The sequence below is a fragment of the Eschscholzia californica genome, unplaced genomic scaffold (assembly GCF_041429995.1).
Source record: "Eschscholzia californica isolate CP2 unplaced genomic scaffold, dmEscCali1.0.p SCAF_3, whole genome shotgun sequence".
Lineage (NCBI taxonomy): Eukaryota > Viridiplantae > Streptophyta > Magnoliopsida > Ranunculales > Papaveraceae > Eschscholzia > Eschscholzia californica.
Genome location: NW_028238420.1, coordinates 29,518,566 through 29,588,866, shown reverse-complemented (window position 1 = coordinate 29,588,866; position 70,301 = coordinate 29,518,566). Strand labels below are relative to the sequence as shown.

At 37.0% G+C, this 70,301-nt stretch overlaps 5 protein-coding genes and 2 pseudogenes across 10 annotated transcripts; 4 read left to right on the top strand and 3 right to left on the bottom strand.

Annotated features, from left to right (window-relative positions):
• Nucleotides 1-369: 369 nt before the first annotated feature.
• On the bottom strand, nt 370-6,147 carry HSP89.1 (HEAT SHOCK PROTEIN 89.1). 2 transcript variants are annotated; one of them, XM_086666690.1, is made up of 20 exons: nt 5,671-6,147; nt 5,273-5,470; nt 5,080-5,153; nt 4,468-4,593; nt 4,279-4,372; nt 4,122-4,205; nt 3,836-3,979; nt 3,625-3,738; nt 3,405-3,464; nt 3,244-3,318; nt 3,024-3,128; nt 2,793-2,933; nt 2,552-2,644; nt 2,397-2,474; nt 2,060-2,314; nt 1,850-1,952; nt 1,593-1,767; nt 1,200-1,305; nt 1,023-1,112; nt 370-741 (listed from the first exon to the last, which is right to left on the bottom strand). In XM_086666690.1, the coding sequence occupies exons 1-20, from the start codon at nt 5,770-5,772 to the stop codon at nt 568-570; spliced, it is 2,391 nt and encodes a 796-aa protein (XP_086522816.1). In that variant the 5' UTR covers nt 5,773-6,147; the 3' UTR covers nt 370-567. The 2 variants fall into 2 exon arrangements, with proteins under 2 accessions (XP_086522816.1, XP_086522815.1); XM_086666689.1 differs by having other exon boundaries at nt 3,244-3,321; nt 5,671-6,034.
• A 7,692-nt stretch (nt 6,148-13,839) lies between these two features.
• On the top strand, nt 13,840-24,344 carry LOC147549414 (DUF21 domain-containing protein At1g55930, chloroplastic-like). Its single transcript, XM_086665131.1, has 14 exons — nt 13,840-14,666; nt 15,879-15,976; nt 16,099-16,192; nt 16,602-16,679; nt 16,831-16,934; nt 18,749-18,830; nt 19,195-19,334; nt 19,801-19,879; nt 19,975-20,038; nt 20,238-20,329; nt 21,313-21,378; nt 22,281-22,397; nt 23,082-23,270; nt 23,896-24,344. The coding sequence occupies exons 1-14, from the start codon at nt 14,130-14,132 to the stop codon at nt 24,187-24,189; spliced, it is 2,034 nt and encodes a 677-aa protein (XP_086521257.1). The 5' UTR covers nt 13,840-14,129; the 3' UTR covers nt 24,190-24,344.
• A 6,201-nt stretch (nt 24,345-30,545) lies between these two features.
• On the top strand, nt 30,546-45,530 carry LOC147549412 (LL-diaminopimelate aminotransferase, chloroplastic-like). Of its 4 annotated transcripts, none has more exons than XM_086672609.1 (11): nt 30,546-30,596; nt 39,135-39,265; nt 39,380-39,456; nt 39,630-39,697; nt 40,893-41,009; nt 41,423-41,485; nt 41,913-42,017; nt 42,316-42,366; nt 43,898-44,218; nt 44,376-44,582; nt 44,938-45,530. In XM_086672609.1, the coding sequence occupies exons 2-11, from the start codon at nt 39,189-39,191 to the stop codon at nt 45,229-45,231; spliced, it is 1,380 nt and encodes a 459-aa protein (XP_086528735.1). In that variant the 5' UTR covers nt 30,546-30,596; nt 39,135-39,188; the 3' UTR covers nt 45,232-45,530. The 4 variants fall into 4 exon arrangements, with proteins under 4 accessions (XP_086528735.1, XP_086528734.1, XP_086528733.1 ...); XM_086672608.1 differs by having other exon boundaries at nt 39,103-39,265; XM_086672607.1 differs by lacking the exon at nt 30,546-30,596 and adding an exon at nt 38,494-38,765 and having other exon boundaries at nt 39,158-39,265.
• On the top strand, nt 42,474-43,657 carry LOC147549413 (putative transcription factor KAN2; annotated as a pseudogene).
• Nucleotides 45,531-47,574: 2,044 nt separating the features above from the next.
• On the top strand, nt 47,575-49,089 carry LOC147549411 (glucan endo-1,3-beta-glucosidase 12-like). Its single transcript, XM_086672611.1, has 3 exons — nt 47,575-47,687; nt 47,938-48,189; nt 48,930-49,089. The coding sequence occupies exons 1-3, from the start codon at nt 47,627-47,629 to the stop codon at nt 48,968-48,970; spliced, it is 354 nt and encodes a 117-aa protein (XP_086528737.1). The 5' UTR covers nt 47,575-47,626; the 3' UTR covers nt 48,971-49,089.
• Nucleotides 49,090-49,378: 289 nt separating this feature from the next.
• LOC147549410 (ABC transporter C family member 3-like) lies at nt 49,379-55,643 on the bottom strand (annotated as a pseudogene). The gene is made up of 10 exons (XR_015237547.1): nt 53,310-55,643; nt 53,023-53,109; nt 51,907-52,548; nt 51,660-51,824; nt 51,187-51,481; nt 50,885-51,078; nt 50,363-50,701; nt 50,110-50,173; nt 49,754-49,993; nt 49,379-49,674 (listed from the first exon to the last, which is right to left on the bottom strand). The product of XR_015237547.1 is annotated as an ABC transporter C family member 3-like (transcript).
• Nucleotides 55,644-57,129: 1,486 nt separating this feature from the next.
• LOC147549409 (ABC transporter C family member 3-like) lies at nt 57,130-62,827 on the bottom strand. Its single transcript, XM_086671837.1, has 10 exons — nt 60,435-62,827; nt 60,142-60,228; nt 59,420-60,061; nt 59,173-59,337; nt 58,761-59,055; nt 58,446-58,660; nt 58,004-58,309; nt 57,771-57,834; nt 57,388-57,627; nt 57,130-57,289 (listed from the first exon to the last, which is right to left on the bottom strand). Exons 1-10 carry the CDS (start codon nt 62,790-62,792, stop codon nt 57,177-57,179), a joined length of 4,485 nt encoding a protein of 1,494 aa, XP_086527963.1. The 5' UTR covers nt 62,793-62,827; the 3' UTR covers nt 57,130-57,176.
• Between the last annotated feature and the right edge of the window lie 7,474 nt (nt 62,828-70,301).

Here is a 70,301-nt window from a genome sequence, read left to right as displayed (position 1 = left end):
CTTAAGGCCATGTTTGGCACGTGAAAAGTAAAAGTTAGTTTTGGCAAATGCTCGAGCTAAAATGTCGTTTTGAACATATATTTGGTTTCAAATATCTGTATATATTACGATATTTTGATTTTGATTTTTGACTTTCCACGGAAGTTAATTACGATCAAGAAATTGAAAGTGAACTATTTTATGGAACTATGATTTGTAAAGAATTGAAGTCATAAAATTAAACCTCGTACCAAATGGTAGAATTACCTATTTACACAGAAGTTCTTTTATTTCATGGAAATAGGTGATACCAAACACACCCTAAGAGATTCCACTTAAACAGAACAAAAGTCTTTCTCCGAGAGAGTAAACAACGGAAAGAGAAGCATATAAAACCAAAAAATCTTATTAGGAAGCGGTAGACATTCTATTCGTTCAAGATCATCAATAGTGTAACAGTACATCCTAAATTTATGCATCTCCATCAATTTAACTCATCAAAATTAACTTGCTCATTTCCACCACCAATTTAACTTACATTCCTACTATTAACTTTACCTACCAAAATGTGAGTACACATTCTGAACATCATTTCTGAGTACCAGCTTGAACTGGCTCAACCACCTCTGCTTCAATTATCTCCGGTGTTACAACACTGTCGTTTTGCTGCTGGATCTCAACTGTGGGTGCTGACCATTTCCCCGAAAGCGCAGAACCCATCATCTCGTATATCTTTCCACCAAGTTCAGCTGGATTCTCAGCCTGCAAAACCCGTTAAGTATTAGATACTTGAAAACTAAATAACAAAAAACAATCGAAACAAATGCATCAGACAAGGAATAATTCAATTCAAATGAATAGATAAGAAAAAATGTATACTTGATGAAGAAAACAAACATGCTGATACACTTGTGAGTTTAACTAAGTTTGTATCTAACAGGGATTTAAGATACAGCTAAGGAACACTTTAAAGAGCACTAAATCGTAATGAACTAAAGAGTGCGAAAGCATGAATATCAAGAAATAGAGAATATAACACTTACAGTGAATCCACTAGAAATTAATGCTGTATTGTACAAAAGATCAATAGCTCTCAGTGCTTCCGGATCTTCTGGGGTACTTTTGTAGGCAACCTGCACCGAAACATATTCCAACAGTTAAACATATTCATCGGTTGAAGTCAACATGTGCAATGAGGATACTGGATTGTTAGTCCTTACATTCAAGCTTCTGATGATTGGGTGATCGGGGTTGATCTCAAATACCCTCCTGCCTCTCATGTAATCTAAAGAAGACGTGTCTCCAAGTGATTGTGCCTTCATCAGTCTGAAACAATTTCAGTTAAACCATGTCCAACAGTGAGATATAAATTAGAAATCAGGGGAAAATCAGAAAAGAAATCTAGACTAATAGTCAGTAGGCACGTCTCATATATGAGAGATGTGTTCGGAAAAAATTATTGAAGTGATCCCAAAAGTTGATTAATATACATACGCACGAAAAAGAAAAAATTTAACTTGTGACAATCAATTATATGTAAATGTCTAAAATATAGTGAAGATTCAACGAGGGTTGTTCCTTTTCATTTTTTTTTTAAATCAGGGAAGACTCACCTCTCCATGTTGGCGGACCAACCAAACTTCCCAGATACAAGTACACAAGGTGAGGTGCTTAGACGGTTGGTTATTTGGACACTAGCAACTTTATCACCCAACTGCTTTTTGATCCAATCACATGTTCCACCAAACTCCTGCTTTATCTCTTTCACCTTCTCCTCATTCTTATCACCTTAAATAACATTTCAGAGAGTATCAGTCACTTCTCTTCCTGTAACCCAACCAGCTATAAACAAGAAATTTCTAAGGCTTACCCAAATCCAAGTCTTCCTTGCTGATGTCAACAAAGTTCTTTTCTTTATAGGCTTTCAGGTTTTGGATGGCAACCTCGTCGATGGGATCCACCAAAAATAGCACCTACATCAAACATATTAAGGGAAGTCGATGTAGACAAAGTAAAATATATAACAAAAACAATTGATCAAAATTAGTTATATATCATCGAAAGTAAAAGAAAATCATACCTCAAAACCCTTCTCCTTAAGTTTCTCTAGGAAAGGTGTATTCATTGCACTTGTAATACTATCTGATGCAATGTAGTAAATATCCTTCTGCTCGGGCAACATGTTTTCAACATATTCATCTAGGCTGATCATTTCTTGGTCACTCTGGGAAGAGAAAAACCGAAGCAGTGGAGCAATACGCTTATGGTTCTCGCGATCTTCAATGCAACCCAACTTCAGATTCTTGCCGAAGTTCTCCCAGAATTTCTCGTAATCCTGTACCGGAGTAACAGAAACAAGTCAAATAGCTGCCACAGGGGTTCTCATGAGCTTAGTCAATGGCAAAATAATTAAGTACCTCTCTGTTCTCACTCATAGATAAGCCCAAGATCATATCAAAGGTTTTGCGCACCAACCGCTTCCTCATAATCCGAACCTAGCAAGGTACACCAATATCATCAACATGAACTGGATGGAAAGAAATGAATCAAAAGAAACAAGGGATGTACTTACTATGCGACTCTCTTGAAGAATCTCACGTGAGACGTTCAGTGGAAGGTCATTTGAGTCTACTACACCCTTCACGAAGCTAAGATATCGAGGAAACTAGACAAGCAAAACAAGGGTATATGTATAATTAGTTGTGTAAACAGCTTTTACTTTTAGTACCGAAGCTAAGATTAATGAACAAATATAAAGAGAACAACATAACAGGGTAAAATAATAAACAGCTCGTTATATTCACTCATCCTACCAATTCTCCGTCAAAGTCATCTGAAATGAACACTCGTTTAACATAAAGCCTAATGTTCTTTGTCTTGGGGTTGGTTATGTCATCTTTGCCCATGGGAGTAATAGCCGGTACATATAGTATTGACCTAAACTCAACCTCACCCTGCCAAGAAACACTATAGTTAGCTCCATATACTAAAAGGAAAATTCAGCAGAAATATCTGTGACAAACTGATTACTACAACTAAATTACCTCTGTAGTGAAATGGGAGGATGCCAAAGGCTCCAAATACTCATTGAAGGTTTTCTTGTAAAACTCGTTGTAGTCCTCAGTGGTAACTTCCTTTGGGTTGCGAAGCTATAGAAAGAACAGAATATATTTAAATGAGTTTATGAAATAGTGACATTGGTTTCTTATAACATACCCATCTATAATTGAAAAAAATCGTGTAGGTAATAATTTAAAGGCTCACCCATATAGGTTTGGTTTCATTTGTCAATTCCCAATCCCAGTACTTCTCAACAACAGTTTTAGTTTTCTTCTTCTTCTTCTGTTTTCATGAAGCAAAAGTTAGCCAAAATATGGAAGAGGTTGAGACGAAGTGGAATACTAAAATCAACACCTAAAGGGCACCTCAGTTTGACTGTCTTCTCCATCTTTTTTGGCTTCAGCTGGGTCATCCTCAACCTCAATCTGTCAAAAGTATACCAATGGTCAAAAAGTAGAATATGGAATAACAAAATGCATGTTCCCCCACTGTAGAGAAGAAATATCTGATAGGAACTCCAAAGTTGACTGTGCAGAAGAACATTATCTGGAATGGGATATCAATCACTCAACAATATAGTCCTACCTCTTTAGTAAATCCCTTTTCTTGCCAGGTGTATATTGGGAATGAGACAAACTGGGAATAATTCTTTACGAGTTTTTGGACCCTTTCAGGATGTGCAAAACCTTTATCGTCACGCTGAGCACAGCAAGAAAAAACAAACCTTTGACATTAGAATCTCAAGACAGAGAGTGGTACACAAGTACAAAGGAACTGTATAAACAGCATAGATCACCTTGAGATATAAGGTAAGACGTGTTCCTCTTGGAAGGAGCTTCTCTGGGTCAGTCTCCTCTCGAATTGTATAAGAGCTAGCATTAGCCTCTCCTTCCCATACGTATTGTTTATCAGATTTTGCGCTCTTTGTCGAAACAACAACCTATCATACACAACTCATTTTAGCAGCAGCAGAACTTAGTGGGAGAATAACTAGCGTGTGAATCTAATTAATCACCGAAAAGATGAGTAAGAAAATATTTATGTGATTATGGAAACTACAAGATGGTGGGCTGAGACCATACCCGATCTGCAACAAGGAAAGCTGAATAAAATCCAACACCAAATTGGCCTATTAAGTTGTTGTCAGAGCCAGCGTCTTTGCTATCCTGTAGAACAAACACCTTATAAGTACACATTACACTGTAAATGCTAACGAAACAAAGTACCGAGCATACATACTTTCAGTGCTTTTAAGAACTTAGCCGTTCCACTTTGTGCAATTGTTCCAAGACAATCAACAAGTTCTTGACGGGTCATTCCAATACCTGAGTCACTATAAAGCAAGAAAAAAAATCATATGTTGCTTCAATATGTTTCAGAAGATGGGCATACTCGAGGCATCTAAAGTTTGTGAGTCCCAGTGATTACGTGATAGTAATGGTTCCATTATCTTTGTCGGACTGGATGCGGATATCAAGATCAACTGACTCCTTCATAAGCCCTGGCTCTGTAACGCTCAAAAATCTCAGCTTGTCCAAAGCATCACTTGCATTACTGCAGGGAGTGTTTGTCAGCAACAAATTGTCAATAAGCAAACAATCATTTGAAAAGGAATTCTATTAAATCATTAAGACTTGTTATACTATAATATCACATCACATATTATTGTTTTGTATTCAAGAAAACCACAACTTTACATGTAATTAATGGTTGCTCAGTAACCTTAAAAGAGAAAGTCTTCTCATACTCTTATTAATCAATCATACCTATGTAGGGAATAGGTCACACACCCATGTCTAAAATGAAGCATTAACTTCCATCATGATATATTAAATTGTAAAACATTATAAAAATTTACGATGATTACACATGATTGTCAATTAACTGTATAAAGTGTAAACATCATCAAGATTTTGCATCCATGCTCCAAATTTTGAGGATCATAAAAGGTAATCGATTACTCATAGCAAAAGTTACAAGGTACAGCCGAAGTGGGTCGACTACCCTGTCAAAATTAATGGATGTAAGTAAAGCACATACCTAATGAGCTCCCGGAGAAATACTTCTTTGTTACTGTACAAACTATGAACAATGAGATCCATGAGTCGACTAACCTGTCAAAATCAGTAAACGGAAAACACGAAAGAATTAATTATTAAGTCCAACTCCTGTCAAAAGCGATAACAATCATCCATCACAAACTAAAAGCACCATTCAGTTTGAGAAGACGTACCTCGGCCTGGTACTCATATTTCTCAGTGGGTGCATCTGTATTGTCTGATGCTGCTGCAGTTGAGTCAAATCGATTACTCACAAAAAACCCATTTCTCAGTTTGAACTGGTCTGAATCTGAGGTACTGCCTCTTCTTGTTATACTTGTCGAATACAATCTGTTTTTAAATTGGTTTAGCTTGGAATCCTCTACTCCAGCCTAGACAAAAACAATGGAACAAGGAGATAAATTTCACAAAACAACAAAGAAAACCAGGAAAAACCCCCAATATGGAAACCATTATAGATGAAGATTGAGTGCAAAAATGAAACCCTCTCCCAAAACGAAAACCCCTAATTGATTCATAAGAAGCATTTTAACAAACTCTGATGACTAAAGAAGAAAGTTAGGGTTTTTACCGAATTGGAAGATGAAATTTGGGCAGAAGCAGCTAAGTTGCGATATCTTCCACTACCATTTCGTAAGATAGCTGAACCAGACAACCTTGAAAGCTTGTGCATTTTCGAGCTTCAATAGGTATTTTGCAGTGTACGGTTTTTTTTTTCTTCGTCTGCTGTTTTAGGGTTTTAGAGGGTTTAAGAAAGTGACAGTCGAACCTTCTGGAGGAGAGGGTTTGAAAACTATGATGAATGGTAGTTTTGTCATTTCAATATGAACCTCTTGATCCACTTCTGTTATCTTCTCTTTTTTGTTGGACCGATTCCTGGGCCAATTATAGAAATGGATTTCTAAAGGCAGCCCTTATGTTGTTGCTGTAGGCGCTCTAAAACACAAATTTTTCCAACAATTTAAGGGGTGAAACCTGTCCTGTGATAGGCTGCCTTTTTGACATATTTGAACGAAACCTATTATAATGGTCCGATTTTTATATGTATAACAACCTGACCAAAAGCTTGTACAGAATAAAGGAGACCATCATTCAGTGACTAATCTCTCGATCTGATTTTTCGGTTTAAACTTAATTTAAATTTTGTTTAACTAATTATTAATAATTAAAATGTTATTTTTGAGGTTACTATTGTGCACAAGAGATCAAATGGGGTTGGTGATACCTTTTCCTGTAAATTGTCAGTGGTGATATGTTTGGTTGTCCGCTTAATATTGTCTTCCGGTTGAATGAGCAAAGAAGATTTGGAACCACTTCCTTGAGACATTTCCTCCTTTACCATGGTCCAACTGGCCAAATGAAGTTCTGGTTGCAATTCATATACCAGTTTGAATTTCGCTCCTTTTAACTTGAGATAATCGAGAGAGCATATAACCAAAAATAGTCTGTAAAGAGATATTGGGCGAGGGTCTCTCTAGACTAGGGGTGAGCAAAACTGAACCAATTGGCCGAACCAAATCAAGTCGAACCGCACCGATCGGTTTTTTGGCCGAACCGCTCACCGGTCGACTCGGTTCGCCTGAAAAACCGAACAACCCAAATCGGTATGGTTTGGCCTCGACATGAGTTTCTAAAAACCGCCCAAACCGAACCGACCGAACCCTAAGAAAAAATAAAATAATAATTTTATAAAGTTAATAGTAATTTTAAAGTTAGAAAGTGTTAAACTAAAAAGGAAAAAAATTAGAAAATCCCTAATCAAGTCTTCCATACTACTGTGCTCCTCCTTCCTGGTAGTTGTTGTCGGCTTCATCAACCACAACCTATTCAACTTGATTGAAAGGTTTTAGAGGTAAGTCTTCACTGATTTTCTTAGTACCACAATCTATTCTTAGTTAATAACTTAAAATTATAGATTGTGTATTCGCACTTCTACTTCTTTTTTTGTTTGTAATGGTGGAAAAGTACGATGAACTTTTAAGTTCTATTTTTTGTATATGTAATGGTGGAAAATTACGATGGGTTCTTAACTTTTATTTTCGGTATGGAATGAAATGAATAACATTAATTTACCATTTTCTCTAAATTGTGCTCGGTTAAACTGTCAACCAAACTCAACCGAGTCGGAATCGATGGTCGAATTTTTAGGGACAGATATTAATTGTCCCAAATACTAACGAGGCGAAATTCCAGCCAAATTTTTAAGGACAAATATTAACTGTCCCAAATGCTACAAAGAGGAAATTCCCGCCAAATTATTTAGGGACAGATATATGGTGTCCCTAATAATCATTGATATAGGGAAAGTTTCAAACCGTCCCAAAATACCTTTTGGACGGATGCTATCTGTCCCTATATCCGTCCAAAATATTATTTGGGATGCCACTTTCAGAGACAGATTAAACCGTCCCCAATACTCAATTAGGGACAGTTTTCCCATGTTTGGGACTGTTTTTGTCCGTCCCTAAATGAACTTTTTCTTGTAGCGTTACGTAGGTTAAACATAAGTTCTATAGAGATTACCGCTAAATAACTAAACATGAAAATTCCTTTAGCTCTAATGGTAAGGGTCGTGCGTTTCTAAGCTTGAGATGTGGGTTCGACACCCACTGCCCCTTTTTTATATATTATAATTTTGTGAGGTTGAGAGGATGATTGCAAAAATTAATTCTTATTTATGCTCTGTTACACTTTTTTGAATCATTTTGTTGTTCGGGTGCATCTATTTTATTTTTTGAAGTGTTTTTAAGAAAAAAAAACAATAAGTCTAGGGAGCCCGCCATTTGGGACTCCCTAATAACCCGTCCAACCATTTGGGACAAAAAGACAAAGGGCAATTTACTTTCTCTCTCTAGAATGGTTTTTGTCTTTTTGTCCCAAATAGTTAGACAAGTCACTAGGGAGTCCAAATGGCGGGCTCCCTAGACTTATTGAAGATTAAAAGGTTTAAGTGTTTTTTTTTAATTCTAGCAATACATAAATACATATGAGAAAATCATGATACAAAAAAATATCATATTCGAAAAACTGCTTAAGACTCTAAACTATACGTTGTAAAAAGATTTTTTTATCATTTCAAGTTAGTTATGCTCACTAAAAGTCTTTGACCGGCTCGTGGTTCTATTTTTTGCTTGTAATTTTTTATTGTACGAAAGACCCATAATCAAACTTCACACGGGCCCCTCAAATTATCAGCCATGACTCTGCCTTAATCCAATGTATCCCACTACAAAATATTTCAATTGCATCCTTAGTGGGGCTCGAAAAGTGACAAATAATTACGGCAGGCGCTTACGTGATAAGACTTTTTATAGAAGTCCAGAACTGCTACATGAACGCAAATTGAAAAAATTTCAGGGGTCGTTGGGATCCCAAGGAGGTTTAAAACTACAGAAGATTTTTATCGAATTGTGCGCTCGGATTTGGTCAAGATAGCCCAATCAAGTATGTTAGAAAATACGTTTGTAATTGTGGTGCTTACAGAAAATACAAGTAGTTGATCAGAAACAAAGGTCGAGATGGAAGATTCATCACAGAACAATACTCACCTTAATTTGAAGAGACAAGCTAGATTCCAACGTGAAAAAATACTTCTGAGTTACAGAAAAATTACCATCAGGAATCAATTAGACAAAAAAATGGGGTGTGGAGGCTGCCCCGAAAGAGTCGTAAGGAATATTAAGTACTCTTTCAAATGTAGGGGTTGGGGAACCCTTTGATAATCTACACACTACATCAGTTCCTCTGGGTAGTCAAACTAGACATACTTTTTTTTGTCTGAAACACGACTACCTTTATCTAAGTCATCAAATCTTGATCATTATGGGTTACCAGATAAGTTATCAGTCCCAACAATTCGTCGTGGTTGCGGCATTGTCATATTTTAGATTGTTATGGTCAACTTACAAATAGATGATGCATCTATAAGCCTCATTCAGGCTCAGATACGTGATTCGCAACTTTCTTGTCATTTATTTTGTATCCGTGGACCCCTGCAAGTCTGTGATTGACTTAGGTTCCGGCAGGAGTTTAAAAACATTTTATTGTCCCTAACTTCTACTTACATTTGTGTTCGAAATATAAATGTTGTTGGCTCCCGGACATAGAAATGGGGAGGATCACAGTCACTTCCCTTTCAAAATCAATTTGCCCAATTTATAAATGATAAGGTCTTACTGACCTTGGATTTAATGGACCAACATATCTTTGGTCAAACAATTGTAGTCTTGGTAATCAGACCAGAGAAAGATTAAACAAATTTTTAACTGATTCGACATGGCTTGATCATTATCAAAATGCGGGAGTTTTCCATTCACCCAGACATAACAGTGACCATTGCCCGATTTGACAAAAAACTGAAGTTCATACATCCAAAGGTCCTGAATCAAATAAATTTAATTGTTTTTGGATTAAACATCATCTTTGTAGAGAAAATCTACCTCACCTTTAGCACCTTCAAACCACTGAGTTACCCGTAAAACTTGAAGAAGTTGGTAAGAGTTTGAAATTATGGGGAAATCAAAATTTTGGAAAACTAGAGATCGGGGAATGAAAGTTCTGAACAAAATCTTAGAAAATACACAACAAGTTGTTCCAAATTCAGAGTCTTTGATTCAGGAATCGGGTACAAGAGATTATTTACCTAGAAGAGTTTCAAAGAACTAGATTAGAACAAAGGTCAAGACAATTTTGGGCGTTAAACGTGGATAAAATAGTGAGGCGTTTCATATATATATTCGTATGAGAAGGGAAAAGATCATATTCAATCAATAACTTTGGAAAACCAAATTGGTGATCATTTAGTAAAACACTTTCGTAACTATTTTCGATCTGAATAAGTCAGTCCAGCTCCGGAAGAGGTATACAGAGATTTATGCAAATGTTAGTTAAATATCAGAATTCCTCATATATCGTTGATTCCAACATGTATAAGAAGAAGTCAGAGATGTGGTGTTTGGCATGGGTCCAATGAAAAGCCTAAGACCAGGTGGGTACTCTTGTGTATTCTATCAGACCGGAAGGGACACAGTGAAATCTAACTTAGTCTAATTCATCCAGCAAATCTTTGATTGGGGTTCTTTTCAACTAGAATTACACCACATCAATATAGTTTTGATGCCTAAATTTGAGAATTCATCGATTGCTACATATTTTCAGACCTATTAAATTGTTTCCCCTAACCTACCACATTTTCTCTTTGTGTTGCTAAGGGTTGACGCTAGACTTCCATCACCGATGAGCCTTCAACTTTTTTTTTATCTAGATTTTCTTCTCCTTCCTCTTTCCTCCTCCCACCTCCACCACCTTTGACCGCAACCACCTTCCTCTCCTTATCTGCCCAATCTCGCTTCACTTCACCCAGACGACTGAGGTCCTTCCCTTTCGCCAGACGAACACCCAATAGATTGTAACTAACGAAGGTTTTCACCTCAGTCGGTGAGAACTCTCAGCTGCAGACAAGGGTGAAGTTTTAGAGAGAAGGGGAGGGGAGATTGAGCTCTAAGAGAGGGCATTGGGAGGACGATAGTGAGGGAAGATGGAAGAGGCAAAGAGAAGAAAAGAAAGGAGAAGAGGGAAAGTTTTAGACACAGAGAAGGAGAAAAGGATAAGAGCTTTTTAAGGGGCACATGCAATGACAATTTGCCGTCGACTTTGCCAAATAAGGGGTGATGGAGGTGATGATCCAAATATTGGTCATCAATTGACCGAGTCAATAGGCCAAAGAAAGACCAAGAATCAAACAGGTATCCCATGTCCAAGTCACCAGGGAGGTGATTTCGAAAGAAGTTTATCACTAAAGCCCTTGGAGGTTGACATGTGTCTCTATGGTGCCTTAAGTCTTGCTCAGACTCTAAAAGCAACTATGACAACCTTGATCATAGCTTTGTACTGGATCTTAGAGCAATAAGGGAGGTATGTGGAGATTATCTCGGTCGTTAAACCCGACTCACCTTAATGCACGGGAAGGCAAATCCGAGTCTTGGTTTTCCAACGTGAGCGTCGACCTAGCCTGAGGTTAGAGAAATTCACAAAATCAATAGAATCTAACTAACCTGAAAAACAAGAATATGTCGGAAAATAACTTTCCACAAACAATCTGCTAATCGGCAAGAGGATTTATTAAATAAGAAAGATATGCAAATAAAGAAACATATCCTTATTACGACTGCAAAATTGTGGTCTTATGTAAGCCGTAGGATCCTCACAACAGCATCTCAGCCGTTCCCAGTCGGCTAACTGAGTCTATATAAAACAACAAATTTGCCCTAATAAACCATACAAGGTTCAACATTTAACTTTAGACTTTGAATTAATTTTCTAACTACAAAAACACCTTTATTGACTTGAGCATCATAGAGGTTTCTCAGTTTTTTGTAAGTTTTGTCCCAATGTCACGAAAAGTAATTCATTGTTTAACTGGCTGAAACTTCATATCTTGATAACCTAAATGCCAAATTCAAACATGATCAAGATTGAGGGAGAACATATTATGCAAAAAAAAAAAGATTGAGGGAGAACATAATACGTTTGGTGACCAATACGTGGACAACCATTTTTCTTATATGAACAACTATTTTCGAGTCCGGTACGAGTCAAATATGCTTGACCTAGTTGACTTCGATTTAATAGGGGGACAACTCTATAAGGACTTAATAAAAATATAAAACCTAGTCAGTTCAAAAAACTAAACTAGGTCATTCTTCCTAAAGATAACACATGCCTTCAGCTACCCAACCCTTTCAATGTTCTTAACCTTTCCTTCCATGGTGGTTGAAATTGTGAAACCCACCTATCAATATTCAAACCATCACTCCAATATGTGTTGACGAATTATCACACTAACCCAAAACCCTAACTAAGTTCTTGCGATCTTACAATCCAATTGTATTTTGCATTCTTCCATAAATTTCTTTTGTTCTTCATATGAAATATTGACTCTGTAAATATCAATTTGAAATTTAGTGCCATCTCTTAGATTTTCTCTATATACGTCAGGTTACTCAATTTTAGCAACCAGATTTAATTAAGAGAATCCATTTGTTGCTGCCTTGATCGTGGAATGTATAAAAACCGATCCATATACTGAATTGCGTTAAAGAACAGGTTACTGTCCAGCAACATACTTCTCACTGGGCTTAACCGAACTCTTTGATGAAGTAAATCTGCCACCTCTGTCTTAAACATCACAGTTATATACTCAATTCAAATGACTGAATGTGGATGTGAAGCTTTGCATCTTTATGATTCTTAATATATAACTTCTAATATCAGGCTTGCTAGGAACTTCTTCACTAGTAGTTTCCCTCTGAATTCTTCTAGATATTTTGAATAATTTTGGTGATAATCTGCCGGTATGTTTCTTGTTCTATTCCTCCAAAGCTCCACTTATAAAGGTGATGATAAAGAAGAAGAAGGTGTTGCTAGGGTTTATGAAAAAAGAAGAGGACAGGGACTTAAATTAAAAATCCTAGGACTCTAATTAAATATATTAAATTAATGTCCCCTTATAAATTTGTGGTCCACTTAAGATTTCTAATTTATTAGTTTGTCCATATAAAATTGTTGTCCACATAAAAGTTTTGTTTGTCCATATATTGTCCACCATACGTTTTCACCCAAAATTTTGTACTCCTGACCATTGGTGGTTTCCCGGCAACCTAAAAGACCATTGGTCATAGTGTATAGGTGTCGTTTGGCAACACTAAAATAAGTTACTTTTTTGCTTATTTAAGTAGAAAAGTCAAAAAGTTAGTTTGGTACGCAAAAATTATCAACTTCATTTAAGTTAAAAAATTTGACTTTTTTTAGAAGTTAAAATTTTTAGCTTTTGACTTTAAAGTAAAGTAACTTTTTTTTGAGACATGTATGAATTTTCTTGACGATTTCTTTTTTGTCTATCTCAGCTCCACTACCACAACTAAATTTCTACCATACCATTCTACCTCACCACTACCACAACAAGCATTGCACCTCCCCCCCACCACCCTACCTCAACTAGCACCACAACACCTTAACCACCACCACCATACACCACCACACCTCGACAACAACCACCTCGTAGCTCCACTATCACCGTACCTTCACCACCATCACTATCACCGTACCTTCACCGCCACTGCCACCACCACCATACCTTCACCACCACCATACCTCCATCAGTACCACCGACATATCTTATCCACCACCTTTACCACCATCACCATACTACCATAACTCCGTCACTTCACTCACATACCTTATCCACCACCACCGACGTATTTCCACAGTTATCACCACCGTATTTCCACCACCATACTTCCACCACCATCGCCACCATCATACCTCCACCACCACCATAATTCCGTCACTATCACTCACATACCTTATCCACCACCACCACCACCGTATCCCAACCACCACTGTATTTCCACCATCACCACCACCGTATCCCAACCACCACTGTATTTCCACCATCACCACCACCATCACTACCACCACTGTACTTCCACCACCATCGCCACTATCATACCTCCATCACCACCATCAAACCTTAACCACCACCATCAAACCTCAACCACCACCACAACCCACCATGCCTTCATGGCACCACCACTACTTCGTATACCAAATTAACTTTTTAATTTTTTTACTTATAAGTAACATTTTGGCCATATATACTTTTAAATATTTTTTACTTTTTTAAAGCAAAAGAACTTCTACCACAAGCAAAAGTACTTCTACTTCTGGTCGTCAAACAACACGAGCTTTGCATTTACGTGCAAGGGTAAAAGAGTCACATAAAAATCCACAGCTTTCTTGTAAATGAAAAGAAGCAGACGAAGAACAAATCTCACCCACAAAACCCTGCAACTGGCACTGCCAAGCCACTACACCACAATGCATTTCATAATTAGGTTTCCCCAAATCCCATTTCTCTAATGGTCTTTTCAGCTTGATTTCACCTTTTCAAGCTTCAAAAGAAACCCTAATTTTCTACCAATATCTTTCTCATCAATCATCATTCTCTAAGCACAACTGAAAAGTGAAAAAATGGATTTAGCAGTAGATGTTTCAGTCATAGGTCGATGGAGATACATTCATGGAAGAAAATCTTCAATTTTCGTTTCATGTAATCATCAACTTAGAAGTAAAAATGTGTTTTCTCCAGTTATTCGGATATCGATGAATCGAGTTCATCATCCTTCCATTGTTAGAAATTTCAGTAAGTCTAGATTTCAGGAAAACGAGGTATTGGATTCTAGGGCTAGTTCTAAGAATGTGAGGAATACAGAAAAAGGAGATGAAAATGGAAAGTTCAAGTTTTTGATGCTTTTAGTTAAAAGGGGGGTCTTGTTAGCTTCAATGGTTTGTGGGGTTTTTGTTATCAAGTGTGGGAGAGTTTTTGCGACAGAAGGGGTAGGGGTTGTCAGTGCTGGTTATAAGGTTTTTGGGCAGGAGTCATGGCCGAAATTGTTGCAGGTTTTAAGTGTTCTTAAAGAGCAAGGGTTGATTTTAGCTGCACTTTTGGGTCTTTCTGCATTTTTCTCAATGGCAGAGACTTCAATTACTACCCTTTGGCCTTGGAAGGTAAAGCTCCCTAAGATTATCTCTCTCTAAATTTGTTAATCTCCAAGGGATTTTAGTTTTCTAATTTCTAATCTGCAAACACCTAGACATCATTGACAGTTACGCCAATTTGAGCTTGTTAAAATGTCATCCTATTCGAATTCAATAGTTAGGGTATTAAATTTATATAATAAGGGAAGAGCGTATCTTTTTCAGAATATACCTTCCTCTTTAATGGCTCTGATTACATCTCCCGAACTTATCCCCAAGGGTTGAGATTATACCTCCCAAGCTTATCTTCGAAGATTGAGGTTATACCCTCGCCAATATATATTTGGCGTCAGAGGATACAAATGCAAAATAAAACAGAGGGGAACTAATTAATCTGAAAGCAACATTAAGACACTGAATTTGGACCAGCGTACGGATGATAAGTTCAGGTTTCAGTTGCCACTCTGTTCTTTGAGGTTACATTGTATTAAGTTCCACCTTTTAAGCGGTTTAATGAATTTTGACAGTATATTTCTATCATTCTAATGTTATGTAACTAATAAAATTAATACGTCCTCAATAAATAAAGATTGAGTTGAGGCGCCCCTCTTGTCGGTATGTTCTTGTAGAGCATGTTCCTTGCTCAATTGTCTACCCTAGGAACAGCTCACGGTGTTTCAATCCATAAATTGGATTACTATTTAAAGAAGAGTGTCAAATAGAATATATAAGTCTACATTAATATTTCACCTTTGGCTTTAGACTCTGCTAAAAGAGCGATTCTTGTTCCACTGCACCTTTGAAAACCTCACATTTCTCTCCCTTGGTTATTTTTATTAGTTGAAGTCATTGTTCGGTTTCAGTACAGCTGTAGAAGCCTTTTTTTACATTTAGCTGGAGACACAGGGAAATGCATAATAAAACCTTGTAAAAGTTGAATGCACGAAATCCTTTAATTGTTGCCTAAGATTGATTTTTGAGTTAAGGAGTGATTCTGATGACTGTGAAAGTATGTTTTTGGCCTCGGAAAGGCTTGTTTTTTCATTTTATCCTGAAGACATCGACTTTGAGGCGATGCACAGAAGCACAGAAGTACAGAAGCACTTTCTGCTGCAAATGTCCTTTAGGGAATCATATGGTCCGCAGATTGGTTACAGGAAACAAGAGCACTTATTTTGCACATCCTGATGCATTTACAAACACTTAAAATCCACATTCATGTTTATTTTTCTTGTTCCCCAGGTGCGTGAAATGGCTGAAAAAGAGCCTGATAATGCTGTCTTCAAAATGCTTCGCAGTGATGTGACCCGGTTCCTGACAACTATTCTAATTGGAACAACGTATTGCTTTGTAAATATTTTGCATTGTTTCTTTTCTTGATTTCTTCCTGGTAGAATTGACTGCAAATTTTTCAGTTATCTCAACCTTTAAAGGCCCTCAGTTACTTTTTATGATTTCTCAGTGTGGTAAATATTGGAGCAACTGCACTAGTCACAGAGGCTGCAACAACAATTTTTGGTGAAGCAGGTGTTAGTGCAGCAACAGGAGTTATGACTGTATGTTTCATTGTTTCAGTTCCTTCTTTTCTACAGTAATGCTAGATATTACCTTACCTTAATGTGAAATTTATTCATTTTGACATAGTAACTTAACTAAATGAGTATGCATGTCTTATAGAAACTTTGTAAGGTAATTTCTCTTTTCTGTTCCATTGCCTCTTGTTCATATCCTTATTTAGGGGTCTCAATTGAGTTATTCCTATAATCCTAAAGGGAAGGCGAGATTGATGTAATTTGATGTTGTCATGAGTATATGAAATTGAATCCCGTTAAGTACATATTTCATTTCTTTATGACTAATGTGGGTGAACTTTTACTTTGAGTACTTAATATTGCAACATGGTGAGTATCTCTTCAAATTGCATGGCAGGGTTAGTTGAACAAATTTAATTGTGGATGATCACAGGTTGCTATTTTGCTCTTGACAGAAATTACTCCCAAAAGTATAGCCGTCCACAATGCCACAGAGGTCGTTAGGTTTGTGGTAAGTCAAAACACATGACTAGATATCTTATCATGTCTTTGAGTTTCATTCGAATATGTTTGTTCATCTAATTTGACTGGTTATGATTTTGTTTAGTTGATGGTTTTAATAATTTACGTTTTAGTTGACAAGCATAAAATTGCATTTCTAGGTCAGGCCAGTGGCATGGCTTTCGCTGATATTGTATCCTGTGGGAAGAGTTGTTACTTTCCTATCAATGGGAATTTTGAAACTGCTTCGTATAAAAGGACGAAGGTACTTGCTCAATGTTTGTACTGTTTTTATTTCGTAAATAGTGTATTTTGTGGTGTTTGTATCAAGGAATCAAATGTCGAAAAATTTCGGTCGAAATGACCGAATTTTTTCGGTTTTTCAGATCATGGAAACAAAAACACACTACAAAGTTTTCGTGTAAGATTTCGACCGAAATCTCCACGAAATTTCGCTTTCTTCATCGTTTTCTTCTTGATTTCTTCATCAAATTTTCTTGATTTCTTCTTCATAGCTTCAGGTTTCAGATTTTATGGGTGGGTTTAGGGTGAAGAAGAAGAAGAAAAGAAAAGAAAAAGACTAGGGTTTCCTAGAAGAAGAAGAAGAAGGTGAGAGAGAGGCGCGACTATATACTTAAAATCATTTTTTTACTTAACCCCTAAACAATTGTTTAAGTAAATATAGCCCCTCAACCTAACAGAACAGGTTAAAAACAATTCAGATTACCCCCTAAATTAACGATTTTATTGCACATTAGCCCCCAACGTAAGTGTTTTAGGGTTATTAGAGGTGAATAATTTAATTTAGCCTCTAAATTAACCACTTTAATGCGTATTAGGCCTCTAAGATACTAACTTTTCATACTAAAGAGACGTTAATAAGGATACTAACATTTCCACAAATTTGTAATGTTTCCACATAGACCGAAACGTTTCCACTTTTGGACTCACCGAAGTTTCCACCGAAACCGAAGTTTCATTCCTTGGTTTGTATCAATTTCTATCGTAGTTTTCTTACTAAAGATTGACAATGAGTATTCTTTCAATTTATTCTTAATGAACAGTATTCTTTCAAAATTAAATACTGAAAGTATCTTAGAGATCATGGAGTCCATTTTATGGTGATGCGTTTTCGTGCAACTTCTCTTTGTATTTTATGGGCTTTTGCATATACTCATGTGACCATTTAAACTTTGTGGGTGTTTACCTAAATGCTATTATGTGAACAAATTCATTGGTGGCCCACATTAATTTGACAAAAAATAGTGTGAATATGTGTAGTTTTTACTCACATGAATCTGACAAAATAGGGTGCGACTATTTGGACTTTTAAATATGGCTATAATTGTTCACATCAATTTTTGCCTAATTCACAGTGACTAATTACAAAGAGTACCTGTCTTGGACTGACTCTGTGAATATCTACAAAAGTTCATAGAATACCTAGTGGAGCCTCTGTATTCACATGGGACGAGACTAGTCCTCTTAATGTTGTTGATATGTAGTTGAAAAGGACAGTCTCAAGCTTCAGGATATTGTGTTCTAAGATCTAAGAAGTCACCTCAGGTCATATTGTTGAATGGCAATTGGTATCATCTTATCATCACATATCTATTCATGCCACCTTCTTTGTATCATTTGAACTCTCCATATCCAGCTCAGCAATTGGTTAATGAAAATCTGTTCTAACAGTCTTTGGCTCCGTGAACCCGCAAAGTTTGGCACAGTGATGTGGTTCTTCATTGCTTCGTCCATAATTGTTGGGAGCGTGCAGAAATGCCCGCAGTACCATGTCCCTACAAATATTAACTGAGTGCGACAAAGTACAAGTTCAAATCACTAATCAACATGCTATTTTTTTTCTTTTCCGTTTATATGTTGTTTTCACGTAATCACGCGTAGATATACTTGTATTTGTTTAAGCTGTTGCAGTCTTTTCTCGCATTAAGACCTTAGTGATTTCTGCTTCATTATCTCAAGATGAAACAATATAATGTTAGCGACGATGACATTTTGCTAACTAAGTTGGTGTCTTCCGGTACTTAAATTGTTTTACACACTGCGTAACTGTCAATGCAGTGAACCTTATGTTACTGAGGAGGAGTTGAAGTTGATGCTACGAGGAGCTGAACTGAGTGGGGCTATAGAGGAGGAAGAGCAGGTCAGTATATGCTACTTGAGTCATTATTCACTCCTAGAATGATGCAGTCGGTATCGGTTCCTAGTTCTATATGTCAACTTAGCAATACCCATTGGCATGCCTTTCTTACTCATCAAAGTACTGGCTATATCATCCTAACAGCAATAACTGCAAACCGTAATTCATGTCAGGACGACCTTACAGCCTAGTTAAAATACTAATTTGAGCACCCACTGTTGGTATGAATTCGAAATGATTATTTATTCATATTGATGCATTTAGATTTTATTTAATGCCATGCAAAGCTTGTGGTCTACCCTCTTGATATGTTTTCTGCTTGAAGTTGTCATTGTTTACTTGCTGAAATTTCGGGTATTTTTTTCAGGATATGATTGAGAATGTGTTAGAGATAAAAGATACACATGTGAGGGAGGTGATGACACCTCTGGTTGATGTAGTAGCTATAGACGCTAGTGCTACACTTATTGATTTCCATGATCTCTGGGTAACCCATCAATATTCCAGGTAGGCATAATGATTGTTTAGTCGGCAATAGGAAGTTTTGTATCTGGTAGTTAATGGATCTGGTCCGACATTGACGATTATATATATAATAATTGGAGTACTCTAACCAATTACATTTGATGCATATTAATATAAACTCCTTTTCTTGTAAAAATTCTCTAACCAGTAACCAATTAAACAATTATAATTTAGCTCAAGTACTAACTGTCTTTTGGTCAATGTGTAAGCATGTCATGACACATGAAGACAGGCATAATCAGTTAACCTAGTGAAGTCTCTTATTTCTCGGTTGATCATCATCTCATTCATCTGAAAGGAGATGTCTTGTTTAAGAGACCTATTGAGATGTGATGGAACACATCACATGTTTTGTGATGGAGATATGAGTTCTAAGCAGAACTTATACATGATATAGAGTATTTTAAATTTGTGGTCATTGTTATGTACTAAGAGCAGATTCTTCCAGGGTGCCTGTTTTTGAACAGCGAGTTGACAATATTGTGGGCATCACGTATGCAATGGATCTACTGGATTATGTTCGAAAGGTTAGCTGGTCCCAGCTTCTTCTATTTTCTCTTCTTATTTTAATGAGTGTATAATTGACATCCTCATAGTGTGCATAATTATTTCATTATTGAAGGGCGATTTACTAGAAAGTTCAACCGTGGGGGATATTGCACATAAGCCTGCATACTTCGTGCCTGGTAATCCTTATGTTTAATGTTTTGCAATTCGGTTTAGTGTTGGTATTGTTTGATAACTTGTGATGTTTACTTCTTGGCCGACATGCTTGATTCAAATCTTCAATCCCCAAATACATCAGGCTACGCCGCTGACTTTCTTGTTTTCATTATCTGATTGCTAGTTTTTAGAGAGGATAATAGCATTTTGGTGTTCATACAGATTCAATGTCAGTGTGGAATCTACTCAGAGAGTTCCGTATAAGGAAGGTTCACATGGCTGTTGTTCTCAATGAATATGGTGGAACTATAGGGGTATGTTTGCATCCTTGATGGTACCAAATGTCGACATGTATTCACCAAATAATCAAAATATTTTCATTTGAAATATGAACAATATGTTTTGACCACAAAATTAGGAAAATTGTAAGAAACCTTCATTATTTCTAAAAGTAACAGGTTTTCACCTTGACTATATTGGATAGCGACTAAATAAATTAGGAACTACTAGTAAATACTCATCGAACTGTAGACCTAGAGAGTGAAGTGGTGAATAATAGAAATTTAAAATAGATACAGACAGACGCAAGGCATGCCCCCACGAGCAAAAAGTTAGGATTTGAAATAGATGCTCTGAGTTGAAACCTCACTTTCCAATTTTATCTCATCTTAAAATCTGTATGTCCCCACGAGCAAAAAGTTAGGATTTCAATATCTTTGTTCATTTTAAGCAAGATGTTACTGATTTGCTATCTAAAACAAGGATATCCTTTCAACTTCTTTTATTGTAAGTAGTATCAATATTTAATTTACAAATAACAATGGGCTCATTTTGAGCTGAAGCGGAACCTCATTAGTCAATAATAAAGGTTAGGATATCACAAAGAAACAACCATTTTAGTCCTATCTTTAGCTCCCTCACTATTGAACTTGTTTTTGTGGTATATCTCCTGTTAGCGGTGGTTGTACTACAAGTTGCTTAAATTCTGAAATTTGTGCTAGCGGCTACACTGCCAATTAGTTTGTATTTTGTTATAAATCAGGATATGCGTTTTCTGTAGTGCATCTAAACCAATTGAGATTTGTTTTAAGGCTTTCGATTTCTATCTCAGAATTTCTGTTTAAGTAGAAAATTGTTTTATTTCGGGATTCCAGTGTTCAGTAAAGACCAGTTATACTTTATAGGCATCTAGTGCATCTACAAGAGTCCAAAATGTTAGTATTGACAGGTATTCTGATTTTTAACTCCCTAAAATTTCACAGCATTTTCTTTTTTGTTTTATTTGGGGACGAACCAGATAGTAACTTTAGAAGATGTCGTGGAAGAAATTGTTGGCGAAATCTTTGACGAAAATGATTCAAAGGTGAGGTTGATTGTTACTAGTGCTATTCTCCGAGTCGTTCACTTCTTTATTAGTAACAGTATTTAACTCTATTTGTGACTTCTGTTTATAATAAAATCTTAATGAAGTGGTCTGGTCTATGTTAATATATTGTCAATCTTTTGGGTAAAAATTCATCCTCAAAGTAGTTTTGGATGGATAATAGGTAACCAATATTATGCAGGTCTGCAGGTCCTCTAATTTACTAAGTTAATTTTGCAAATATCTCTATTGAGCAAATAAGTCAATTATAATGTAAGCCTGTGAAGCCCTTGTATGTAAAATTACATTTTGTGGTGGGACTAGATAACTTTTAAGTATCAGTTGATTCGTTGTTAACGTGTGGAATGAATCTTGATGCTGCAACTAAACCAAAAGAATGTTCAGGTACTGGTAGATAAGCTGATGTCTGACGTTGTTTGTCTTAATACAATCATAATACTCCTTAAATAGAAAAGTTGACACAATGCTCTGATTTAACTTGCCATTCAAAATCTTCATGCTCTATGGTTGCACACTTTTGTCACTAAGCTTTTTATAGAGAACGGGAACATCCTAGGAGGATATGAGATGCCTTTGTTCGAACTTCAATATCGAGACCCATGAAAATTTTATGGTTCAGAAAAACTTGAATACTGATTAACCATTATTCTCTGTATTTGGCTTATTCGGATGCATTTATGTATTTGGCTTCTTCGGAGCTCGAGTGGCGTAAGATTACCAAATTCTTGCATTCATTATTACCAATGCGTTGCAGTTTGAGGATACTGTAACAAATTTTTGTTTTCCAAATGCATGGTTTCTCTCTAGATTTTTGTAAAAAAACTTTTAGCATATGTTAGTATATATATTCAGTATCTTTATTCTGTTTTACTTTATACTAGGAAGAGATCCAGAAAAAGACTGGGTACATTGTAATGCGAGCTGAGGGAATTTTTGATGTGGATGCAAATACATCTATTGATCAGCTTTCAGAAGATTTGAATGTGAAAATGCCTGAGGTATGTCGTCTCTCAGAATTGTTTATTGTGGAAGTGGTAATGTTTCAAGTGAGAACCATGTATATTGTTATCCTATTAACACTTCCATTGTCAAGTATTCTTCCTAATATGAAAGTTAGGTGTCCATGTCCCCGAAGAACAGAGTTGGGTGCCCATGAACTACAGGAAAGTTGTGAATCCCTTGGCATTGGCAGATATAATATTTTCCTTGCTCGCCAAGGAAACACAGAGTAGAAAATACTTTAATATGCGAAAATCATTATAATCTCTACATTCTTACCACTGACGTACTTCCTGTTTTGACTTATCTCTACAAACCCCCTCTATCATGTGAATTGTTGGTAGGTCTTGTTTGCAGTCCAATTACTATTTTGCTTGCCGTTTATCTTATGCATTTCTTTAGTAATTCTATGTTGAAAAATCATGTACTTAGCAAGGATGCCTACAAAATGGTTTGGGGGTGTTAAAAGGACATGTCTATGGCAGAAATAACTGCTATTATCGTTCTTTACTTTCTCTTGACTATGAATTTATCGCATCACGTCATGCACTGAAGGAATGGCTCTCATCTTATATCGTCTGAAGTGCAGTAACGACCATACTATGTTTCAGACTTTCAGCACTACTTTTGATAATCCAAATCCGAACAGAAAAACCAGTTTGTTTACATTCTTTTTTTTGCAGGGTCATCAATATGAGACAGTATCTGGTTTTATCTGTGAGGCATTTGGATATATTCCCAGAACTGGTGAGAGTATTAAGGTGGTGCTTGAGAAGGCAAACCAAGAGGAGGATGATGAATATACTGAAGGAGATTCTGAGCGCCAACATCAGAAGCATCAGAAGGAAAAACATCAGACATTTAAGCTTGAGGTACGGTTTATGATATTAGTAGCAGGAGTACTTGTGGGAAGTTTACTACTAATCTATTTTGTGACTGACGCGTGCTTTCTCTCACTAGTTTATTCAGTATCATTCGCATCTACTTGTGCTTTTGACTTCTGTTTTATCTCTCCATTTTGAATATGTAGTAGACTTGTAGTTTCTGCCCAGATTGTGCTTTTGAGTTGTGGTTTGTTACCGTCTTCTAACATAACAAACTAGGACCTAAAATCTTGGGTTTCTATACCTGCCTTCTCTCCCGAGTATCCTTTTTCTAATTCATAGAGTAAAACCCAGAACTGGTTGTTCATTCGGGAACAACAGAAGTATTGAGAATTAACGAGAAGTGCAAACCGGAGGACAAATAAATTTGCTACTTGAGTAGAAAGATTAGCAATTAGTCTAACTAATTCTTACGTGGCTTAAAATCCTACTTCATTTAGATGCATTTCTTTTATTCTTGAGCATTTCAAAGCTAGATTAAATTCTTCAGGGCCATTTAGAGTTGGTATTTGGAAATAATTACTTGGGGTTTATACAAAAAAGAAGTACGAGTAATCAACATAAAAGACGATTATTTGCAATCATTCAATAGTTTTGCCTTATTCTGTGACAGGTACTTGCTGGAAATGCAAGAAAAGTGAGTGCTGTTCGATTTGAAAGAATTAATGGGGACGACGTAAAATCAGAGACGAAAGAGGTAACTCGAGTGGTTCCAAGAATCATGAAAAGAAGAGGAAGCAGCGACGATGAGTCAGAAAGAAGTGACGATGACAATTATGATATTCCATACCAAGTTCGGTCTGATGCAAGTGACGAATCACTACAAGAGACATTGTTGAACAGAACTCACAAAGACATTTTAACTGCTGAACATGAAGATGGTTCTCATAAGGCCATTAAACAATAGTCACACAGTGGAATCCCTAATTGTTGTATTATTCTGAACATCAATAAAGAAACAAGCAAAACAAAAAATGGGAGGGCCAGATTTGGGGCAACTAAAATGTAAGGGTTGTTTACAGGGGGAACTGATAAAAGGAAAAAGTTTTTTTTTTTCTCTTTTGTTGCTGTGTTGCTGCCAAAAAGTACTCTAATTGTTATTTGCCCTACTTAGGCTAGGGCTGGGTGGCTTTAGGTTGTGAGGTTTAGTGCTGAAATTATCATGCTTGTCCTCTAGTTCCACGGGTTTTAGGCCCAAAATAATATTCTAAAAGGGATTAAGGTCCAATCTTCTTAGAAAATAGGATTTTAGTTCTTTTCCCTTTTGCAAGAAAATGACTAAAATCCTTACAACAACAGTGTTATCACAATATATTTTCATCGATCGAAGAACATAATCTACTGTAGACAACTCACTAATGAAGTTTTTCAACGATACAGCATGTTGGGTAGCTTCGAAACAAGCAACATATTCTGCTTCCATGATTGACGACGTAATTAGTGATTACTTAGCACTCCTCCAAGATATTGCACCTCCCGCAAGCATAAAAATATATCCTGAAGTAGATTTCAGACTATCTCGACAACCAACAAAGTCTGAATCAGTGTATCTACAAGCTTCCAAGACACCAGAATTTCTATACACGAGTATGTAATCTTTTGTTCCTTGAAGGTATCTAAAAACCTTCTTAACTGCCTTCTAATGAATTATTCCAGGATTTTTTTGAAACCTTCCAAGCATTTCGACTATAAAATCAATGTCAGGTCTGGTACAAACTGCCAACCGCTGATGCATATTCAATAGGATTAACCTGTTGCTTTTCAATCTCATTTTTCGAGCATTGTTGTTGGCTGAAAACATCTCCCTTCACAACCAGCACATCTCCTGGTGCACAATCCTCCATTCCAAATCTCTTTAGAATTTTATCAATATAAGCTCTCTGAGATAAACACAATATTTCAGCATCACTATCCCTTTGAATTTTAATTCCAAAAACATATGAAGCATCCCCCAAATCCTTCATGTCAAAGCTTTTCGATAAGAAATGTTTGGTTTCATGCAACAAATGGATGTCATTGCTGGCTAAAAGAGTATCATCCACATAAAGTACTAGTAAAATGAATCGACTCCCATTGATCTTGAGGTATATACATCAATCCATTGGATTTTCCTTAAATCCAAAATTTGTAATTACTTGATCAAACTTCAAGTATCACTACCTTGAGGCTTGCTTCAACTCGTAGATCGATTTTTTCAGTCTACATGCCAAGTGGTCTTTGCTTTTTTCTATAAATCCATCAGCCTGCTCTATGTAAATATTTTCATTTGGATCTATTAAGAAAAGCTATTTTGACGTCCATTTGATGAAGTTCAAGATTAAAATGTTCTACCAATGCCATTATTACTCTGAGGGAATCATTCTTTGAGACTGGAGAAAATGTTTCTGAATAATCAATTCCCTCCCTTTGATTATATCCTTTGGCCACTAGCCTAGATTTGTACCTCTCAATATTTCTTTTAGCATCTCGTTTTGTCTTGAATACCCACTTGTACCCAACCATCTTAGCACCCTCTGGTAATGGTTTAAGTTTCCAAACACCATTTTTACTCATGAATTCAAGTTCTTCTTTCACAACTTCTTTCCATTATGTCGAATGATTACCATTCATAGCTTCTGAAAAACTTGATGGATCATTTATATCAAGAATATCTCCTGTAGCCAAATAGGTCTGGTAATCATAAGATATTGCTGATCTTCTTGCTCTACTCGATCTCCTCATTGGTACAGGATCATCAACAGGAGTTGCTACTTGTTCAAGCTCATCAGGTTGAGCTGCTACTTGTTCCAGCTCATTAGGTTCATGTACGACAACTTCCATTGGTGTAGCTTCATCGACTCGTGGAGATCAACTAAGACACCTGGCAAAACACCAATTGAGTTATCTATAACTTCTTCAAAATTTGAACTTTGATGATTTGAACTACTACTGTTTTGCTCAAGCTCCAAAAACTTAGCATTATCCGTCTCTGTAATCTGTGTTGTCCTTGTAGGACAATAAAACCTGAAACCCTTGGATCTCTCTGGGTATCTAATAAAACGACATGTTACAGCTCGTGGATCTAACTTTTGAATATTTGGATTATAAAGCTTTGTCTCTGCTGGACAACCCCAAACTCGTAAATGGTTCAAACTTGGTTTTCTTCAGTCCAAAGTTCAAATGGAGTTTTCGGCACAGCTTTACTAGGAACTCTATTAAGTATGTAAACAACAGTTTTCAGTGCCTCACCCCAAAAACTTTTCGATAAATCAGAGTGACTCATCATACTTCTAACCATATTCTATATGTTTGATTCATCCTTTCTGCAACCCCATTTTGCTCTGGTGTGCCACGAGTTGTATACTGAGGAACAATTCCGTTTTCTCGAAGGTATTCAACGAAGTTTTCATGATTCATGCCATCTTGATATGATCTTCCATAATATTCTCCACCACGATCAGAACGAACAACCTTGATCTTTTGATCTAATTGTTTTTCTACCTCCAAGTGATAAAGCTTAAAGGTCTGCAGTGCCTCGTACTTATGATGAATAAGGTATATGTATGCGTACCTAGAAAAATCTTCAATAAAAGAGATAAAGTAACGTTGACCTCCACGAGATGGAGTTGGAAAAGGGCCACATGTGTGGATTAATTCCAAAAGATCAGTACTTCTAGTAGCAGTGAGTTTCCTACATTTTGTCAATTTTCCTTTGATACAATCAATACAAGTATGAAAATCACCAAACTCCAAGTACCAAGTACTCATTCAGCAACCAGTCTTTGAAGGCGTTCTTTAGAAATATGTGCTAGTCTTTTATGCCATAACATAGAAGAGTTTTCCCTAAGCAAAGGTCGTTTAACACCAGAAGATGGAGATGCAATAGAATCGACTGATAAGCATACTGATGAAGCAAAACAAACATCTAAGGAAATTTTATACATCCAATCAATCAGAGGACCAAAACCAATATTTTTATTATTCAATCTAATCGAAACAGAAGCATCCTCGAAAAGAAAACCAAACCCAATAGAATCCAACTTCGAAACAGAAATTAAATTCCGCCTTATTTTAGGCACAAAAAATGTTCCTTTTAGATCTAAAAAAAACCTCCTTCTAAAATTAATCTATATGTTCCAACAACTTCTACTTTAATTGGTTCAGCATCCGAGTCCGCCACCCACATTTTTTCCTCCTCCATGGCTTCCCTTTTGTTGATGAACCCCTGTAATGAATTCGAGATATGAACTGAGGAACTAGAGTCAATCCACCAAGTATTTGAAGGAACATCAATTAAATTAGCTTCAAGACAAACAAGTGCTAGGTTATTATTACCTTCTTTATTTTTCAACCAAGCCTTGTATTTGTAGCAGTTCTTTTTCAGATGACCCTTTTTGTAATAGAGAAAACATTCTTTCTCCTCTGGTTTTGGGTTATTAGTTTTAGCCTTTGGTGTTGATGAGACATGAAAATGTCCCATATGAATCTCTTAACTCGGGTCAGTTAGTCCAATTCGAGCAGTTACTCTGATGAATTGTGTGTTTCTTTTGTCCAGGTGTCTTTTACATAATTGAGCGCGAAAATAGACAAAATCGGGAGAAAGACACACTTGAAAGACACACTTGAGGGCATGTTGGTCATTTGGAGGTTAGGCTATTCTGGAAAATTTAGTACTCGGATGGAAAGAAGAGTCCAAGACGAACCCGTGGGTGAAAACAGATTTCAAATCGAAGTCCGCACGAGAAAATTAGACCAGGTAAAAGCTGGAGTGAAAAATAAGTTGACCAGGTAAGCTATGTGACACGTGGCGCAAATCCGAAGGGCAAGATGAGTATTTCGGTATACTGGTGGGTTGTGGAGGATGCTGATCAGGACATAAGATAGAGGCTGATTGGATGCTTTGCCCGCAGCCAACCTTCCATGCTCCGGCTCGGGTTCGATAATCCCTGATGTACACATGTATATAAGCTAGATCCAATGACAAGTGCACCACGTTGTTTAAGTTCTCCAGTAGCTCGCGAAGCATGTGATCATCTCTATAGCCATTAATCTAGCATTCACGTGTGGACGCATGACCAAGATTGAAGCTCTTACGGTGGACGAGCAGGAAATACCGACAGTTGAAAGTGCCGAATCAATGGCAATTGAAGAACTACCCAAAAAGGGTCTTCTTAAATTCTGTAGCGGCAAGAGAGTAGACATAGGACAGGCGATGCTAATAATCACTAAAGTTCTTCATGGACCAAATAAATTTACTCTCACAGAAGTTAGCGACAACATTTTCCTAATATGTTTCGCTACATCAAGCGAGTTATGTTTGGCTTTAGGCAATTCTCCATGGGTGATTCTAGACGACTTGGTGGTTTTACAATTTTGCAATCCAATTCTTGCTCCTACTGCCCATTGTTTTGACACCGCATGGTTCTGGATACAACTTCACAGAATTCCTATTGGATACCTCAACTCTACAAATGTTAACAAATTGGCCGGTCTTATAGGCAATTTCCGTCCTACTACACCGGATGACGCTAAAACCTGGAGTGTTTTTGGCTGTGTCCAAGTTGAAATCAACATCACTAAGAAATTACCTAATCGAGTCAATCTCAATATTACTAATTATTCTCTCATAAGTGTTGAAATCCGTATTGAGAAATTACCCCGCTATTGTTCGTCATGTGGATTAATTGGTCACTCTATTAAATTCTGTCCACATATCCTTCGTTTTGGTGATTTACTTAAAATGAACATAAATGAAGAACAAAGGAATCTAGTCCTCAAATCCATGGAACCAAATTACGGTGAATTATTTAGGGTCCCTCTCAATGCTAGAGGGGGTCCAAAAGAGTATGGATCTTTCTCTACTTTAGATAGTTCCGCTTGTAATGGAATTCTAGGACCCTGCCCAAATCAATCAGAAACACTTCCTAATGTTCCTCCCATTAATGAAAGCTTTGGAGATTTACTAACTATTCTTTCGCAGGTTAAAAGGTTCAAGTCATCTAATTTGGGACCAAGCATTCAGGCCAGCAACTTTCCCTCAACCTCAACTGGGATCACATATTCGGCATCTCCATCATATGACATGACACCAATAGTGGCAGACAACCGCCGACGCTCGAATAAACGAACATCAAGTGTCATCTCCGACAATACTACTTCTGAACGGGTCACGACAACCCTAATGCCGATGGAATAATGAATTACCTCACTTGGAACTGTCGGGGACTCAGGAACGACCCGACTAAGTCAACCCTCAAAGCGTTCCTCACTTCGACGAAACCGGAGTTGGTTTTTATTTCAGAAACACACGTTTCCTCTGTCTCCTCTATTCCCTTTTTTGATTATTTTAATTTAACTAACTCGTTTATAGTCTCCTCTACTGGTCGCAGTGGTGGTCTTTTACTTTATTGGTCTAATTCTATTAATATAAATATTCACTACTCCTCGTGTAATTTAATTCATTTAACTATTACCACTGACTCTGATGTGCACCCTTGGGACTTATTCTGCATATACGGTCCTCTGAGACTTCAAGATAGACTTTCATTTTGGACAGACCTCTCTAATAGAGTCTAGTCGACCACTAACCGTCTCTGCGGTATTGGTGACTTCAACACCATTCGATCAGACTGCGACAAATGGGGTGGCTCGGCATCCACTCCTTTTATGTCTCAATTTAATAGATTCATGACGCAAACGGGCCTTTTAGACCTGGGTTTCCATGTCCCGGGGTTTACCTGGACTAACAACAGATCCATCCACCACCTGACTAGAGAGCGTTTGGACCGTGCAATTTGTAACTCAGATTGGATTCTGAACTGTCCCAATGCGGGCCTTTTCCATTTACCCAGGTACAACATTGACCATGCCTCGATTCTACTTAAACTCCACACTCAGACTAGTATTCAGACCACGATTGCTAAATACGAGATTTTCTGGTCTTCCCACCCGGATTTTAAAGACTCTTTTAAGTCTTTTTGGGACATAACCACAGGATCCTTTCATGATAGAGTTACACAGGTCAAGTCATCGTTAAAAGTTTGGAGTCATCAGACCTTTGGGGTCATTAAAAATAGACTTAATATTCTTTGGACCAGGCTTCTACATATTCAAACTAGACTACCTAATTCTAACACTATTGAAATTGAATCCAATCTCCAGGAACAAATCCTTTATCTCGAAGAACTACAGAGAACAAAGGCGGAGCAAAGATCAAAATTAAACTGGGCCCGGAACGGCGACAGTAATACTAAGGCATTCCACATCTCGATGTCCCAAAGACGCAACAAAAACAAAATCACTCAGATCCACACCTCTACAGGGGAACTCTTAACCGTAGAAAGAGACATTGCATCGGAGATTGTAGCTCATTTTCAGAACTTATTTGAATCTGAGCCAATTGGTCAGTTCCCTCCAGACCTTTTTCAGGCACACAAAGTCATCTCGGCTGAAGATCTGATCACTATTTCTAGTATACCAACTGAGGAGGAAATAAAGCAAGTGGTTATGAACATGAATGCCTCCAAGAGTCCTGGACCTGATGGACTACCGTGCCACTTCTACCAACATAATTGGGATATATTGGGAGCAGCATTGGTAAGTCAGATTCAAGACATTTTCTAACAGGTAATATCGATCCTTCTCTCAATAAAACCACTATTGCGCTTATTCCTAAGATCAGATCCCCATCCAAAGCCACAGGCTTTCGACCAATTGCTTTATGCAAGACATTATATAAGTTCATCACGAAAATCATTGCTAACCGACTTCACCCCTTCTTAGAGAACTGTATTAGTTGGACCCAGAATGCATTTGTTCCCGATCGTCAAATTCTTGACAACATTATTATAACTCAGGAACTCCTTCATTCCATGAGAATTTCTCATGCCAAAAAAGGTGGTTTTTCTTTAAAAGTAGATGTAGCCAAGGCCTATGACAGAGTTAATTGGACCTTTCTAAAGACCACCCTCTCGGTCACAGGCATTCAAGGCCCGATTATGAATTGTGTTACATCGGTTAACTTCAATATTCAGATTAATGGTGGTCTTTACGGTAATATTTCCCCGTCCCGTGGGCTTAGACAAGGGTGTCCCCTTTCACCCTATCTCTTTATCCTCATGGCCCAATCCCTATCACTACTAATTTCACTATATGAGTTACAGGGTACATTTACAGGTTATCAAGTAAATAAATTCTGCCCTCGCATCTCTCACCTACTCTTTGTTGATGATATAATCATTTTCGGATATGCTACTACTCAGAATTTAAAGATGGTTACAGAAATTATCACTCGTTACTCAGACTTCTCGGGTCAAGCCATCAACCTTGATAAATCTGAAGGGATCTAGGGGTATCTAATACACCTAATTGTCTAGTGTTGTTAGCGGAATCTCAAACATCTCTATGTTTAACACTAGTTTCCAGGATCTATACATTAACATATCAATGAACTAGATTGGAAAGATGATTACCTCTTAATCGCTTTCCCACGAACTAAATCCCGACCAGTATTCGGAAGATAAGAGCTCCAAGTGTAGCTCCTCTACTTGAGACACCGAGTATATAACTTGAACTCCCTCCTTTCAGTCAGCTATGACCTTCTTGAAGGTTGAGATGAAGAACTCCTTCTTCTTGACTAGATACTTGAGAAAACTCCTTTTCTCTCTCTCTCTCTGAGATGTATATTCTGAAACTCTTTCAGTTGACAGTTTCTCCTCTTGAGAATTGTCTATCACCAGAGCCTCTTCTTTAGGTTGTCTAATTAGGTATATATAGAAATCCCTAGAAAATGTATTAGACCCAAACTAGGATTCCTAAAACCTAATTATAAGGTAACTTCCAAAATTACCCTCTTTAGGTTCCCTTGAGTGGCCGGCCAACATAGCCCTTTATGGGCTTCCTTGGCCGGCCCACTTAGGGCCTAACCGGCCATGTAATGGCCGGCCCCTTGCCTTGGTTGGCCATCACATGGCCGGCCCACCTAAAGCCTTTCCGGGCCTCCCTTTCGGGCCCGGATTTGTTTATCTCTTTTCGGACTTCTCCGAGCTTATATGGACTTACCAATAATGGATCCAATCCACTTATTTGCCATTCTCTTTCTAGTCAATTCTCTTCGTTCAAATCATTACTCTTATGTGTAACCCTTGTAGGATCCGGTCTATGTTAGTCGCGGATTATCGAAGTTATCCGACGATCGTAGTTGGCTTCTAGCTAAGCATTACGACCCCTAATTGGACCGGACTAATGATCTTCCGAGTAAGGTCATTAAGATCCTATTCGCCAAATTGTACGCATTGCAACCTTGGTCGAAGGACACTCCTTCGGAAGGATACCATTCCTTTAGACCGAGGCAATATATCCTTCAAAATCCTCATTATACTTTGGTCCAGGAGTTCCACACGACTTCAAGCAACTCTACACTCGGGAACTATCGGCTCCTTTGATGGATGATCGAGCCAAATACCTAGGTTCCTTAATCCTCAAACCTGGTAATCACATTCAAAGCTATGAATGGTTAGAAGAGAAATTCAATAAAATATTAGCTCACTAGAAAAGCAAAGTGGTTACACAAGCAGGAAGAACCACTCTCATCAAGTCGGTTTTGAACTCTTACTGCACTTACCCATTTAGTCTTCATAAAGTGCCCAAAACAGTTATTCATAAATTGGAACAACAAGAACAATCATTTTGGTGGGGACACAACAACCATGAAAGGAAAATGCATTTTATCAATTGGGAAATTATTTCCAGTTCACAATCAGATGGAGGACTGGGTATAAGATCACTAGATTTGGTAAATGACTCTTTGTTTGCAAAATTAATTTGGAGAATGATAACAAACCCAACTGCTGTATGGGTACAATTACTCAAAGGAAAATACCATCCTGAAGAATTTTTTTGGATATGCAGTACATCTAAACCTAAGACTAGTTTATGGCACTCGATAATAAAAGTCAGAGAAACAATGGCTCATAACACTATGTGGATGATTGGTTCAGGCAGAGACATCAATATCATAGAGGACCCTTGGATCCCTGATCTACCTCTCCATATACCTTCCCTTCAATCTCTTACAACTCACATTAACAAAGTGGCCGACCTCATAGACAGATCTACTAATACATGGAAAGATAACATTCTACAACAATTTTTTCAACTGGAGACAATCAATGCAATCAAGAACATCACATTACCGAACCTCAGAACAGAAGACAAATTGATATGGTGTCCTCATCCCCAAGGTAAGTTTTCTCCTAAATCTTTCTACACTTCCATAAAAACCAGACCTATACTTCATGAATCTATTGTTGACTTTCCATGGAATAAATTTTGGAGCAAAAATGACATGAGCCCTAAGATTCAATTATTTATCTGGAGACTCATCCATGATGGTCTTGTTGTTCTTAGCAACATTGGTATTCGTCTACCTCATATCAATCAGACATGTATTATGTGTAACAGTGAGTTAGAGACGAGTATTCATCTCTTTGGCACTTGTCCTAAACTTAATCAACTACTACATATCTCTAATATCAACTTAAACAACCATCAAATAGAAGAGCCAGTCAAAACACTTCAAAATATGCTTAATCAAGGAAGTAGATCTAACAAAATCTGGTTAGATTATACTTATCTGTTATATTCCTGGTGGAAAGCTCGTAAAAATAAACATTTGAATGGAGTCGAACTAGATCTACAAAGCATCTCTCCTCGATCAAAGGTACGCACCATCTAACTCGATTAACAACTCTCACCATTCTCCTAGTGTTGAACAGGCAAGCCAGTGGATTCCTCCTCCATCAGGAAAAATAAAATTAAACGTTGATGGTAGCTTCTCACCTACAAGGAGTTCAGCCGCTGCTGTGGCTAGAGATTCACTTGGAAAAGTTATTTCGACATTGAAATCATCTTTCACGCCGATCTCGGTTCTCCAGAGCGAACTAAACGGAGTACTCTTAGGGTTGCAACTAGGGCAACATCTTGGTGAAAGGGGTTTTATAATAGAAAGTGACTCGTCCATCATCGTTGGATTCTTATCCAACGATCTAAAGGAGCCCCCCGTGGCGTTTAACAGATCAAATATTGGAGACCAAAGCAAGGTTAAGTGAAACGGAGGTTATCATCACCCACTGTCTAAGGGGATGTAACCAACTCGCTCATGAGCTGGCAGTCTCATGATGCTTTTATTGTCTTTAACGCTGTAGTTATCCTCTACTCGGTCAACTCTTTATAATTTTACTTTGACCGTAATATTTGGCGTTAAAAAAAAAAGAGCTAGGCTGTTAATGGCAAGATATTTTTTACAACTTCTGCTATCTCCATATTTCCTATCCTCTAAACGAAAATGGAAACAAGATTTCTAGAGTCAATTATTTGGAAAAAGGAGATTCTTAGAGAGGGAAGGAAGTTTTATTCAAAACAAGAGTTGAAGATATTTTGTTCGACAGGAAAAGTGGGCGTTAATGGAGGGATTTAAAACGGCAGAGATATTCAATGGAGGGAAACGTTTCCTGGTTATAGAATTCGATGGATTATGTTTATAAAAAGAAGATATTGAAGGCAGAGGGATTGACTGAATATATGTTCTAGAGAGAAAGAGCTCTAGGCTTTTCATCTTTTCCATTTTTAGAGACGAGTTTGGTTGGAAATTGGAGAGAACTCTCCATTTACAGAGAGAGAAAGAGATTGGATTCAAAGAGAATCTCAGAGGAGGATTCAAATATTTTGACAGAAGAGGGAAAGAGAAGATTTGGGAATTTTGGTATCCTAAACTTTATAAAAACAGAGCTTCATCAAATCACGATCATCTCATCTTTAGGGGAGTGAGTTCGGCTAGGAGTTACAGAGACCTTCTTCTTCTTCATATAGCTGAAAAGATAAACTTTTAGAGAAAGGGAGAAGAATAAAGAGTTATCATCATCTCCTTCTTCCTCTGTTCTTATTTTAGTGAGAGAAAAAAGGAAACATAGTGAGAGAGAGGATTATTTTCTAATTATTCATCTAATATAATCTTCTCCTTTATTTAATGGTGTTAGTTGTTTTGATTAAAATGAAACAAAGAGAGAAGCAATAAAGAGAGAGAGAAATTTTGGTGAAGAAGAAGATCATGTTTGGTTAGCAAGTGCTGCTGGAAACTTCTTTTCCCACTTGCTGGAAAGTTATTTTCCTTAAGGTGAGTTTGGCTGCCAGTGGAAAATCAGTGAGAAAAGTTATGTTTTCCTTCAATTTTCTCTTATTCATCATATTAATTTTAATCTCGTATTATGATTAGCCAATCTTCTATTTAGGGTTGATGATGAAACCATGTTCAATCTTTTAGAAACATATTTTGAATTGATTAATTCTCTAACTATGCTTTAATGTTTAAGTTATTTTGTTAAATCTGTTATCTTTTCATTTTAATTCTCTGCTTTTAGGTTTGATACATCATGCTTAGGTTAAATCCTTTGATGGTGTATACTTATCAATTGATAAGTATTTTGAATTGATTAATTCTCTAACTGTGCTTTAATGTTTAAGTTATTTTGTTAAATCTGTTATCTTTTCACTTTAATTCTCTGCTTTTAGGTTTGATACATCATGCTTAGGTTAAATCATTTGATGGTGTATACCTTATCAATTGAAAAATTTAACATAGAAAACTTAAATAAAAGAATTTCCGAAATAGGCATTTTCGCTGTTTACGAAGTATAATTCCATAGCTTTAATTCGCTGAAGAATCTATTTCCATGAAATAGCCAATTTTAATTCCTTGTTCCCCCTCAGAATTAGCTTCCGTGGAAAATCAAAATAAAAATATTTTAATATATTCGGGTACCTAAAACCTAATATTTATCTCCATATATATTCAAAATGACATTTTTATCCAAACATTTAACAAAACAAACTTTTACTTATACATTTGACACATGACATTCTTGACCTTCTTACTAAATGGCCTGTTTATAAAGTTGTCAAAATAACATTTTGACTTTATGTAGTCAAAGTTACATTTTCCCCTTTTATAATATCAAATTGACACTTTCCTTTATGTTGTTAAAATGACATTCTTACCCTCGTATTATACCAAAATGACAGTTTTGTCCTTATGTGGTATGAATGACATTCTTACTTTTATCTTATAAAAATAGTTTGTCTGCACTTTTATATTAAAATGACATTTTTACCCTTTTATATTAGTAAAATCTTTTTTTGATCCATACGTTGTCAAAGTTACATTTTTTATCTTGTTTTATTAACAACTTGACATTCTTACTCTTAAGTTAGCAAAGTGACATAAGTGTAAATAATTTTGACAACATAAAAGTAAAAATATAATTTTGTCAACATAAGGGTAAAAATGTAATTTGGACAACATAAGGGTGAAAATGTAATTTTAGCAACATTAGGGCCAAAAATGTCATTTTGACAACATAAAGAGTCTATAAAAGCTCTTGATTGAATATTATATTCGTAGAAGTTTTTTTTTTGTTGAAAGTTCGTAGAAGTTAGTTGTCAACCAAATAATAGATTTTGTGTTTCCACGGAATAATAAATGACAAACAAACGAAAGAACTCTTATTTCCACGGAATAAATTCCATGGAAACCTTTTATTTCTATGGAATTATTTCCCTGATATCAAACACCACTTTAGAAGAAAATGATTGTTTGATTTGAGGATGTTTCTATCCACAAAAAAGTTTTAAGTGGCGAGTCTAGTGAATGCGGCTAATAAAAGAACTAATGGAAGAATTCCTAGCTTTTGGGAATGGTAGAAATAATGGAGACATTCCAAGGTTATATGAATCAGCTTGACCAATAATGAAGTGGTGTGAGTAAAATGTGACTTGGTCAAAGAAAATTGACTAAGTCAAATCGAATGTGAGTGTGGCAAGTAACAAAATGTTGAGTGTATATAAAATTCCCGTACAATGTTTGAGCAGATAGAAGGGAAACTATAAGCGATCCAACTTTTCAAGCCCAAACTTTTTGCCTTCTCGACCGTCCACTAACTTCCTACTCTCTCCCTCTAAAACCCTAAATCTCCCCAAGATACAGATTTTGCTCGACTACGAGCTTCAATCTTATTTATTCTCAATCTAACACTCTCTAACTTAAGATTCTGATTGGGACAATTACTGAAACCCCCACCTTTTCGTAATACACATTACTGAAACCCCCACCTTTTTGGTGATTTCCGTCAGATTTAACGGAGTGGTGCCGTTAGTAATGTGGAGTGACCGAAATGCCCATTGGTTAAACAAGCCCGGCCTTTCTGAAACCAAAAAACTGGGCACCTTCGAGCAAAAACGTGGGGCGCAAATAACCTACTCTATCTTCTCTAGAGGTGCTCAAAAGGCCGGGCCGGGCCGGGTTGGGCCCGGGACCGGCCCGTTCCGTACAGGCCCGGACCGGCCTGGCCCGTACGGAAAACGGGTCAGGTCAACCCGGGTTCTGTCCCGGGCCCGGGCTGGGCCTCTATTTTGGGCCCGGCCCGGAAAAGCCCGGCAACTTATTTTTTTTTTCCTTTTTCTATTTTTCTTTAGAAAATATTCCTCCTACTCATTTATATCCTATTTAGAAAATATAACAAACTTAAGTTGGAGAAGAAATTTTTGGTAAGGTTTAAAAAATCTTATCGAAAAATAAATTTAAGTAAGTTGTTGAGTTAGAAAGAAATATTTATATTTATGTTAAGGATTCATATCCTTATGTAAGTTTAGAAAATCTTTTCCGTTTTAAGTTAGAGAATATAAAAAGAATATTGGTAAGTTTCATGAAACCATTTTTGTGTAAGTTTTAGAAAATCTTTTCTTTTCGAGTAAGAGAAGAAATTTTTAGTAAATACTATAAATTATTTAAGTAAGTTCCATTTTGTTTTAATTTACTTTAGGTAAGTTCGATTTTTTTAGGTAAATAGTCATTACTTTAATACTACGTGATAAGTTTTATTTTCTTTTAAGTAAGTTCTATTACAAATAGTTTTATATTTGTAATATTTCTTTTTAATTTACTTTTAGGATTAGTTAAGTTTTAATTGAGTTTCATATTAAAAACTAGAAAAAAAAAAAAAATTTAGCCTGGTCCAACCCGGGTTTGACCCGGCCCGGATAGGCCTGGCCTGGGTCAACTCACGGTCCCGGGCTGGGCCATAGGTTTAGCCAACCCGGGACCGGGCCGACCCGGGGCTATTCCAGCCCGGGTTGCTTGGGCCCGGCCCGGCCTTTTCAGCACCACTATTTACCTAATTTCAATTTCACAAACTTTATGTGAATTCTTCTCCATCCCAGCCCCAAACTAATCCAGCTTTTGTTGGTTGTTCAAACCGAGTTTGAAACTCGAAAAGGTGGGGGTTTCAGAGGTTTGAATCTCGGTGGATAATCAAGTTAGGGTTACTCAAGTTTGAATCTCGAAGGTGCTCTCTCTATCATCTCCATCCCAGCAAAAAACGACCAGCAATACCAATTATTCAAACCGAGTTTGAATCTCGAAGGTGCTCTCTCCATCTCTCTTGTAATCAACAGGTGCTCTCTCTCTCTCTCGTAATCCATTCAAACTACTCAAACCTCCTGAAATTGATGTGTATTATGAGCTAGGGTAAGGTAATTAGTTTGAAATTGATGAGAAATTGAAATTAGGGTTTAATTTTTTTTTAACTAGGGTTTAATTAGGGTTATCAAACTTGATGTGAACACAAACCAACTGAAATTAGGGTTTATGCAAAATTCACATAAAGTTTGTGAAATTGAAATTAGGGTTTTTTGGTGGGAAATTTGTTGGTATTCGTGTACCGTTTTGTGGTGGGATCTTGTAATATAACCTTATAACAATCTCTCTCTCTCTAAATTACAAAGAAGCAAGAGCGATTATAGGAAGATAAGATTCTTAATTAGCATTTCTCTCTCTGATACCACAGGAATCGATCGACTTTCATTTTGTCGTTGAAAATGTCGTTGACGCAACTCTCAGCTTCGGTTTCTTCATCTTCATCTGCATTTTTAGGTCAACGAAGCACAAATTCAAGGTTTTCTGCTTTAACTCTCTTGAAAAGCTCGTATCTTTTTATATTGTTGATGTTCCTTGTACCTCAGAGAATTAATTTTCATGTTCAGTTTCTTACTTTGCTTGCATTTTGCAGAACTTCAAAGATTTCAGTTCCAGTGAGAAGCAATTTGATCTGTAAATGTGTCGCAACACCTTCAACTGAGAAGACTGGTATTGAATTTGTTGCTCCTTTTTCTTTTTTGGATTTTTTCATGTTCCTGTATTCCGCTATTGATAAATTATTTGGATGAGGTTTCTAATACAAGATCAAAATTTCTTAATAAATTATAATATGACAATTTGGATAAGGTTTCTGCTACAAGATCAAAATTTCTTTTCTGCAGCTTATACGACAAAGGTCTCTCGAAATGCAAATATGGCGAAACTTCAAGCTGGTTATTTGTTTCCTGAGGTCAGAGATTTGACTTTGATCAATATGAGTTTAGTTTAGTTAGCCAATTACAATTTCTTTGGTTCTTCTAATTTGGTTTAGTCGTAGTTGTCAATGTTCAAAAAAGTGCATGTTATGCCCACATATGCGCACGCCTTGAGGCAAAATATGTGCGTACATCAGAATCTACACCTCTCTACGCAATAGAGGGGGTGTAAGTAACAACAATCAGTCGTCCTTTTAGGTGACAAGTCAGTGAAGTGACAACTCTTGTTGTTCTTTTAAGTGACAAGTGATGATTTTGTTGTTCTTTCCTCTCTTTTTCTTGAACTTGTAGAGTTAGTCAAAAGGGTAGAAATGACCAAAAGCATTCATATTCGTTAACTTTACTGCTTAAAAAACTAATTTCTTGCAGTACGACGGGTACAAGCACATTCAATAAAATTTAGTATTAATAGAATCAAATGCTATTACTATATTAAAATAAATGAAAGTGAAGCTACGCCTTTTTGCCGCCCTTAGGCACCACCTCCCATTGTTATAAAATAAGGCATTAGGCGGAAAAACGCTTTTTAAACACTGATAGCTGTACCAATACTCTAAAAACAGATAAAATTAAGTAGGTAAAGCCCACATATATTGGGTGATAACATCTGCGTATCTCTACTGGGAAGATCAGCGAATGAATCTTTCTGAATGGAAAAGATAAATCTATTCTTTATGCTCTATGCTTTATGTTTCAAAAAGAAAAAAATGGATTATTTTAGCTATTACAAGTTATACTTAAATGCAGCTATTCTTTATGTTTTATGGTAACAATGAACAAATCACCAGACAACAAAAGAAACAAGAAAAACAGTTGAGCTCTATTGATCTATATTTGTTAATAAGAGTCGAGCTTGACTATTATTTAAGATGGAAATATGATCTTGGAAAGAAGAAAGGATAATACAACAGGGTAGTGAAGCTTGTAGAATTGATAGTCGTTCGACTCAGGATCCGGACGTACTCAGAATTGTAATCAAGATGACATTGTTTAGCAGTACATATCTTATGTCATTAACTCTTTATGTGTTTGTTTGTTGAGAGGGATTGTTTTCTCCACTATTATACTAGGATCATACTGAAATACGCCAAAAGGATAAAATCATTATGCTTCTATAGTCTAACCAATATGATTGACTTCTTAATGTCTGTCCGTTTGCTCTCTACTTAGATTGCCAGAAGAAGGGGAGCTCACTTGCAGAAGTACCCTGATGCAAAGGTGATAAGTCTTGGAATTGGTGACACAACCGAGCCCATTCCTGATGTTATAACATCTGCCATGGCAGAGGTAATACTTCTAATTCTAAAGATATTTAGAACCCTTTTGTTACATTGATATTCTGTCGAGAAACTTTATTTTTAAAAATTAAGAGCATTATTAATGATTCTTCCATTAAATGTAAAAGGAAATTCGTTTAGCCACATTCCACAAACTTTTAAGAAGTTGTGCCTTCAATTGATTATTTGAATTTCTTTTTTTGCTTCTAAAAAAGGCCAAAATTAATTTCTAGTAGCATAATATGTGTGGAAGGTTACAATTCTTGGCCCTTCTGTAGGGTTAAAATCAAACTTCTTTTGTGTCTGTTTGCAAGAACCTCTCCTGACCACATCCATATTTTTCACGTAAAGTTGCGATCTCAAGAAATAAGAACTTTTTCATGTTTCTGACTCACTCAAAATTGTTCTAACTTCTAATTGCAGAGAGCAAAAGCATTGTCGACTTTGGAGGGTTACAGTGGTTATGGAGCTGAACAAGGTGAAAAAGTATGTCTTTTTTCTTGTGTTTGTGTGTTTTACCTGTTGCCAAGGGCTTCTTAATCAGGAAAACCTCAGGTTTAACTCTGCATGTGTTGCTTCTGAAGTTATTATCTTCCTTACCTTGGTTCATTTGGTACTTCTATATTGTTTATTTTCAAAACCATGTCAGAAGAATCAAATTTTTGAAGTGTCGTTAAAGGCTGATTTCTTATTATCGTGTTACTTCTCTTGTAAAAAGTGATAGAATATCATGACAACCTAAACATTGTGAACTTTGTGCTTATTCTACTGTTATGAATATTCATTGTGAAAAATACCATATGGTTTTTATAAGTTATAACAGTATATGATAATATGGTTACTGATCATAAGCTCAAGAAGCAAAGCATGTCTTCCATTCTTAGGCGGCTAACCACAATTTTCATCTTTGCAGCTACTAAGGGCTAAAATTGCATCGACGTATTACCCAGACCTTGGGATAGCGGATAGCGATATATTTGTGTCTGATGGTGCGAAGTGTGACATTTCCCGTCTTCAGGTTTGTTTTAGTTTGTGTTAGGGGTGTTCAATTTATGTTTACATGTTTCTTTATGCCTATTGCTGATACAAAGTCCCAATCTGAGTGTCCAAAAGCATTCGAGTATTGGATAAGAGTATCTACATTTAAGACAAGGAAAAAAAATATTAAAACTAATATCAATGTTACATAGTTTAAAAGTAAAACTTCTGATTACTAGAATATGATTTCCCATTGCTGGTTCATTGTTGAGCTTATTATATTTTAGTTAAACTTTTTAATCTTTAATGACTTTGTTCTTTGGTGTCTAAAATTGCAGCTTCTTTTTGGGGCAAACGTGTCAATTGCGGTTCAAGATCCATCTTATCCGGTAACATTAATTTAATCATACATTTTCTCTTTTCCTTGGACTTCATCTCCGTCAATAAGTTCGTTACATATTTTAACATCTCAATATCTAGATTTACATCATTGGCGATGTTAATTTTTTTGGCCGCGGCTTTGGGGCATAAAGAAAAGTCTCCAGGGCATAAAGACTTTGGTCAACAAGATTTGACTTAGAGAACATTTTCATGTTAGGTCCAAAATTGAATTTTTGTTTTTTGCCCTCTATTCTTCATCTCCTCCACTCTTTCTCCTTCTCTCTCTCTCTCTCTCTCTCTCTCTCTCTCTCTCCTTCTCTCTCTCTCTCTCTCTCTCTCTCTCTCTGCTCTCTCTCTCTCTCTCAGTGTCTCTCCTTCTCTCACGATCCCTCTCATGGTCCTCTGCCCTCTTCTTACCCTAGAAACCCAAACTCACGAACAATAAACCCACTTCTAGTTGGAGAAGAATGACAAAGATGGAATTTTTCCAGCACAACCTGATCTCTCTCTTCAAATTAGTCCTCCAAACAGTACCTACTTTTAGTTGGAGAAGAATCACATATGACGAAATTGATCTAGGGTTGTGGAGAAGAACAACAAATTCTTCAAATAACATGGTGGCTACAAATGCTGCAAAATCTTATTATTCCACTCGTCTTGATCTCTCTTTAGCAAATCCAACTAAGGTTTCAGAATCTAACTCTAACATCATTATCTCCACCATAGAAATCTTGTCCACTCTCACCATCAACATCAAATTAATCATCATCTCCATGATCATCATCAACCACAACGATCCCATCATCAACAAGTACTACATCAAGCATATCAACAACCAACACTTGTTCATCAGCATAATCAAGATCAACTAGGTTACCTAAAACCCATTAGAGGAATTCCGGTTTACCAAAATCATTCTTCTTTATCTTACCTTCAACAACAACCACCATTTGATTCTTCTTCTTCTCCTTCTAATGCAACTACAGCTTCTTCCCAATCACAGAATATGATGATGAGACAAAGATTTCAAATAAGATTTCCATCAAAACGATCATGAGAGCGCCTCAGAATGAGTTGGACTCCTACCCTCCATTATCGATTGATCATGCTGTTGAACTTTTAGGTGGCCATGAAAGTAAGCTTAATTTGACAAATACCTAACTTTGTATTCTTAATTTTACTCAACATCTCTCGTAATTAGACAATAATCAACTTCATTTGGATTCTATTTTCAATGTCTAATTTCATGTTTTGACAAAACTGTGGTGGGGAGGACGATGAAGATGAAGATTCCGGGCTAAAAACAATCTAAGTAGATTTTTGGACTAAAAAATGAATGAGCCCAAGTCAATCTTGATTGTCAAAGTCTTTATTCCCCGGAGATTTTTCTTTATGCCCGAGAGAATCCACCATTTTTTTTCTTTTTGAATGCCCAATGCGCTACAGAGAGAAGGCGTTATTTAACAATATCTTTTAGCACATTTGAGATTCTTTCACTGTCCTGTTAAATGCGTAAGATCCTTCTTTTCCTGTTTACAGGCCTACGTGGATTCAAGTGTAATTATGGGCCAAACTGGCCAATTCCAGAAGGATGTTGAGAAGTATGGAAACATTGAGTACATGAGATGTAATCCAGAGAATGGTTTCTTTCCTGATTTATCTTCGGTTGCAAAAACCGATGTTATCTTTTTCTGTTCACCAAACAACCCTACTGGTTCAACTGCTACAAGGGAACAACTGACACAGCTAGTACAGTTCGCAAAGAAAAATGGGTCTATCATTGTTTACGATTCAGCATATGCTATGTACATTTCAGATGACTGCCCAAAATCTATCTACGAAATTCCTGGAGCAAAAGAGGTCAGTGAATTGTTTGTTTTCTCTTTCATCTTTTTTCTCTTCCTCAGGGTTAGTACATAATAATTCGGAATATAAGTTCATTCTACTCGTAAATTCTTTCTCAAGTACAAGAAGGAAAATTTGTATATTCTTAGTTTTTACTTTTTAAACACTGCAGGTAGCAATTGAGACAGCTTCGTTTTCGAAGTATGCTGGATTTACTGGAGTTCGTCTTGGATGGACTGTAGTTCCCAAGGAGCTTCTTTTCTCAGATGGATTTCCTGTAGCAAGGGACTTCAACCGTATAGTTTGTACTTGCTTTAATGGTGCATCTAACATTGCTCAAGCCGGGGGACTAGCTTGTCTTTCCCCAGAGGGTCTCAAGGTTAGTTTCATTACTTTCAGTACAGTTAGAGGTGTCAATCGAGCCAAACCTTATAAAGGCCCACATGCTTCCCTAGATGGGCATGGGTAGCCCGACCAGTTTTACTCCTCTTCAGGTGGGGTCTTTTTTTTTTCTTGTGATTGTCGGAATCTAACTCCTCTAGATGTCCAACCCCAATAGACATTATGAGTCTGACAAAAACAGAGATTGAAATCTGGCTCGAGCGAACCTAGACCTTGAACCAATTTTCAGATTGACTTAAAGATAAAACAACCACTGCTTAAGTACAGTTCAAAAAATATTATACAATTCCATCCTTGACAACAGCCATGAAATATATTTCGAATTCTTTCAGGCAATGCAAGATGTAGTCGGTTTCTACAAGGAGAATACACAGATAATAATGGAGACATTCAATTCACTTGGTTTTAAAGTATATGGAGGAAAGAATGCTCCATACGTGTGGGTTCATTTCCCTGGCCAAAGTTCTTGGGATGTTTTCTCTGAGATTCTTGAGAAGACTCATCTTGTTACAACTCCTGGAAGTGGATTCGGACCAGGTGGTGAAGGATTTGTTCGAGTAAGTGCCTTCGGTCACAGGGACAACGTAATAGAAGCCTCTAAAAGATTAACAGAACTCTTCAAGTAAATCCAAGTAAGATGCTGCAATTTTCCGAGTTTCTGTTAATTTATCATGCCTTGTGCTTTTGAAGATTTATCTTCTATTAGTCTTAGTAGTTACTACTTAGTTCATAAATTCAAGGAGCAGTTTCTTAGTAATTGGAAGAGATGATTACCATATTTATTGATCTCTAGTCATGGACGAAAATGTTATTAGTGATGATGATGATTACCGTGATTGTATGATGATTGATGTGGTTCATGTTTGAAAGATATTATATCATTATGACATGACATAGTCATCACTAAATGAAATCTGATTTTATACATTAGGTTGGTAACATAGTAATTCTCACACCAACCGTGGGAGGCAGGGAACCATCGCTTGTCTAAGGAGAGCATAACTGACTACAAGTTGCGTTTTTCGACTACCTATGAAAGAGACACGCCTATAATTTGCACTAGGGTTTCGGCTTCTAAAAGCATTACAAGCCTGCACTTTAGTTTATGATCATAAGCTATTTTGCCTCCTTTGTCAAATTCCTATTTGGCTTCCTTTTCTAGTAGGTTTTCATCTCTCAAACGGCTTCTCTTTCTTTCAAAACCTCATTAATGGGTGTTCAATTTTTCTTTTTTGCTTATATTTTTTGTAAAATTAACTCAAAAGTCCTACACCCCACCACTTAATGGTGGACTTCGGCAGAATCTTAGAGGTAACCTTCGTTATGACAAGAACAAGCAACTAATGAAAATAGTAAAGAAAGTAAACAATCACACAAATCAAGACCTACTCCATGGTGAACAATAATAGATCATTTTCACTATCAAAAGTTACAAAGATATCTCCAGGTTTTTAAGTTACAAAGATATCTCCAGGTTTTTAGTTTATAAAGCTCTAACCACACCGACCTTACCACCTCTCTTTGTAATTTTGAAAAATACATGCACACCCATTATAAATAGAAGTCTTGCTTTGCGTGCAACGAAGGTCAGCTCTGCTTCGGCAACCTTCAAGATTAGCTCTGTGTCCGGTACAAAAAATTTATCCCGGGGCCTACGGTCTTGGCGGGCGATTAAACATTGCTCTCAAAGCGGTTTCACCCGTTGCAAACCAAGTCGGATATCTACCCATATCAAGAAACTTTCAACAACCTTGAATTTCAATCTCTCATTACACTCACAACAGTGTTCAACTAAAATTTTATTTCTTTAAAAATACAAGACGCCCTAGTTCACAAGACATCTTTCATCAGAAGAGGGGTTCATTAATAACCTCAATCCCTCCCAGTAAAACTCGAACATGTCTTCAATAATAGAAGGCACACAAGCTTCCATTACAAGCCACAAATCACATGTTATTTACTCTTTGCTTGTCATTTTTTAATGAAAAGAATCAATTGGATCCGGCAAGGTTGGAATTATCCATATTGGTAATCAGATTTTTGTAATTGTTCAAAACAACTTACATTTTTTTTTCTTGCCCAAGAAAATGTTGATTTGGTATTCTCATCGGGTGGCTTTACAAAATCATTACAATGGCAAGATACATCCAAGATGTGATAACCACGATAACTGTCGAAATTAAACTTTTGGAACAAACATTAAAGCCAAACTAAACTACCGGCCAGACCCAAATTCCATAATCCATGGATTCAACCTCCCGTGGGAATAAAACCAAGGACCTCTAGGAATTTTGGAGTTTATGTCAACACTATCTACCACTTGGGCTATCATCACACAAGACATAAATAAATTGTGACTAACAAGTGACAGCTTTGGTATAAAATTAGCGATGCTATTGATATCTGATTTCTATAGCGATCAAACTGATCCCTGATTCAATGTCCATCCCTCTTTTTTCTAGATCTCCAAGTACATCAACGCTGCAAAAATAGTCGGACCGAGATTAAGTTTGTAATTAGGCTCCTTGCTATAGATTAACTGGGAAGAAAAATATATTCCTTCAATCTTTAAAAGAAAAATGCTATTTGGCCCGTAAATGGAGGTCGGCCATTGCCCAAAATCTGATGTGGGCGGCTCCATTGGTCAGGGTCATGCGAGAGAGAAACGCCCAGGCCAATTGGAGCGTCACATCAGATTTTGGGTTGTGGTTTTTCGCGCCAAATAACACTTCTCATCTTTAAAATATAGAAATAGAACATAAATTATTTAAGGAGCTTACTAAGAATTCAAGGAGAATAAAGAAGTAATTGGTTCAAAGATTCAAAGAGAGAGTATTTCTTTAATATAGTTGCCTTAAAGTCCAAGTAACAGATTGTGTATAGACAATTTCATAAAAAAAAAGTGGCCTTATGCACTTCTCTAAATATTCCTTACTTCACATTTAGAGCAATGTCTCTTCCCAATCCAATTGAGTGAACATTAAAAACACCATCACCAAATTAGAAGACACATTTCTATCTATGATGCCAAGGTTAATTCTGATTGTTCTCCTACTGATTATGGCCATTTCACAAAAATCAGGTAATTTGATTTCATCTTACCCATTTCATTTTTTTGTTGTTGATTTGGTCTGAATTTCGACTGATCTAGTAATGAAGTTGATAAGTTACGATAAATCAGTACATTTATCGTACATAGAGGTCGTGTGTCTCAGTAGACAGATCAATGTCGTTCATTGGGATTAACGACCTCTATATCAGAATAAATGTTTCCGCTTATCGTACATTATAAGGAATCGTCTCTTTAACTAAGATAATGATTTTAATAATAGAGGGACAACTTGAAGAATGGTGCATAGTAGATGAGCAAACACCAAAAGAAGTACTTCAAAGGGCACTTGATTGGGCTTGTGGAAGAGGAGGAGCTGATTGTAGGAAGATACAGGTCAACCAGCCTTGTTATCTCCCTAACACTCTCTTCAACCATGCTTCTTATGCTTTTAATAGTTACTTTCAGAAGTTCAAGAAGCAAGGTGCTAGTTGTTACTTCAATTCTGCTGCCATGATAACAGATCTTGATCCAAGTAAGGCTTCTGATCAAAAAATATTTACTTCAAAATTCTCCGCCTCGCCCTTGTGTGGTAGGGGCACGATGTAGATGCATTTGGGTGGTTTTGGGTTAGTTTTCCCCACGCTTATAACTTATAAGTTCACCCCGTGCCTCTTCCGCTACTAATGTGGGATTATCCTAACAATCTTCCCCTCACACATTGGGGTTAACTTCAATAGTCATTGAGCTCAGACTTGTTATATCCCAGGCTTTGATACCAGGGTTGGGTGGTTTTGGGCCTCTCTCACCCCAAAAACTAGCTCAAGAGGTAACTTATAAATTCACTCATGCCCCTTCCACTACCAATCTGGGTTTATCCTAACTGCAGACCCACCACACGACTCTGCTAAAAATGCTGATGAAAGTGCCAGAAGAATTTATGCAATCCTTCAGTGTCAACTTAAGCTTATCGAGACCCACCATAGTCCTTTTGATATATGTCTGTTGGACCTCAGAGAGGCCCTTGCAAGTCGGGGAGGTTCACGTGACTCAATGTCAAACTGTTAAGATCACAATTATCGTACCAATGCGGGTGTCCGTTTCAGCATTGTTGTGGGATCTACCGATCTACTTAGGTGCTGAAGGTCGAAGATAAAGTGTTAATATTTTGTCTAACCTAGACTTAAACAGAGAGTTTCCCGCTCCCAATCTTTTTCTTTTAGCTAATTGTGTATATGCTTATTAATCAGCTCTACTTTTCACCTTTGCTTGCAGGTTATGGCTCATGCAGGTATGAGTACATCCCAGAGAGTTAAAAGATGGAAGATTTTATGTTTATTATTTTTAGGTTATTACCCACTTTGTAAGCTTTGAATCAACATTGAATTCATTTCAATGAGAGCATCATTTCGGAAATATTTGACAATCATTATCTTATTACTAGAACAGCGAAAATGGCTCCTATTATTTCGTAACTAAAAAGAGATAAATTCTCAATTGGCACGAGCGAGAAATGCCGCTTGGAAGTAGAAGGCCCATTGGTCCTGAACTTATGTTCCTAGAGAAGAAATGTCGATATCATGGCAATAAACATTGGCTTCTAACAACCATGTAGACATCGAGCGGATGTAGAACAAAATCACCAATAAATTTATACCAATTGCATGAATCTGATTATTCGAGTGCTCCGTAACAACGCTCAAATTTAATAATCAAGACAATAATGAAAGGAGAAGATGATTAATTACTAGAATGTTTATATATACTTGTTTCTCTTTACTTGAATCACATACCCGAAACAAGTTACAGGTAAATTACCTATATCACAATTCAGATTATTCTAGATGCTTTCGAGGTGCTGACTCAGAACATCTACAACATAGTCGAACTCAAAACCCTAAAGTTCTCTAACTTTCGAAACTAAAACTCGATCTCGAGCTATATTCAGCTACGAGCTTTGAGAACAAGGATGTCTTGTTTTCTAATAATTTGCTTGGGGAATCATATTCCACAGCAAGGCCTGCAGAAAATATATAAAATAAATGTATCATTCGAAAAGAATCTGAATTATCAAGAAGAGACCCAGAAGTCGTACTTACCACGATCTAAGAGTAGGACCATATCACTATCGAGAACAGATGTTATTCTATGGGCAATAGTAATGACTGTAGAGTCCCGGAACTGTTGCCTGAGTGTTAGCTGAATGAGATTATCGGTTGCAGTGTCGACAGATGCAGTAGCTTCGTCGAGAACCAAGACTTTGCTTTTCTTAAGAAGTACTCGTCCTAAACAAACCAGTTGCCTCTGCCCCATACTCCAGTTGTCTCCATTTTCGACAACTAGAAAACCAAACGAAACATTTCTAACTCATCTTGAGACTGATAGAAGTTGGAGATAAAAGTGAAAAATATAAGTATCCTAGACTACTTTTAGGAGGTGGTTTAGAGAATATAACCTGCAGAATCAAGCTTCCCTTCCTTCTTCCTGACCTCGTCGCCGAGTTGACACTTATCTAGAGCCTAAAACAAATATGCACAATCAAGGTAAAAAACAGGATGACTAAACATGAACGAAATTTAAAGGAAATGTTAGGACTCGGAAGCCTGTCAGACAGAACACTTATCAAATAGAGTTGCTTCTCACACTACCCTCAAACATAATCATATATTTGTTTTTAGAAGTTAATTCATATCGTAGATCAAACCCACCTCCCATATCTGGTCATCCGTATACTCTTCGAGAGGATCTAGGTTGCTTCTCACAGTACCCTCAAACATAGTTGGATCCTGCGGAATGATGCTTAATCGGGATCTCAAATCGTGCAGTCCAATGGTGGAGATGTTTATATTGTCTATAAAGATTTGACCCACAGTAGGATCGACAATGCGGAAAAGTGTCTGAATGAGAGTCGATTTACCACTACCTGTTCTCCCAACAATACCAGTTTTCGTGCCTCCACAAAAAGTGCATGATAGCCCTCGCAAAACAAATGGCATATGTGAGGCATAACGCATCCACACACTAACAATCAGTCAGCATAATGGGAACTCGAAAGCATAGTGCTATATAAACTACCACTTGCTACTATATTAAACCAAAATATGTCAGTATAACATAATCCGACTCCAACCATCCAATTTACGACACAAGATATTTCATCAATAGTTTTTTGGCACATTTCGTTTCAGTATAACGACGAATTTGCTTACCTGGAGATCGAAAATACCAACTTCTCCATGTGATGGCCAATCGTTGAGTGGCTTACTTGTTTCTATAGAAAGAGGAGGTTCACTTGGGATGGCGGAGTACTGAAGTATCCTCTCAACAGATATGATTTTGTTCTCAAGATTGCAGAGGTCCCATATGACCCATGCTTGTATCATATTTAGATTAAGTCCATATGTCACTGCTAAGCCCGCAAAACCTTTATAATCGAAGAACGAAATAAAGAGTGAGATTCATGTTCTTCCTCTATATCCATAGACCACAAACTTAACAGTAACCTTCATAACAAATTTCATGTGGTACTTACCAGGGTCAACTACTCCCTTCGGCACAGAAATCAAGAAAACAAGCGAGAACACAAATGTAATGATTGACAACATATCCATGTGAAAGCATAACCACTCCATTGCACCTGCACTATTAAATTTAGGTCGCGAATATGCATCCATCAGCTTCAGGTTTGTTTCTATGAATCTTTGTTCCTGATCAAAGCTTCTTATGGTAGTTGACCCCGACATAGACTCCGCAAAATGTTGTATGACTGGAGCTTTGCATACTCCAACCAAACGGGATAGTTCTCGTGCCGTGGATATGTAATATTGCTGGATAACAACAAAGGTTCTTACATCTATGTTATCACACAACTACGTACGATTTTCATCAATATTATCATAAGGACTGGATAGATAGTATAATACATTGTTTCGAGAGGTCTGAGATAGCAATACTATTTTATTCTTTAAGAAAATAATAGAAAATTTTGAAGGCACCAAAAATCACCTGATACCAAATACCAATAGCAACCACAGGTATAAAAATGATGAAGACCTGCCATGAAACCTGTGACATTACTGCAATGATCCCGAGAAGTTGTATAACAGAGAAGGCAAATGAGCCCATCTGTATGGGAATTCTTGTATCTGCTGCACTTTGATCTGCAGACGCCTGAGTAAGGAATTACTGATTGCATTTAGAAAATGTCAAACTATATATTATGTTAATTATCTAGCTTTTCATTTTCACTCACTCTATTTAATATGCGTCCACTTGGGGTGGAATCAAAGAATGACATCGGAGCTCGGAAAATACATGGATGCATTTTAGTGAAGAGTAGAGTTGCAGTTTTGTATCCAGCCGTTACAAGGAGCAGCGCTCTCACCAGGACACAAATGGAGCTTGCTATGGCCAAAGCAACATATACAAAGATGAGAGTAGAGCCTCCCGTTCGAGGTTTTACATCCTTTGACACGGGGGTAGCCCAAGCCATCCAGTAATTGCTCCCAATTTGAAGGACTTGAAAGAGAACTTGCGCTAGCAATATCAGTGGCACAAGTGCTCCTCCATATGCAGTGGTCATATATTTCCAATACACCGAGAGACCAACTCTTCCTTTCTCCCTCTCTTCTTCTTGAACTAGTTGTCGTTTTTCTCCAGCTAGCTCGTCTGATTTATCATTTTGCGCGTCTTTTTTGTCTACAACTAGCTCAGCATTTCCGAAATCCTCATGTACCACATTCTTTTCTAAACTACCGGGGGTTGTCTCTGTGTCAAAAGCATTTAGAGCCGACAAGGCTTTTTGATGTGCACCCACCAGTTCTATAAAATCTGTTCCTGAACTAAGAATATCGTCATACTTGCCTGATTGGGTAATCCTTCCATCTTTCATAACCTGACAAAAAAAATTGGTTGTAAGAACTATTTGAGTTATCCCACATTGGTTACAGGAGGGTTGGTTATCGGTCAGTTCATAAGAGCGAGACTTCACCTCTTCAGCTAGCTCTTGGGGGTCAAAGAGGCTCAAGACCAATGGGGGGTGAGAAGGGCACGAAAATCGAGATGATCTTACGAACAGTACCAGAGCCCAGGTTTATCAGAGGGTTTCGGGTCTTGTTGAGGAGGGGGAAGATTTACTTCTAGCTCCTAATGTGTAAAGGGGACGGTTGTTGGAATTATTCCACGTTGCGAGAAGGGCCGGTGTTAGTTTATAAATGTGGCTGGAAACATCACCTCTTGAGTTATCTGTTGGGGGCAGAGGGGCCAAAGACCCCTTGGGGAGAACAGACCAAGACCACCCCAACAAGAACTAATCACTAAATGAGATTTTTTAAATCGTACTGAAGAAACAAATGTGTAAGAACTTTACCAAAATAAGATCCGCTGAAGGTAAGAATTCTACTTGATGCGTAACATAAATCACTGTTTTCGATCCCAAAAGACCAACAAGGCACTCCTGCCATGCAAAAGTGTGTTATTCATATAAATGCAAATTTAATAGTCGAAAAAATTGCTTACATACTACCATTTCCAGGGTAAACGATGAAATGAGGTACTTATACCGCAACACTAGAACCGAAGAACCGGGTATTGTATAAACATAGTCGAGAACAATGTATATCGATTTTTTTTTTTTTTTTGAATGTACTGAGTTACCTTAAACAGATGTGTCCCTGTGTGAGCATCCACAGCACTAAAAGGATCATCAAACAGATATATATCAGCATCCTGGTATAGAGCACGAGCAATCTGTATCCTCTGCTTTTGTCCTCCGCTCAGATTAATTCCCCTCTCTCCAATGACAGTCTGATCCCCAAAGGACAATATTTCTAAGTCCTTCCTCAGAGAGCATGCTTCGAGGATCCTCTCATACTTTTCGTGGTCCATATCTTTACCGAACAATATATTATCCTCGATCTTACCACTCAGTATCCATGGAGACTGCGCAACAAAGGCTTTCGTTCCACACAACTTAATGGTACCAGACACCTTGGGCATTTCTCCTAAGATGCAAGAAAGCAAGCTCGACTTTCCCGAGCCAACCATACCACAAACAGCCACTCTCATACCATGGGTCACTTTAAAATTTATATCTTTTAATATTGGAGTAGGAGAAGGGAGATCCCATGAAAAGTTCCCATTACTTACTTCTACTGCAATGTCAGAAGAACTTCTTGGAAGTTTCTCAACTATATTTGGTTCAAGGTCATCAAGTCTGAGAAATGAGGTGATCCTGTCAAGTGAAACTTTAGCTTGAGCAATCATTGAGATTGTGTCAGGGAGATGATAAATAGGCTCTTGTAGTATCCTGAATGTTGCTAGTGCGGAAAGAATTTTTCCCGACTCAAGTGGGATTCCCATGAGCATGCAAGCTCCAAATGTGATCACAGACACAAAGGCTGGAGACCCCCAGAAGACGAAAGTAGTCATGGCTGATGTATAGACGTACTTCCTCAACGACCCTTCTTCAGTCTTCCTGAGATCAATAATCCTAGACAAGAATTTCATTTCCCATCCCTGAAGCTTGAGAATTCTCATGTTCTTTAGAACCTCAGAAGTTGACTTCATTCTTTTATCTTTTGACTCCATCAGTTTCCTTTGGAACTTCTGTTGCATTGAACCCATTGGAACATTTGCTAACATCACAATAACAGTTGCGACAAAAGCGGCAATTGACGCAAGACCGAGGTTTTTATACAAGAGCAACAAGGCTAAACCAACTTGAATTGGTAGCATCCATAGATCATGAATATGCAAACTGAAATCACCAATTCGCTCAGCATCCACCGTCATGATGTTGATAATTTCCCCACTAGAATGACCATGTCTCGACAGGCTTGAAATAGTTAGTCCTTTTTTATAGATAGTCGCAACAAGGGCACCTCTCGCCCGAACCCCAACCTGCCGCAACCTAAAGAACCAATGTATTTGTGCAAGAGACTCAACAAGTTTTGCAATGAAAAATGCAGACACCAAAACGTACCCCTCGCCTTTGTATTGTTCGTGGCCATTAAGGTACTGGACAAAGGAATCAATAAGGTATGGACCGACGTAGGAAGCAAATGTGTATATAATGGCAAGTAAAGCGGTTAGTAAAATTTCTCGCCACACCGAGAAGACTAATGCCTTAACCAAATTGAAAGTTCTTACTTCACTCTCACTGCAATAAGACCCAAGAATATTTCTAAACTTTGGGTAGACACCATTAACACTATCACTAATATCGAGCTCAGGAACATCCTCGAGGTCTAACTGTTTCTTGCTACCAATAGCAAGCAAAGGGCTCATCCAAGAGAAAGTGAGGATACTAAGAAAACCAGCATTCGAGAAAGGAGTTATATTTTCACCATTAATATTCTTCCTTGACTCATTGCCGCCATTACCATTAATACCATTCAAAAGAGGCTCCTGAAGAGGAGCCTCTTCTCTCTCCCTCTTGCCGCAAAATCCGACATAAAATATGAATAAACCAGCAATAACAGAGATAACATCCAGAACCCATAAATGGGTAGGCAAGATTTGTGCAATCCGATAGAAAGCAAAGTCTATAACGAGAAAATAACTACACATGAGGAAGTAAAAACCCCACCAAATCCGAATAAGGATTGGGTATTTCAGCTCACTTGAATGAGAGAATTCAATATGCAAGTAACCAACAACTGCAACCCAAGCAATTGTTCTTATTACTAAATCTAATTGAATGACTAGCTTTTCATCAGACCAAACATTTTTATACCAAAGAAAGTAGTTTAAACCACATAAGATAAGATTAAACAGTGACAAAATCAAACAAGAGAAAAGGGTTGGCTAGTAACACAAAAACCTGGATTGTTTTGAGTTCTGCGAAGGAGTAGCTCTGAATCTCTTGATTGCCCAGTAAATACATAGAGCTAGGAAAAGAAAAAGATGTGAAGAAGCAGAAAACCCATGAAGGGCAATGATGGGTTTAAACAACATTAGCTTAGAATAGTCTGAGAAGAATATCACCATAACTGTCTCCTAAAAAACTTTGACCTTCAAAAAGCTTTTCTGATATCGAGCTAAACTAGAGAGACAGAGAGAGAGAGAGAGAGAGAGTCAGGGGTGTCTTTCTTCATAGCTGTCTGGTGTGCAAGAATGGCTGATAATGGCAGGAGAAAGCATAACAATTATCATTATGGAAGGGTAATCATTATGACATTTTTCACCACATTGCACTTCTTATATTCTCACATGAGATTTGCTAGTACCTAACTGTGTCGATCACTATACGAGTATACGTACGGAAATTCCACTTTCTTTATGAGTTTAAATATAACAGTATATGATCATCAAGACACAAAAAATAATTATAATGAAAAAACTACCTCTAGTCATGCTAGAAAAATTATTATTATTTTCTCATAGAATATAAGAACAGAGAGTATATAGGGATGACAGATGAGAACAAGATCTCTAAGAGGAGTGGTTGGTCACTTGGACTGTTGCAGACCACTTTGATTTGTTTAGTTGCAGGTAGGTTTATAAATAAATGTCATGCCAAGACTGAGAAATAAAATAGTAAAATAACACGACTTGCGCTTTCGAAAGTAACTTGTCTGGTGGAGTCTACCAGACTGCTTTTCATTCGTGCAGAATTACAAATGCTGGTCAATTTTAAAAAAATTATTCTAAAGTTAGTTCCCATTTATCACTCCAATGGTGACCAACTCGCTCATTTGTTCTATATTTTGACTAGTAAATCGTTTTATCTCTTGATTAGGAATTTCGTTTGTCAAATTTTTTGATGACTTTGTAGTTTGAATTCCAAATTAGTGAAGTTTTTTTTTCTATTTTGTGGTTATATAGTTAATCCGAACCTTGATCTCTCGATCTGGGGATGACAAAAAAAACAATCCTTAAATCCAATTTCAATTTGGGTATGAAACACCCAAAACCTGAATCTCATTTGGGGGTATTGTAAGTACACTTCATTAAAAGAAATTGACTAAAAGGGTGTATGCATGGTCATCCTTGGCGGATCATTTGGTAAATTAGTCATTTTTGGGGGGCAAAAATAGAATTAACCCAATAAAAGTTTGCAAACTCTGGATCAAGCAAGAGCAAAAAGCTCATTCTTTGCTTGTGAAAAATCAAAATATACAAACCCAATCCCAGATAAAATGTGAGGGTAGTCCAGCAAAACTTTGGTGGGTAAAAGAAAATCACACGAGCTTGCTCAAATCAGGAAAAGAAAATCGCACGATCGGATAATTAATCACTAAATACTCTTCCAATAATAACTAAACTGTTGATGCATTACAATATAAAGATGTTAATCACAAATGCAAAAAAAGAAAAGAAAAATGTTATGTCTAATGTTCTTAACCGTTCCGGTGGAGAAATGGAAGCCGTAAATGCTCAGAACAGAAGCGCTTTCTCTGCTGAGCTTCGTCATAATTTTGGTTACTCAAGGCATAATATAGAACGTCTAACACAAAGCGTAACTCATTTTATCATCATTATCAAGTTAAGTCTAATACCTTTCAGAATTCAAAGATCTGCCTAGCTTTCAAAACTTGAACTTGATCTCGAGCTATATTCTGCTACAAGCTTTGAGAACAAGGATGTCTTATTTTCCAACAACTTTCTTGGAGAATCATATTCCACAGCAAGGCCTACATAAGAGATGAACGCAAAAAAAAAAAAAAATCACTCGACGAGAATCTAGAAACGAACTAACATTAAGAAGAGAAGAAACAAAAGTAACACTCACCATTATCTAAGAGTAGGACCATATCACTATCGAGAACGGACGTTATTCTATGAGCGATTGTAATGACTGTAGAGTCACAGAACTGTTGTCTTAGTGTTTGCTGAATCAAGTTATCAGTGGCAGTGTCGACAGATGCAGTAGCTTCATCAAGAACCAAGACTTTGCTCTTTTTTAGAAGTACTCGTCCTAGACAAACCAGTTGCCTCTGCCCCACACTCCAGTTCTCTCCATTTTCAACAACTGAAAAAACCAAATAAACATTTCTAACTTATCTTGGCACTAATAGAAGTAGGAGACGAAATGAAAAAAGTAGAAGCATATATAGATGTGAATTCTACACTATATTAGTAATGAGAAAGTGAATTTTATTTCGAGAATATAACCTGCAGAGTCAAGCTTCCCTTCTTTCCTCCTTACTTCATCACCAAGTTGACACTTATCTAGGGCCTAAAATCAGATTTTCATCTTTCAGCAACAATTTTTTGTAGAATCATTGAAGGTCATTTAGGACAATCACTAAACATTGAAGTGGGGTACCGACAAAATAAGAGCATTATATTCTTTGAATGAATTGTGTTTCATTAATTGAATATTTCATGTCGTAGATCAAACTTACCTCCCAAATCTGTTCATCAGTGTACTCTTCAAGGGGATCTAGGTTGCTTCGCACAGTACCCTCAAACATAGTTGGATCCTGCGGAATGATGCTTAATCGAGATCGTAAATCGTGCAATCCAATGGTGGAGATGTTTACATTATCTATAAGAATTTGGCCCACAGTAGGCTCAACAATGCGGAAAAGTGTCTGAATAAGAGTTGATTTACCACTGCCTGTTCTCCCTACAATACCAGTTTTTGCGCCTCCACGGAAAGTGCATGTAAGACCTCTCAACACAAATGGCATGTGAGAGGCATAACGAACCTACATCCACATGAACAATGATACAGAAAGTTAACATATGCCAAAATCATATAAACCAACTCGGAAAATCCAACCATCTTATTTACGATATAAGATATTTCATCAATATTTGCCTTTCGGCACAAATTTTGCTTACCTGCAGATCGTAAACACCAACTTCCCCATGTGATGGCCAGTTATCGAGTGGCTTAGTTGCTTCTATAGAAAGAGGTGGTTCACTTGGGATGGATGAGTATTGAAATATCCTCTCAACAGATATAATTTTATTCTCAAGATTGCAGAGGTTCCATATGACCCATGCTTGTAGCATATTCAAGTTAAGCCCATATGTCACTGCTAGGCCCGCAATACCTATATAATAGAAGATCAAAAGAAATAGTGAGATTCATGTGTCAACATCCATAATAGCAAATTGAAATGTAATTTTCAGAAAGATTTCAGTGGTAGTTACCAGGGTCGATTAGTCCCTTTGGCACAGAAATCAAGAAAACAAGTGAGAATGCAAATGTTATGGATGACAACATATCCAAGCGAAAGCATAACCACTCCATTGCACCAGCAGAATAAAATTTAGGTCGCGAATATGCATCCATCAGCTTCAGATTGGTTTCCATGAATCTTGGTTCTTGATCAAAACTCCTGATGGTAGTTGATCCCGATATAGTCTCGGCAAAATGTTGAATAACTGGAGCTTTACATACTCCAACTAGTCGAGACAGTTCTCGTGCCGTCGGTATATAATATTGCTGGAGAACAAGCATTATTACTTATATGAGCATGCACTGGAAGTATGTAGAGTAACGCCAGATATTCTTTTGGAAAGTAATAATAGAAACAAAAACTACGAAGGCTCAAGCGATCACCTGATACCAAATGCAGATGGAAATTACAGGTATGAAAATGATGAAGACCATCCATGACACCTGTGACATCACTGCGATAATCCCGACGAGTTGTATGATAGAGAAGGCAAATGAGGCAATTTGGGATGGAATATTCATATCCACCGCACTTTGATCTGTAGAAGCCTGAAAACGGAAGTACGGGGTGGGATCAAAGAACTGAAGAACAATATTGAGTTCGCCATAAAAAATGTATATTTTCACTCACTCTATTTAATATCCGTCCACTTGGGGTGGAATCAAAGAATGACATTGGAGCTCGAAAAATACATGAATGCATTTTAGTGAAGAGTAGAGTTGCAGTTTTGTAACCAGCCGTTGCATGGAGCAGCGCTCTCACAAAGACACAAATGGAGCTTGCTATGGCCAAAGCAACATATACAAAGATGAGAGTAGAGCCCTCCACCGGAGGTTTTACATCCTTTGACACGGGGGTAGCCCAAGCCATCCAGTAATTGCTCCCAATTTGAAGGACTTGAAAAAGAAGTTGTGCTAACAATATTAATGGCACAAGTGCTCCTCCGTATGCGGTGGTTATATATTTCCAATATACCCAGAAACCAACTCTTCCTTTCTCTCTCTCTTCTTCTTGAACCAGCTGCCCTTTTGCTCCAGATATCTCAGCTTCTTTACCATTTTGCTCTTCTTCTTTGTCTACAATTTGCTTCAAAGTACCGACATCATCATGTACCTCGTTTCTTTTTAAATTGTCAGGCGCTGACCCTGGCTCAAAAGCATCTAACGCCGACAAGGCATTTTGGTGTGCACCCACTAATTCCATAAAATCTGTTCCTGAACTAAGAATATCATTGTACTTGCCAGATTGGGTAATCTTTCCATCTTTCATTACCTAACAAAAAAAATAGCTGTAAGAACTTTACCAGAATAAGATTCTTTATATCTAAAGGAAAAAAAAGGTCACAACTTTACCAGAATAAGATCTGCAGAAGGTAAGAATTCTACTTGATGAGTAACATAAATCACTGTTTTTGAACCCAAAAGGCCGAGGAGACATTCCTGTCATTCAGAAATTTGTTAGTCATATAAATGTACATTTAGTAGTTGAGAACAATTACCTGCAGCAACTTCAAGGATCCATGAAAATATCTTATAGTAATGTAGAAATCTGTGCAGGTTGAAGTATCCGACACTAAAAGGATACTTCAACAGATGTGGAAATCCAAAAATCTTAGAAGTTAGAACAGGAATAAAGCGTTAGATACCTTAAACAAATGTGTCCCTGTGTGAGCATCAACAGCACTAAAAGGATCATCGAAGAGATATATATCAGCATCCTGGTATAAAGCACGAGCAATCTGTATCCTTTGCTTTTGTCCTCCGCTCAGATTAATTCCCCTCTCTCCAATGACAGTCTGATCCCCGAAGGACAATATTTCTAAGTCCTTCCTCAAAGAACATGCTTCAAGTACCCTCTCGTACTTTTCTCTGTCCATATTCTTACCAAACAATATATTATCCTCGATTTTTCCACTCTGTATCCATGGCGACTGAGCAACAAAGGCCTTTGTTCCACACAACTTAATGGTCCCAGACATCTTTGGTACTTCCCCTAAGATGCAAGAAAGCAAGCTCGACTTTCCCGAGCCAACTGTACCACAAACTGCCACCCTCATACCATGGTTCACTTGAAAATTTATATCTTTCAATGTAGGAGTAGGGGAAGAGATATCCCAAGAGAAATTCCCATCCCTTACTTCTATTGCAATTTTAGAAGTACTGCTTCGATGTCTTTCAATTATATCTGACTCAAGGTCACCGAGTCTGAGGAATGATGCAATCCTGTCAAGTGAAACTTTAGTTTGAGCTACCATGGAAATCGTGTCAGGGAGATTGTAAATAGGCTCTTGCAGTATCCTAAATGTTGCTAATGCGGACAGAATTTTTCCCGACTCAAGTGGGATGCCCATGAGCATACAAGCTCCAAATGTGACCACAGACACAAATGTAGGAGCCCCCCAGAAGACGAAAGTAGTCATGGCTGATGTATAGACGTACTTTCTCAACCACCCTTCTTCGTTCTTCCTGAGATCAATAATCTTAGACAAGAATTTCATTTCCCATCCCTGAAGCTTGAGAATTCTCATATTCCTCAAAATCTCAGATGTTGACTTCATTCTTTCATCTTTCGACTCCATCAATTTACCTTGGAACTTCTCCTGCAATGAACCTAATGGAACATTTGCCAACATCACAATAACAGTGGCAACAAAAGCGGCAATTGAAGCAAGGCCAAGATTCTTATACAATATCAACAAGGCCAAACCAACTTGAATGGGCACCATCCATATATCATGCATATACCAACTGAAATCACCAATTCTCTCAGCATCGACAGTCATGAAGTTGATAATTTCCCCACTAGAGTGTCCCTGTCTCGATTGGCTTGAAAGGGTTAGACCCTTCTTATAGATGGTTGCGACTAGGGAAGCTCTTGCCCTGATACCAACCTGCTGCAACTTGAAAAACCAGTGCCTCTGTGCAAGACACTCAACAAGCTTTGCAATGAAGAAGGCAGACACCAAAACGTACCCCTCATTGTCGAATTCTTCATAGCCATTAAGGTACTGAACGAAGGAATCAATAAGGTATGGACCGACATAAGAAGCAAGCGTGTATATAATTGCAAGTAAAGATGTTAATAAAATTTCTCGCCACACCGAAAAGACTAATGCCTTGACCAAATCGAGAGTTCGCACTTCACGGTCACCGGAATAAGACCTAAGTTCATTTTTGAAATTCGGGTAGACACCATTAACACTATCACCAATGTCAAGCTCAGGAACATCCTCGAGGTCTAACTGTTTCTTGTAACCAATAGCAAGCAAAGGGCTCATCCAAGAGAAAGTGAGGATACTAAGAAAACCAGCATTTGAGAAAGGAGTTATCTTTTCACCATTAATATTCTTCCTTGACTCATTGCTACCATTACCATTAATACCATTCAAAAGAGGCTCCTGAAGAGGAGCCTCTTCTCTCTCCCTCTTGCCGCAAAATCCGACATAAAATATGAATAAACCAGCAATAACAGAGATAACATCCAGAACCCATAAATGTGTTGGCAAGATTTGTTCTTTCCGATAGAGTACGAAGTCTACAACGAGAAAATAGCTACACATGAGGAAGTAAAATCCCCACCAAATCCTAAGGAGAATTGGGTATTTCAGCTCACTTGAATGAGAGAATTCGATATGCAAGTAAGAAACAACTGCAACCCATGCAAGTGTTCTTATTACTAAATCTAATTGAATCACAAGCTTTTCATCAGACCAAACATTTGTATACCAAAGAAAGTAATTTAAACCACATAAGATAAGATTAAACAGTGACAAAATCAAACAAGAGAAAAGGGTTGGCTTGTAATACAAAAACCTTAATTGTTTAAAGTTCTGTAAAGGGGTAGCTTTGAATCTCTTGATTGCCCAATAAATACATAAAGCTAGAAAGAGAAAAAGATGTAAAGAAGCAGAAAACCCATGAAGGACAATGGGTTTAAAGAACATTAGGTTAGAATAGTCTGAGAAGAGCATAATCACCATATCTGTCTTTGCAAAAACACCCATATTTGTGAAGCTCTTGTGATATGGTGCAACTTAGAGATATATATAAATTTGATCATAACCCAAGTTAAATAAAAAGTTCAATTTATAGACACAGGAAGAGAGAGAGAGTCAGGAGGGCTTTATCAGCAGTTTCTTGGGTGCCTTGGTGGGCAAGATTGGCTGAAAACGAAGGAAGAACGCCAAAAGGCAGAGGAGGAAAAACCAGACAAAAAAGTTGGCAATCCTCCTCAAGTCCTCAACTTGGGTGGGATTATTTTGAAAGAAATTCCTCCCCTTTCCCCTTCCCATTTTCAACTTCAATCCAATCTGTTTGTTGTGAGAGATCTCAAACTGTCACAAAATAAAAACAGATCCTTTGACCCAGCAGTCAACTGTGATCATTATTATCACACAAAGATTGTAAGTATCAAATTTAGGTTTTTTTGCGTTTGTCCCCAACTTGCAAGGGTTTCTTACATTCTTTTGGGCAGTTTTCTTCATTAGGGATGGCATTGAATGAACGGGAGAATATACTTTGTTCCATGTTTTGCAAAAGAAGAAAAATTTATCAAGGATACAACATTTAATGGCAAAAAAACTAAAATGTCTTCCAAACACCTCTTTATTTTCATTTCTTTTTTTGAGAAACTTTCTTCTCATGTCATTAGCTAAGGGTCGTCCGTTGGATCTTCTTATCTTCATCTCTCTCTCTCTCCTCTCCTCTTTCCCTAAAACAACTATCTATACGTAGATCGTAGTCGACTTCAAAAAAAAAAAAAAAAACTATCTATACTTTCTTTTTAAGCTTGTCCAAATAAGTAAAAGTGGAAAATTTAGTAAATTAAGGTTCTATTCATGAATTTGTTTAGTAAACTATTTTTAAATACATTATAATTTTCATTGAATATATCTAAAAATAAATAATGTCTATTGAGTAACTTCACACATCCCTTATTATCAATGCACACAATAAGATAAGAGGGTTTTGAAACTGATATGAGTTTTAGGTAACAATTAAACAATAAGACATAATATTTGGTAAAAAAGATCAAAACATTATTGTCGTTTTCATATTATATACAGGTCTTAAACAAACTAAATTAACCATTCTAAATAACAATATTTTTATATTGTTGTTGAAATTTAAAAAAAGCATTTTGGTCAAAGTTCCTCTAAGAATATGTTTTTAGAAAAAACGGATAATTAAGTTAAGTCTTTTCTCCTTTGCTCTCTTGGTATTTTGAAGCAATTTTGAAAGGAATTAGTTTTTTGTCTCCCATTAAATCGAATTTGAATTTTTCTTGTTTGTAATTTTTATTTTTTAATTTCATTTTATTTTTATCTTCGTGAGATAAAACCGTACTTGTCTAGGTTTGCACTACACAGATCTGTGCACTTGCAGCTATTTTTATCACAAGGTACGAGTTTGTTTTTCCTATTATTTAACCTATTTTAAATTTGAATCAATTAGAACCGGACAAAGAGAACCCAGTATCACATTTTTCCAAATTCAACCAGGTCAAAATCCACGAAGCAGTCACGTATAACGGGTATTACTCTAATTCTTATGAACATTCTTGGACATGTTTAACTAAATGAAAGTTGAAGGAGTAGCATAAAAAATATCATCTTCCTAGAAAAAATGCAAGTGAAAATGGTTTCACGACCCACGAGTTCCCTCTTGCACTTGCAAAAAAAAAGAAACAAAGCTCCCTCATGTTTTATAGCGAGGATGATATTGTACACTAAGGAGTAAGATTAGTAACAGGAAATCATCCACTCGTTCAGGAAGATGAAAGGAGGTACTGGGTATTTTGGCCTCAAGCTTGACATGTCGAAAGCATATGATAAGATAGAATAGGCGTTCCTGATAGACATTATGAGGAAACTAGGATTCTCGGATTACTGGATCGGCATGGTTTCAGCCTGTATCTCCACATCGTCAATGGCTGTTCTCATTAGCGGGTGTCCTAGTCCTACCTTCTATCCCACCAGGCGCATTTGCCAAGGAGACCCCCTTTGTCCTTTTTTATGCACCCTTGCTATGGAAGGTCTGAGTAGAGTTCTCTTATCTGATCTAGATAACGAGCACTTTATAGGTTTCCCCACCAATAACCCTGAGATGACCATCTCGTACCTGTTGTTCGCTGAACATTGCATAATCTTTGACAAAAGCTCTTTGGGTAACATTCATAATCTCAAACACATCCTCAATCTCTTCTGCTCCGCCTCAGGTCAAATGATCAATTACGTTAAATCAAACATTTTTTTCTCTAAGAATTTTCACCCGAAATTTAAACGTATCATTATGAGAATCTCAAAGTTAGAAACGGGTCCGCTTCTGAAAATACTTGGGGGCTCAACTTTTTATAGGTGTGCATAAAACGAAGGTTTTCAATAACCTCCTGGACCAGATTAACTTACAACTATCTAAGTGGCATAACTCGTTTCTTTCCCAAGCTGGGCGAACAGTGGTGATCTTTGATGTAGCCTCAGGTGTTCCGCGATACCAGATGCAATGCTTTGCCATTCCGAAAGGTATACGCAAGAGCATAGTGACTTTACAAAAACCCTTCTGGTGGGGAAAATCTAAAGGTGTATGTACCAAATCTTGGTCATATATCTGTCTTCCGAAAAAGTTAGGTGAATTAGGAATTCACCACCCCCATCTCGACAACACAACTATTCTTAGTAAATTGGCTTGGAGACTCAAGACGGAACCGGAGGCAATCTGGGTTAAATTCCTCAAAGCCAAATATTTCCATAATACCGATCTTCCAGGTTCGGCTAAAACTCATCATTCGTGAAACTGAAAAGTGATCAGAAAACATTATGATATTATCAATAATCTTACTACATGGGAAGTGCACTCGGGAGAGCAAATACATGGAAGGATCATTTGATCCTTGGTACTCAAGGCCCACTTACTAATAATACAAATATGAAACTCTCAACGGTCTCTGGACTGATTAGCAACAACCAATGATGTGGTGAGATCCTTAGTGCAACATTCGATAATTCCACGTGTAATCTGATCAAGGCCATTCCCTTTCTTAATGAGGGCTCCGACCAGATAAAATGGGCTTTAACTCAATCTCGTGTTTCTCGGTTAAATCCATGTATCAACATCTTAGCATGAACCATAATCCTCAGCCTCCACCCTCCATCAACTGGAATTTCATTTGGTCCATCCCTACGATCTCCTGTATTCATCTCTTTCTCTGGAAGTGTTGTTGTGGAGCTCATCTAGTTCGCCAGCGGATTGGAAAATTAGTGGGAAATCTCTACACTTGTCTGAACTGTAATGATATTGAAACTATAGAACATGCACTACTTCACTGTCATTTTGCTAAAAGAGTTTGGTTCCACTTTAACATTTTATTTACCAATATCCAATTCATAATCGGATGGATCCTCTCCTGGCAGGACCTGTCACAAACTAGTTATACCTCCGATAATATTCACTTTGTTACTATTCTATGGCATATATGGAAGGCCAGATGTGACCACTGTTTCCAACATAATATTAATACGACTAATACAGTCATAAAACAAATTATGGCATTTCCAAAAATAAGTGTAATGGAGAAGCAAACATTAATTAAAAAAACAGGAAAATGGCAACCCCCAAATTTACCCTTTATAAAAATGAATGTAGATGCGTCATGCACATATATTAGTACTAACATTGGTATCAGTTTAATTACTCATAATCATCAGTCAAAATTCATGGAAGCTAAAGTGCAAACGGATCGAGCAAGAACCACTGAGGAAAGTAAGGCTATAGCCATTCTAAAGCGCATCAAATGAGCAGAGGAATACAATTACAAAGATATCATCATTGAAAGCGAAAATCTCAATCTCATACAACATCTGAAGAACCCAAGGCATAACATTCAGTGGCAATTGATGATCCATATGCGTCAAATAAAGGAAATCAGGAAAAAGTTTGAAAATGTCAGGCTCAACCATATAAATCGCAATATAAACACTCAAGCGGACAAGCTGGCGAAATGGGTGAGGAATAAAAATAGATCTAAACTCTGGAGATATGTTCCTAATTATCTGTCAAATATGTATTGAAATCTTACTATTGTGACTTAATGAAATGAACTTTCAACAAAAAAAGGAGTAAGATTGGTGTATCGTGAAAAGCTAAAAACCTATTTGGACACTTATAATGTGTATAAATCACTTTTATGAAATTATTTTCCTCAACAATGTTGTTTGACCGGACGAAAATGCCTGAATAGTCCGACGGGCCAATTTAATGTATGATGTCAACATGACGTAACTATATGATGTCGGCATTTTATGATCACTTTTGAAATATTTTAAAATTATTGTGCCCTAATCAAAACAAATCAAATTTAGGGAAGTAGATCGAATTTGAAAAGTGAAATCTAAACTGAGTCAGATCAAATGAAAAAAAATACCACCTAAGACGATGTCACGTCATCTAACGGTAAAATGAATCCTATTATTTCTGTAGTCAAGTACACTATGAAGACATATGTTCAAAAAATTAACTTGTTTACATGGAAATGACGATAATCAAACATTTGCCTATTTCTTGATGAAATATTTAACGTTATCGATTTTTACCACAGGTACAAATGTTTGTCGGAAAATGTTAAGACTTGAGGAGGAACAATTATGAATATAGCGGCGAAACCTAAATCTTTCATGGTATCGGGGCCTAAAAGACTCTAACAAGTACAATTTCGATCATATTTAGCTTCCGCTCAACAGGCGGCGGTAAGCATCTCCTTTTTCAGAAAATGTTAATTGTATTAGTTTTTATTTCTTTCATAAGCAATTTGGAGTGGAAAAAGGTGCAAGAATAGAGGGAGGATGAAGTTGTTTCATCATGGTATTAACTTCTCTTGTTCAAACTTGGCTTCATGGATTATCAAATCAAAAGAGAAGTCTAAATTAGATTTGGGAATAAATCTCAAATATGAGATTATTGAGAAAGAGAAGATCAATAGTGTTTATAATTCATTACAGTAATTGTTTGATTTGATTAGAACCGTGATGAAAAAAAAGACAGAACACCAAAAAGAAGATTGAACAACATCTCCATCAAGAGGATAACATCACTCAACAACCTTTGTTTTGTTCATAGTTCCTACATATTTTTAAGTATAGTAAAGTTTAAGACCTTTAGAGTCTTCCTATTTGTGATCTTTATGATCTTTTCATTTTGTTACCTTTATGGTCTTTTCATTTTGTTCTTGCAATGTTGTGTTCTAAACTTTTGTAAATCTTGTATGTAATTTACTTTTATAAGTCTCATGTTGTACTCAAACTCAAAACTCTCACAACAATGTAAAATGTAGTGGATTTAGTTCTTACATTATGAATGAAAGTTCTGTTTTAACTCAAAATTTTTTTATGAATATAATGCTTTAAGAGAATGCTTAACTTGTTTCAAAGAAAGGTTTAAAAGACCATCTTATTTAAAAAACCAAGGACACTCGTATTATTAAAAAAAAAAACAAAGATGCCCATATTCTGATATGTTTCTCTGTCAAATTCTTTAATAATCCAATTATTTATTAACTAAATGAGGATTTTTGCCTTATAGAAGAAATCAACCATGTTGAGAATAGAAAACTATAATATCTCATGTTGTGATATACTTGTCGGAACAGACGGCCTTGAGAAGCGAGAATTATAATATATTTTCTTGTGATATACCCGATAGATTCTTTTCATTTTATAATATTATTTAGAGTCAGTTTCGATTTAGTTCTTAATTTATGACAAATTAGAAAGTGTGACTTTCGTGTTTGTCAAACATCATAATTTGGCTCTCAAGATCATGATTCTGTTAGCTAAAACTTAACTGTTGATGTTTTTTTTTTTTTTTTTTTGCATTTGTTTTAAAATTATTTCTCTGTTATTCTTTCTCTCCCCCCACTAGCTAACAGTGGTCATGGGAAGAAAGAGTTGGAGAAGATGAAAATGGTGTTATTGATGGTGAGAGAAAAAGAAGAGGGAGTAGAGAAAAAAATTTGTTGGAGGTCTTTGGCAATAGGCGCCTAGTCGTTGCCGGCGGCCCTTTTTGACAATCAACTCCGACGAGTGTGAGGAAAGAACAGACAAGATAGATTTTTTTGGAAAAAGAAAAGAAAAAATAGACGGTAAAATTTGACTAACAAAATCATGATATTGAAGCCCAAATTAAAATAGTAGACATTATAAGGACCAAAATATACAATTATTGTCAGCACTTGATTGCTCAAGTGGTTTAAATTGTCGACATAAACTCCAAAAATCCTTGGAGGTCCCGGGTTCAATCACTAGAGGAGGTGGAATCCTTGGGTTATTGATTTTGGGTTATAAGGGTATAAATATTGTAGTTGGGCTTTATGCCATAGTTTAGTTGGGCTTTAGGCTTGTTCTTGTTAAAATTTGGTGGTTATCGTGCTTATCACATCTTTGATGTAACAATGCCGTTCTAATGACTATTATACGTTGTAGTCAATTTCCAAAATAAATAAAATGCATACAATTATTTACAAAGTGGACACAAAACTGGAATTAGTTGATATCGTTTACTTTCATTTGTCTGGCAGATTCATTAGAATATACTAATGAGACTGCTTGAAGTCTGTGTTGAGTGAACCACAATTATTCACAGAGTAGAGGCTAAATTGGAATTATTTCTTAGTAATTACTTTCCAAGATGTCTTTTTCCTAATGAGGCCAAGATTTTGGACTTTTCATGCATCCTTTCTTTTTTGATTTGTAATTGAGTTTGTCTTCTCTCGTATTCACATATAAATAAGTCACGACTATGGGGGAATAAAAAAAAGTTCCGGGGAATAATAACAATTCTTCAGGAATAAAGATTTTAGGCAATAATATTGACTCAGGGGCATAAATTTTTTAGTCCAAAAGTTGACTTGATCAAACATTGCCCCCTAATCTTCATCTTCTCTCTCCCTCCCCCCCTCTCTCTTATTGCTATCCTATTGCTCTCCCACTCTCTCTTGTTCTTTTCTTCTTTCCCTCGTCTTCTCTTAGTCTCTCTTTGATAACTCATTGTATATATCTTACTATCTCTCTCTATTGCTCTCACTATCTATGTCTCTCGATCTCCCACTGCTTCTCTCTCAATCTCTACCATTCCTCAATCGATCTCTCATTGTTTCTCTCCCTCTCTCACACATAAACTACTTCGGCAGTGTTCCCTTCATCGGAACCTGACATCAAGGAGGGTTTCTGGTGAAACCCTCCTCGAGGATTTTGTGGCCATGACCATTTTGTGCCCACAAAACGTTTCGTGGCACTAAGTCTAAGAGAGAGAGGGAGAGAGAGACTGCGAGAAAGAGAGATAAAAACTGCGGGAGAGATATAGATAGTGAGAGAGAGATATGTCTACAACGAGAGAAATAATGAGAGTAAAACGTTTCGTGGCACTAAGTCTAAGAGAGAGAGAGAGAGAGAGAGACTGCGAGAAAGAGAGATAAAAATTGCGGGAGAGATATAGATAGTGAGAGAGAGAGATATGTCTACAAC

What these genes read in the sequence shown, in the direction of transcription:
- HSP89.1 (XM_086666689.1), bottom strand. Translation starts at nt 5,772, where the DNA reads ATGCACAAGCTTTCAAGGTTGTCTGGTTCAGCTATCTTACGAAATGGT. An exon ending in TTTCTCCGGGAGCTCATTAG is followed by an intron (nt 4,594 to 5,079) that starts GTATGTGCTTTA and finishes CACTCCCTGCAG; the next exon opens with TAATGCAAGTGATGCTTTGG. An exon ending in AATGGAACCATTACTATCAC is followed by an intron (nt 4,373 to 4,467) that starts GTAATCACTGGG and finishes CTTGCTTTATAG; the next exon opens with TGACTCAGGTATTGGAATGA.
- LOC147549411 (XM_086672611.1), top strand. Translation starts at nt 47,627, where the DNA reads ATGATGCCAAGGTTAATTCTGATTGTTCTCCTACTGATTATGGCCATT. An exon ending in GGCCATTTCACAAAAATCAG is followed by an intron (nt 47,688 to 47,937) that starts GTAATTTGATTT and finishes TTTTAATAATAG; the next exon opens with AGGGACAACTTGAAGAATGG. An exon ending in GATAACAGATCTTGATCCAA is followed by an intron (nt 48,190 to 48,929) that starts GTAAGGCTTCTG and finishes CTTTGCTTGCAG; the next exon opens with GTTATGGCTCATGCAGGTAT.
- LOC147549409 (XM_086671837.1), bottom strand. Translation starts at nt 62,792, where the DNA reads ATGGGTGTTTTTGCAAAGACAGATATGGTGATTATGCTCTTCTCAGAC. An exon ending in GTGGACGGATATTAAATAGA is followed by an intron (nt 59,338 to 59,419) that starts GTGAGTGAAAAT and finishes TTCCGTTTTCAG; the next exon opens with GCTTCTACAGATCAAAGTGC. An exon ending in AAAGGGACTAATCGACCCTG is followed by an intron (nt 58,661 to 58,760) that starts GTAACTACCACT and finishes TCTATTATATAG; the next exon opens with GTATTGCGGGCCTAGCAGTG.
- LOC147549412 (XM_086672609.1), top strand. Translation starts at nt 39,189, where the DNA reads ATGTCGTTGACGCAACTCTCAGCTTCGGTTTCTTCATCTTCATCTGCA. An exon ending in CAACGAAGCACAAATTCAAG is followed by an intron (nt 39,266 to 39,379) that starts GTTTTCTGCTTT and finishes TGCATTTTGCAG; the next exon opens with AACTTCAAAGATTTCAGTTC. An exon ending in TTCAAGATCCATCTTATCCG is followed by an intron (nt 42,367 to 43,897) that starts GTAACATTAATT and finishes TCCTGTTTACAG; the next exon opens with GCCTACGTGGATTCAAGTGT.
- LOC147549414 (XM_086665131.1), top strand. Translation starts at nt 14,130, where the DNA reads ATGGATTTAGCAGTAGATGTTTCAGTCATAGGTCGATGGAGATACATT. An exon ending in CTACCCTTTGGCCTTGGAAG is followed by an intron (nt 14,667 to 15,878) that starts GTAAAGCTCCCT and finishes CTTGTTCCCCAG; the next exon opens with GTGCGTGAAATGGCTGAAAA. An exon ending in GCCTGCATACTTCGTGCCTG is followed by an intron (nt 20,039 to 20,237) that starts GTAATCCTTATG and finishes GTGTTCATACAG; the next exon opens with ATTCAATGTCAGTGTGGAAT.